This window comes from Dreissena polymorpha, chromosome 9 (assembly GCF_020536995.1).
Source record: "Dreissena polymorpha isolate Duluth1 chromosome 9, UMN_Dpol_1.0, whole genome shotgun sequence".
Classification (NCBI taxonomy): domain Eukaryota; kingdom Metazoa; phylum Mollusca; class Bivalvia; order Myida; family Dreissenidae; genus Dreissena; species Dreissena polymorpha.
Window position 1 is genome coordinate 5,253,722 of NC_068363.1, and position 60,948 is coordinate 5,314,669.

The 60,948-nt window shown below is 35.3% G+C and overlaps 4 protein-coding genes across 10 annotated transcripts in view; 2 read left to right on the plus strand and 2 right to left on the minus strand.

Annotated features, from left to right (window-relative positions):
• Positions 1-17,116, minus strand: part of LOC127845563 (uncharacterized) — a 29,707-nt gene extending 12,591 nt beyond the window's left edge. For 2 of the 3 annotated variants that reach the window (XM_052376582.1, XM_052376583.1), the window contains exon 1: positions 16,919-17,116. In XM_052376582.1, the coding sequence (XP_052232542.1) occupies positions 16,919-17,038 (120 nt within the window). In that variant the 5' untranslated portion in view covers positions 17,039-17,116. The other variant, XM_052376584.1, reaches the window with a different exon arrangement.
• LOC127845570 (uncharacterized) lies at positions 1,190-14,600 on the minus strand. Of its 5 annotated transcripts, none has more exons than XR_008033260.1 (4): positions 14,288-14,495; positions 5,026-5,174; positions 4,317-4,440; positions 1,190-1,548 (listed from the first exon to the last, which is right to left on the minus strand). XR_008033260.1 is itself a non-coding variant. In XM_052376592.1 (3 exons), exons 1-3 carry the CDS (start codon positions 14,545-14,547, stop codon positions 1,504-1,506), a joined length of 429 nt encoding a protein of 142 aa, XP_052232552.1. In that variant the 5' UTR covers positions 14,548-14,600; the 3' UTR covers positions 1,190-1,503. The 5 variants fall into 5 exon arrangements, 1 of the variants encoding a protein (XP_052232552.1); XR_008033263.1 differs by lacking the exon at positions 14,288-14,495 and adding an exon at positions 13,219-13,969; XR_008033261.1 differs by lacking the exon at positions 1,190-1,548 and adding an exon at positions 1,555-2,319 and having other exon boundaries at positions 2,610-4,440; positions 14,288-14,566.
• Positions 17,117-23,699: 6,583 nt separating the features above from the next.
• LOC127845566 (uncharacterized) lies at positions 23,700-42,074 on the plus strand. The gene is made up of 9 exons (XM_052376588.1): positions 23,700-23,946; positions 26,901-26,949; positions 28,370-28,423; positions 28,759-28,838; positions 29,088-29,264; positions 33,850-33,951; positions 35,808-35,883; positions 37,214-37,341; positions 39,399-42,074. The coding sequence occupies exons 1-9, from the start codon at positions 23,773-23,775 to the stop codon at positions 39,681-39,683; spliced, it is 1,125 nt and encodes a 374-aa protein (XP_052232548.1). The 5' UTR covers positions 23,700-23,772; the 3' UTR covers positions 39,684-42,074.
• A 1,084-nt stretch (positions 42,075-43,158) lies between these two features.
• LOC127845567 (26S proteasome non-ATPase regulatory subunit 7-like) lies at positions 43,159-60,169 on the plus strand. Its single transcript, XM_052376589.1, has 6 exons — positions 43,159-43,438; positions 49,093-49,185; positions 49,366-49,463; positions 51,195-51,275; positions 57,358-57,449; positions 59,412-60,169. Exons 1-6 carry the CDS (start codon positions 43,264-43,266, stop codon positions 59,860-59,862), a joined length of 990 nt encoding a protein of 329 aa, XP_052232549.1. The 5' UTR covers positions 43,159-43,263; the 3' UTR covers positions 59,863-60,169.
• The last annotated feature ends 779 nt before the right edge of the window (positions 60,170-60,948 follow it).

Here is a 60,948-nt window from a genome sequence, read left to right on the forward strand (position 1 = left end):
CCGGGTACGCTAAATATACTTAAACGTACCGTTGGTCTGTCTGTCAGTGCAGTCACTCACAAACTTATCAGTGCTCTATCTCAGAAACTCAATATAAGTATTCAACATGAAACTTTATGGGTGTATAAATATAGCTGAGGAGAGGTGCCATGTACAAGAACCATAACCCGTCGCTTTCTGAAATAAGAGTTACTGCGCTTTGTTGTTTTTCTATGATGTAACTAGGGCTATATCTCAGATACTATACAAGATTTTAACATGAAACTTCATGGGTGTATAATTATCAATGCACGAGAACCATAACCGTATACTTTCTTACATAACGGTTATTGCCCTTTCTTGTTATTGTTATTTTATGATGTAACTTTTCAGGGCTATATCTCATTTATAGAACCATGCATAAGAACCACAACCCTTCACTTTCTTAAATAAGAGTTGTTGACCTTTGTTGTTTTTGTATGATGTAACTTTTCAGGGCTTTATCTCAGAAACTATAAATACAAGATTTCAACATGAAATTTCATGGGTGTATAATTGTCAATGAGAATAAGTGCCATGCACAAGAAACATAACCCTAGTACATATGTACATGTCTGATGTTACTTTACAGGACTATATCACAGATACTATACACGATTTAAAGATGAAATTTAATGGACGTTAAGATATCAATGAGGAGAGGTGTCATGCACAAAATCTATAACCCTACACTTTCTTAAATAAGAGTTATTGCCAATTGTTTTTTTATGTTGTTACTATAAAATAAGTGAGATAAGGGTACAACCCTTCAAATAAACTTTTCTGTTAGTTCTGCACCCATCAATAATCAAAATTTATTTGGCGGGGATATCAATTTAACGAATTTGCTTATTATTAGTCTAAACGTTGAAATAGACTTAATATTTTAAGTAGCAATGAGAATATAAGACACAACAGACTCATCAGTCATCAGTATAATGTTAGCATATGTTTAGTCGGTTACTGAACTAGGGCAAATAAAGTTGAAGTTTATCAGGTGGTCTAAAAGTCCTCACCGCCTAGCAGATAAGTCTACAAAGTATTTTAAAGCCGGTTCATGAACATGAAATGATAAGTCATTTACGCCATCGGGATTATTTATTTTAAGTCAATTTGTTTTTGGAATCATAAGGCACTCATTGAAAAATACACCACTACATAAATAAATATCTAGGTTTATAAGTTTTATCGTGCTGTACTTGTTTAGGAGATGTGTAATACCAACTGGCTACTTCTGTTTTCAGAACTAAAAGGCACAGAAGGATTTTATTAATATTTTGTTGAGTTCTCAGATTAATCGAGCCCAAAGCACTTCCTGCTACACAAACATATTTTCGAGCAACAACACATATTGATAATATCCATTTTAATGCCGTGCGGGTCTTTACAGTGGAGTGATCGAGTCGCACAGATATGTTTGCCGCACTCCAGGAATCAGAAGTCTGCTTCTCACGACTAGTCTCGATAAACTGAATCATGGGCCTGTCACAACATTGTGGGATGCTTTTTAATGACCAAACATTTGGCAGTCTGGAAATAAAGTAAAAGTCATTCATACTTGTGTTAAAATAGTGACCTGAAAATCAATAGGGGTCATCTGCGGGTCACGATCAATGTACCTATGAAGTGTCATGATCCTAGGCAAAAGCATTCTTGAGTTATCATCTGAAAATCATTTTACTATTTCGGGTCACTGTGACCTTGACCTTTGACCTTGTGACCTTAAAATCAATAGGGGTCATCTGCAAGTCATGATCAATCTACCTATGAAGTTTCATGATCCTAGGTGTATGCGTTCTTGAGTTATCATCCGAAAACCATTTTACTATTTTGGATCACTGTGACCTTGACCTTTGACCTAGTGACCTCAAAATCAATAGGGGTCATCTGCGAGTCATGATCAATCTACCCATGAAGTTTCATGATCCTAGGCAAAAGCATTCTTGAGTTATCATCTGAAAATCATTTTACTATTTCGGGTCACTGTGACCTTGACCTTTGACCTTGTGACCTTAAAATCAATAGGGGTCATCTGCAAGTCATGATCAATCTACCTATGAAGTTTCATGATCCTAGGTGTATGCGTTCTTGAGTTATCATCCGAAAACCATTTTACTATTTTGGATCACTGTGACCTTGACCTTTGACCTAGTGACCTCAAAATCAATAGGGGTCATCTGCGAGTCATGATCAATCTACCCATGAAGTTTCATGATCCTAGGCGTATGCGTTCTTGAGTTATCATCCGGAAACCATTTTACTATTTCGGGTCACCGTGACCTGGACCTTTGACCTAGTGACCTCAAAATCAATAGGGGTCATCTGCGAGTCATGATCAATCTACCTACGAAGTTTCATGATCCTAGGCGTATGCGTTCTTGAGTTATCATCCGGAAACCATTTTACTATTTCGGGTCACCGTGACCTGGACCTTTGACCTAGTGACCTCAAAATCAATTAGGGTCATCTGCGGGTCACGATCAATGTACCTATGAAGTGTCATGATCCTAGGCAAAAGCATTCTTGAGTTATCATCTGAAAATCATTTTACTATTTCGGATCACTGTGACCTTGACCTTTGACCTTGTGACCTCAAAATCAATTAGGGTCATCTGCAAGTCATGATCAATCTACCCATGAAGTTTCATGATCCTAGGCGTATGCGTTCTTGAGTTATCATTCAAAAACCATTTTACTATTTCTGGTCGCTGTGACCTTCACCTTTGACCTAGTGACCTCAAAATCAATAAGGGTCATCTGCGAGTCATGATCAATCTACCTATGAAGTTTCATGATCCTAGGCCCAAGCGTTCTTGAGTTATCGTCTGACAACCACCTGGTGGACAGACCGACAGACCGACCGACATGAGCAAAGCAATATACCCCCTCTTCTTCGAAGGGGGGCATAAAAACAACAACAGTTGTTTGCAATAAGAAAAGCATATATATTCACTAGATTAAGTGTTCACAAAAAATACTATTTCTGAAAATAAAATTGCAAGAACGATAGTTTGACAGTGAAAAGTATTCATGTTTTATGCATCATAAATATACAATCACATTAAGACACTGAAAAACAACTTTTCATACAAAACAATATATTGGAGCAAAGAGAATGCTTTTTTTCATTATATGACACATTAATAAATTAAAATATGAGTAATCTTCTTGTTTAACCTTTTTTCAGGGTTATTTGACAAAAGACTCTATAACACAGTTTGATCCTCAGGTTATGATATTACATATGAAATATCATGTCCTTTATAAATTAAAAGAAAATGCAAGGCTCTAAAAACCAATGCACCAACAGAAAGGTACGATGATTATATTCTACATTCTCCCATTATTTTGTTGAATAAAAGTTAATGCAGATCTTTACTAAGCAAACAAGAGCTTTGTCACAGACGTGACAAATACCCCCACGGCCGAATTGACACAGACTATTTTGCATGCTGTCTTCAAAAAACAAGAGAATCAAATTTATGGCTATGTTTAAGAATGATAATGCCATTATCATTTATGGCCATTTTGACCTTTGAACTCTTGAATTCTTTAGCATGACATGCAGTCCAAATGTATGGCCATTTTTTTTTACTTTTGAACTCCAAGTGTGACCAAGACCTTGGAGTTATCAACATGGCCTTTTTTTACCTCTGAACTCAAAGTGTGACCTTGAACTTGGAGTTATCGACGTAATTCTTTCGCGCGACACACCGTCCAATGATGGTGAACAAATGTGCCAAATGATTTTAAAATCTCACTATGAATGACATAGTTATTGCCCAGACAAGCTCATTTATGGCCATTTTTAATCTTTGAACTCAAAGTGTGACCTTGACCTTCGAGATATTGAAGTAATTCTTTCGCGCGACACACCGCCCCATGATGGTGAACAAATTTGCTAAATGATTTTAAAATCTCACAATAAATGATAAAGTTATGGCCCGGACAAGCATTTGACCCTTGAACTCCAAGTGTGACCTTGATCTTGGGGATATCGACGTACTTTTTTCACGCAACACACCGTTCCATGATGGTGAACAAATGTACCAAGTTATTTTAAAATCTAACGATAAATGACATAGTTATGGTCCGGACAAACTTTCGGTTTAAAACACACTAAGTGACCCCGTGACCTAGTTTTTGACCCAGCATGACCCATATTCAAACTTGGCCTAAACATCATCAAGATACAACTTGTGACCAAGTTTGGTGAAGATCGGATGAAATTTCGAGACAGACCGACCGACAGTACGACAAAGTGACACCTATATAGAAATATAAAGCTTATTTATTACCATCAATGCAAACACTCCACAGCTGTTTCCGTGGCGCTGTTTGTTGCAAGGTGGCGCTTTTAACTCTGAACTGATTTTTTCCAAGCCATCTTTCACAATTTGCCCTCGTTGACACATGAACTGGCTGCAACAAATATTTTGTTGGTAAAAATCAACAAAAATCATGTGCCTATATACTTAAGCGGTACTTTATCTATACCAAATTGTTTTGGTAATCAGTTTTCAAACATATATATATGTGAATCTATTAACACATTATTTGAAACACATAAGTGTGAGAGATAGGACACAATAATAAATAAGAATGAACTAAGAAAGCAAGCTTAAATTTATATATATTTATATCATTTTTAAGTGTTGGTGCTCATTACAAGTTAATATTTAAGATAAAAATCCAAATATAGAAAACAAATAAGATTTACAAAGTTTTTTGAATATCTTGTTTGCTATATTGCCTGATGAATGATAACTGGAACTGGCCAAAAAAGCTCCCTAAATGTGACCTTTGATCTCTTGTTAACGCATGCTCTGCAGCTTCTCTACATGGAGAACATATGTGGTAAGCTATATTAAAAATGGCATATTCAATTATCGAATCACAGTTTGGATAAGCTCAGAGACACACATAAAATGCACATACACCAACTGCTACTGTGACTGCTATATCAAGCAGGTAAGACAAAAAATGAATTTCAGCTTTGAACCTTACCAGAACAAATCGAACAAGGCCTTGTTGTTACCACCCAATGAGTCGTAAATGGTTACAGTCCTGGACATAACACTTGCAACCAGCAAAACCCAGTGATTGTTGCCTTTACATTGTGGCAGCATAAGTAGATCATACATATTGAAGTCCACCTACAAAATGTGAAATTAAAATGTACCTTAAACAATGTATACATTACTAAACAGTGAGAACTTTGCTCAAATTACTTCAAAGAAGTATAGTGGCATGCTAGAATCAAGTACAGTTTAAGTTAACAATAAAACAAAAGATTGTCAGGCAATATGATACTCCTGGAACAACTTTGTAGAGGTCATCATTTACAAAGAACATGTAGAATTTATGAAGAACCACCACTTTTACATAAAAATTCATGTTATGTAAATCGAAGACTTTGGCATTCATATCTCACAGACATATCAAGTCATTACCACTGCCACCTTCATCAACATAATTATTGGACACATAGAGAACTACTATATCTCACTACATACAAAATGTGGTAGCCCTAGATCCGAGAGTTAAGGACAAGAATATTTTAAAAGTTTTCACAAAATAAGCAAGAAAGAAGTGTATATAATGTTCAATTTTGTGACCCGCGGGTCAGGGTCAAATTTGACCCAAAGGGCATAATTTGAACAAACTTGGTAGAGGACAATAAGATGTTACTGCAAACCAAATTTGGTAGCCATAGTCCGAATGGTTTTCAACTAGAAGATTTTTAAAATTTTCACAAAATAGGCGCTTTATAAGCGTTTATTCAATTTTGTGACCCCCCTCCCCCCGGGGCAGGGTCAAAGTTGACCCCAGAGGCATAATTTGAACAAACTTGGTAGAGGACTATAAGATGTCACTTCATACCAAATTTGGTAGCCCTAGGCCCAATGGTTATGGACAAGAATGATTTTTAAAGTTTACCCTAAATTAGCCATTTATAAGCATATGTTCAATTTTGTGACCCCCGGGGCAGTTTCAAATTTGACCCCAGGGGCATAGTTTGAACAAACTAAGAAGAGAATTAATACATGTCAATACATACCAAATTTGGTAGCACTATGCCATACAGTTATGGACAAGTAGATTTTTTAAGTTTTCACAAAATAGGCCTCATACAAGCATATGTTCAATTTTGTGACCCTCGGGGCAGGGTCAAACTTGACCCCAGGGACATTATTTGAGCAAGCTTGGTAGAGGACTATAAGATGTCACTATCTTCCAAATTTGGTAGCCCTAGGCCCAATGGTTATGGACAAAAAGAGTTGTAAAGTTTTCACAAAATAGACCCTATATTAGCATATGTTAAATTTTGTGACCCCCGGGGCAGTTTCAAATTTGAACCCAGGGGCATAATTTAAACAAATTTGGTAGAGGACTATTAGATGTCTCTACATACCAAATTTGATAGCCCTATGCCAAATGGTTATGGATGCGAAGATTTTGAAAGATTTCACAAAATAGGCCTTATATAAGCATATGTTCAATTTTGTAACCCCAGAGCAGGGTCAAATTTGACCCCAGGCGCATAATTTGAACAAATTTAAAAGAGGTTCACCCAAGGAACATTACTGAGAAATTTCATCAGAATTGGACCAGTAGTTTAGGAGAAGAAGATGTTTAAAGGAAAAGTTAATAAACTGACGGACGCACGCAGGCACGGACGGACGCACGCATGACGGACACAGGACCATGACATAAACTCCACTGGCCAATTCAGGAAGGGAGGGAGCACCCCTCCCTAACCCAACCATAAAGGCCCCTGGGCATCTGAAATATGATCACAAGCACTAATAATCATATAATAATGATAAAACCCGGTCACCACTGTCGATAAATTGGAAATTGTTATGATTGTGAGATATAATGTAAACATTTGCATACAGATCAATCTTTTTTCTTCAAGCCCAACACAAAATAACAATGCAAAATTAAAGTTTTAAAGGTTTTCAATGGGTACAAATAGGGTATTTATCTGAACATTGGAAACGTCGAAATACATGAAAATATCATCATACAACTTAAATGTATTTCATTGTTAAAATATGTTTTTCTTGATTTTTCTCCAAACTTTACAAAAAAATGGGTGATTTCAAAAATATTAAACTAGAAATGGCGCGTCAGAGGCCGACGTGTATCCCCACGCCGCATGTTTGACCCAGGGGTGCCCCAGGGTTGGTAATGGGGCTATGCATAGTTGAAATTGAACGCATTGAAGAGAAGTTCGGTATCAATTAGATGTGAATCGTTGTAGAAATGAAGAAATTATGGTAAAAGGCAATTTTGGGTGGGCGTGGCCTATGTGGGCGGGGCGCCCCAGGGTTGGTAATGGGGCCATGCATAGTTGAGATTAACCATAATGTCATAAGAGAGGTTCAGTATCAATTTGAAGTGAATCGGTGTAGAAATGAAGTAATTATAGTAAAAGGCAATTTTGGGTGGGCGTGGTCTATGTGGGCGTGGCCAATGTGGGCGGGGCACCCCAGGGTTGGTAATGGGGCCATGCATAGTTGAGATTATCCGTATTGCCATAAGAGAGGTTCAGTATCAATTTGAAGACATTCAGTGTAGTATGGTGCACTCAAAATGTGCAGCTCCATGAGATACACATGCATGCCAAATATCAAGTTGCTATCTTGAATATTGCAAAAGTTATGACCAAGGTTAAAGTTTTGGGACACACACACACACACACACACACACAATGACAGACAGGCCAAAAACAATATACCCCCTTTCTTTCGATCCGGGGGCATAAAAATGAGTAAAAATCTCTGACCCGGCCCCACCTCAACCCACATAACTTTTGACCTTGGGGTCAGATCAAAATTCCAAATAGTGCAGGGTCGCACAGATGCTCATAGCTACCATGTGTGTAAGTTTCAAGGTTCTAGTGCTTAAAGTGTAGGAGGAGAAAGTGGCCAGGACGGACGGACAACGGAGATAACCACAATATCCCCACTTTTTCTCCGAAAAGCGTGGGGATGATGAAGCCTAAATGAAAACTTTTCTCAAATTTTAGATGTTAAGTTATGGCAACAGTTTTGTTTGTATTGCATAGGGAAAGGGTTCAAGTTTTATAAATGAGTAGGGCCGCTCTGTCAGATGTGATCACTTTTTCACAAATAAAGATGTTAACCAAATGTTTTGAATTTTTTTTTATTAATGTTCATGTCTTTTGCACTTAATAAAAACCCATTAAAACATGTTATCAATATTTTGTGTGTTTTGTCAACATGCAGTATGTTCTTAAGAAAAATTTAAATACAAAAACAGAAGTGTTTTAAAAAAAAATATGGAAAAAATTGAAATTTTCATGTTTTTCAACACATATTTTTCAAAACTATACTCTTAAAAGTTTTTTTCCTGGCCTCAAAGCAGTGTATCTTAAAGTAAAAACTCAGATTTATCAAAATATAGGATGGCCTTCAAATATATGTGAAGTTTCTTTTTTATGATACATGTTTATATTTTTTTATAATATTTGACCTCGTTTTCTATAATATGTGTCTTGTTCTGATAAAACTGGGCTAAATTCATGTGCGTAAAGTGTCGTCCCAGATTAGCCTGTGCAGTCCGCACCGGCTTATCAGGGACGACACTTTCCGCTTAAACTTGATTTTCGGTAAGAAGGGACTTCCTTCAAACTAAAAATACTGTAAACGCGGAAAGTCTCGTCCCTGATTAGCCTGTGCAATCTGCACAGGCTAATCAGGGACTAGACTTTCCGCACATGAATTAAGCCCAGTTTTCTCATAACAACACACATATAATTCACTGTTCTATATTTAGACCTTGCTCTCTATATATTAAACATTATATTCTCTATATATTGGACCTTGTTCTTTATAAATTAGACCTTGTTCTTTTTAAACTTTATACATTAAACACGATGTCCTCTTACTTGACCTTCCTCTGTAATACAATATATCCTCTATATATTTAGGTAATGTGTCATTAAAAATGAATGAAATAATAATAAGTACTGTACCTTTGTTTATCGAAGGTTTTAACATGGTATTTAGTTTAGATGTGTAGGAATTGTACCACAAGGGTGACAGTCTGCGTGGTTTAATTATAAGTGTCTGAAAGACTTTGTCATCAATCATATTTGACATTTGACCATGTTCAACTTTTATTTTGGCTTTTTTTTCAGTTGCTTTTGAATGCTTTATTAAATCGAAATTTAATCATTAATTCTGCTATAATGTAAGTTTGTTTTCACTTTCTGGAGGTTTATAAGAAAAACATTTATTTTGTGTCCCAAGTGTACATTTACAACATTTGTTAACCAACTTCAGGCTAACATTGAAGATTATTGGAGAAACATTTTGATTAAAATTGACATTAATTTGAGAAGAGGAAATGCATTTTTGTAATAATGTTATGGTAAAGTCAAATATACTTCCCAAGTTCCCACACATTATCATTTATATGCTTATATTTTTCTTCTGAAGACAAAATATGGAGACATACCCATATAATAAGAGTAGTTCACCCCCAGAGTGAAGAAACCACCTTTTTCTGTTGGAGATTACACCCTTCTGTGTACTTCTTTCCAGAAAATTGGTGCCTTTGTTTATTTTTTAAAAGCTATCACCTGTTTATCAAACGTGATAAAAATTTCGTACACTTGGGACAATGCGATATTTGTCTTGCAAAAAAAGTTCACAAGGTTTTGGCATCAAATTTTCAGTACATCTAGTGATAAACATTAATGGTTTGAAGAAAATGATGTAAAACATTGAAAATTCTATCTTATGAAAAATTTAAAATAACTTTCTTGCAAAATGTACACTTGGGACACTTTTTGCCTATAAATATTGAAGCACTTTATGATGCCACCTCTTAATATACGTGAAGAGAGTTGAAAATTGTGGCACAAAATTGACAAAAACATCATTGCTTTGAACACTTGCTACAAGAGATATCAACCTAAGTTAGAAGCATTGTTTTATTTTTCTTAAAGCATATGCATTTTTATATTCATTTAATGATGGCAATACCTAATATTTCTGAAAGTTTTATTGAAGAATAGAATTGAAAATTGCCTTTTACATAAAATGTCACGCAAAACCAGTACACTTGGGGCAATTTTAAGGATATTTTTCAATATATTTTGTAAATGAAGCAAGTTATTGAGAAGAATTTTCACATTTAAGTTAATCACATGGAAACACTTCTGTAAGATAGAAAAAGAACTCAAACATGCTTAATGCAGGTTTTTTTCCCCTTCTTTGTGACCCGCCGATCATCGGCCCTTTCCCCTCTGATTTTTTGTTCCCCTCAGCTGGTAAATTTTCCCCTAGATTTCATTTTCCCCTCCAAAAAAAATTTTTTTTTTTTTTAACCTTTCAATATATAAGTTAATCTGATCCAGTGTAGAAAAAAGAAAAATATTGCATAATTAAATTTTCTGTTTCCTTGAATTTGTTTTAAAAACAGTAAAATATGCTTAATTGATTATTTAAGACTTTCCTTATTTTGCCCAAAATCCGGCGTTTCGTGTGATTTTTCCCCAAAAAATCTGGCGTTTCGCGCGATTTTTTTCCCCTAAAAAAAAGGCCAGGCCCTTTCCCCAAAATCAGATAAAAACCCCTGTAATGGTAAGAAAATAAATGCATGTTTTATTTAGGCTTCATTATTTTTTAAATCACCCATAGGATATGATGCGGCACTTGTCTTTAAGGAATATAAAAAAAATCAATCATTTTTACCCGGTTGCTATTCTGTGTGTTCTTTTAGCAAGCTTGATTAGGAATTTTTGAAAACGCGTCATGGAGATTTTCTTTCACCATAAAAAATAATAGTTCACGGATTCAAACCATAATTCTTGATTAATATGTTGCTACAGTGGATTCCTGTTCTTAGCATACCATGTCAGCAAAAATTATGCTAATAACAGGAATATGCTATTAACAGGAACACACATTTTAGCATAAATATAGCAACTGGGGGCATACAATAAGTCAAATCTGTTAATAATTGATCGTCAAAGTGAAATTTAAATTCAACATTGTATATGATTGATGTTTAAGATAACTATTTATCAAATGGAATTGTATTCTAAGGTATTTGCATTTGCATTTGAGCATATTTTTGCAGATTTAAAGCATATTTTCTTGGCATTCTGAGAATGTTCTATGCTATAAAGACTTTAAGTGAATTCTGAATATTGGGGTTAAAAATTATGCTATTAATAGAAGAAAAATACATTAAAATTTAAGAATTAATCTGTGCTTTGACATTCTATATCAGAGCTCCAGATAAAAATTTGGTCAAATTCTTATTTACTCCCTATTTCAAAAATTAATTCTTATTTTACCCCCTATTTATAAAATTAATTCTTAACACTATATTACCAAATAATTTTTATGCATTGTTTTTGACACACCAACAATCCAACATTTTGGTTTATAGTCTTGGCCTGGCTTTCTTTTCTGTTTCTTGCTTTCCCATAATCGGACAGCTTTTTCTGGCTCAAAAGACCCCACATCTATCTTGCTCATCTTGCTTTTTTTGCCTTCCACGCTTCGATACACCGCTTCGGTTGGCCATTTTGATTTTTTATTTAAAACAGTAACTGTCAACTCGGCTTAGGTCATAATGGCATTTTGGGCGCCGTTAAAGTCATATCAAAAATATATATTTAACATTTAATTTTAATGACATTTTGAATAGGTATATTGTTTATTACTTGTGAATAAAAATTACGATAAGTGTAATTAAAAAGGTACAATAAACAGTAATGACTCGCCTGTAATACCAGGAGAACAGAATCGAGACTGTTTGGCCTTTCGACCGTTCTTAAGTGTGGCCCTTCCTAACAGCAAAGAGACGTTGACTTAAAGCTGTAGTTTTAATTGAGCGCCTCGACGTGTCAGAACCGGGATGAAATGTTTACCATATATAATTTGCTACTGGAAGTTTTACGCACGTTCGAAAATGTCGAATTCGTGTTTTATTTTTTCAATGCGTAACTTTATGCAAAGATTTTAAATCTAAATCGTTATTTAAGAAATTTTATTCGTTTTTACGCCTTTACACATGTTATCTGGAGCACTGCTATATGCTAATTACAGAAATATGCTATTATCAGGTATGCTAATAAGTGGAATCCAGAAATTATCCTTCAGTCTGACAGAATTTCGTAGCCTGTCAGACCAAACATCTGACAGATTATTTTACATTTTGCGGTGTCTGACTTGGCTTCTTACTTTTGAGTCCATGATGCTAAATGTTTTAGATTCAACACTAGTTTCCTCAACCTCACGACACCAGAGCTCCTGTGATGCAAATATACTTAAGTGGTATAAAGAGATATTTTTTTCCCTGCAAATTGCGTTTAGTTCCTCACTTCTGGTTAAAAACAAACCTGTTACCCTCCGATTGACTGTAAATTTAAACAGCAAACTCCAATACATATTCCTGTTTGTATTCTTGTATGAAAATGTCCACAACATATGGGCGTAGTTACATGGGGACTGAATATTCAAAAACATGTAGGTTAAGAAGTACAGTAAATGACATGACAAAATGCTGTTAGGACATATCATCATCCTTAATTCTAAACCAGCTATACATGACATTATTCTTAAGAGGGGCATTTCAGAATAAAGATAAAAAGATACAAACGATTCGCCATGGAAAAATTATTTCCTGCAAATATTTTTTAGCGAAATTATTTCCGTCAAGACATGTTGTACAATAGCATGCCATGGTTAAAATGAGTGTGTAATACAACGCCTAATCTCTTTCTGCAAAGTTTGGGAAGTCTGCTTTAGGGACATTATAATGGAAGGACAGATGAAAGGTAACTCATTACAGTATAGTGCCACCAATGTAATTATTATGCATTTTTTTCGCAGTTCAGAGCTGAAAATAACATCCCAGAACTTAATTATGCACTGCCAAGTTATTCAATAAATAGTAAATTGTAACCATTTCAATATGAAAAATTAAACAACTTGTAATTCAGACACAACTCACATTTTACCTGTTGTTAGCTTTGAACAAGCTAATAGGCCTCGGTGAAAAATAATTTACATTGAAATTGAGAAAAGTCCTCGAGAACTCAGTGCCCCAGATAATTATTTGGGAAAATTGGGTTTTCAACCATTGATTTTAAAAAATAGGGTGATTCCATTCTTCATATAGAGTGAAATGAGTAATAAAAATGCATACCTTTAAATAATTGCTGATTTACTTCCGTTGACGCTGCACACTTGTATTGATTCAATAGAACTGTAAACTATCATCATACATTTTAATAAACTGATGTTTCGTAACATCTTTTATCCTTGAAACTGTCCATGATATAAACTTTAAAAAATGTCGAGAATTTCTAACCAATGACATGCCTTTTTATACTTTTGACAGATTTGTTAAGTCACAGACTTTCCATCATGTTTTTTGGATGTCAACTCAAATGCTGTATGCACAGTTTCTAACAAAATCGATAACACGAATGATTCGGCACTTATTGGCTCTTGCTTTCTTGATTCGAAAAAGTTTGCGATCGGCTGATATTTTGGCGCAACAATCTCGGACGTCTTTCGACCTCTCTTAGCTATTTTTATTTCGCATCGTAATAGAAACTGAAACTACAGACGCTTTACAAATACATGCACAATGAGCGACGAATTAGGTCAGATTGAAAACGCATAGCGTTTGAATAACTATGACCGTTTGCTAAGCTTGCTGAGTGTAAGCGTCACCGCGTTATGATAATAATTCCAAAGAGAAAATACCTAAAATGAGCATAGCATTTTTAATCGAAGTTTTGTATCGTTAATTTGACGAATTTGCGTAAAAGTCAAATTGGTTGCGTTTTCAATACTCATGATATTGTATTTCTTTGCATTTTTAAATATTTTAATAGGGTGAAAGACGCAGATACGCAGCTTATCTGGGGCACTGAGAACTGGTTAACAGACATGATATTTTGGATAATTTTAAAAGTTAGGACAGCAGATATACATATATGGGGAGAACGAGAAACGTAAACAATGTTAACCAGAAAGGCACAATCACAGGCAATCGGCACCTGTGTCGGAAGCAATAATTAAAAATCATTAAGAAAGAAAATCGATAGAAACAGAGAACCCACCCATTGACCAATTCTTATCAGTCATCGTCGTGATTTTCGCAAAAGTTTTAACAGCCGTTAGACATTTATGATCGATTTTCTCATTAAGCGAATGGCAACAATTTTTTGATCGACTAGTTTGCAGCCAAAATATAAAGCACTTACCGCGTGTCAATGTTAAACTTTAAACAGATCGTCACATAAACTTGCAGAAGATGTGAAAAAGGCACCATCACGGCGGCAGCCATTTTTTCCAAACAAACCAGTTTTGCACCAAATGGCAAATATAACAAGAGTTCTGATTGGCTAATGCCATAATCTAAAAATAAATGCTGGTCGAGCAGGATTTTTCTGCTCGAGCAGAAAAAATGCTGGTCGAGCAGTAAATTTGCTGGTCGAGCAGTATTTTGCTGGTCGAGCAGCATTTAAATGCTGCTCGAGCAGCATTTTTTTCTGCTCGAGCAGAAGTTAAAGTTTCGACCCCTTTGGTATCCCATAACAATCAGTGTGGACATCGGAACGTACCGAGCGAGGATCGGGTGTTTTACGGCCAGGTCTGGGTCTATTTTGGACCTAGACACACTTCGGGTGGTTGGCGTTTTCGCCTTTATTGGACTTCTCCTCTTTATGGCCGGCGTCGAGTTTAATCCGGGACCGTTTCAGGTGGTAACAATCTTTGTTTACATAAGAATTTTTAAATTATGATATCCCGCGTATTTAACTTTTTTGATATAAAGAAGTTCAAGTCTTTTCTTTTTAATAGTCAATGAAGTTGATGATAGAACGTTGATGATAGAACTGTCCACTGACAGAAAATGATGGCGCAGTGCTAAAACAAAATGTTACACAAGAAAATTGAAAAAATGGCCAAAAACTTTACTGATTTAAGTTAAATACGTGTACTCCTCATGATAATCAATATGTTTATGTGACGCAATCGGTAAGGCGTCAGACTTTGGATCCATTGCTCACTATTATATTGTCACTGCGTTGGTTCGAATCCCAGTAGGTCCGTGTTTAAGTAAATTCCATCAATGATCCATTTGATATGTGTTTATGATTGAAAACGTATAATGCATTTACATATTTCTTTAAAGAGCCCAATTGTGCTTTCAAGCTCTAAATGGAAAAACAAATCGTCCACGAATTTTTTCACGGTGAACTTGTCTGAACTACAACAGCAAGTTTGCGGAAGCTGATTTGATGTTAACTTAAGAAATAATATTTTGTTATTGGTTCTTGTACATGTGAGCGGAGTTTAAGCGCATTGCGAAGCTTAAAACATGGACACGTTCTACTATGAAAGAGAACGGCTAAATGGCATCGCTTGAATGTTTGTGCATAAACACATTCCAGTTGATCGAAAACAAATTCTTCAAATGTGGGATTCGACTGGAGACAGGAGAGTTGAATTGGCGTTCAATAAGATTGATATTTAAAAGTTGAAGAATAATAAAACATGTTCATGAAACATTATTCGCTAAAATGTTTGATAGATCTGTTTCTTCATATTATAAGGTATATCTATTTTATTTTAGTATTTCAATAATAAATATGTATAACACATTATATTATCCATATACATACTATGGCTTGTATGAGAGAGCTGCGTCTCATTTTTTTCTTTTTCTATCTGACTTCAAATGAAGTATATGACTATTTTTCTGTAGCTCTAGTTAAGTTTGTTACATCATAGTCACTTCAAACACCGTTTATGGTACCAGAATATAAAATTGACAATGAACTTGTAGCATATTATTTTGTTAACTTTATTGTTACCAAACAAAAATATGTAGCGTCAACAATTCCGATAATTTAGGTATAAAATTTAGTTTAAATGGCCTTTAAAACGCACCAGAGACGTTCTAGGTAAAAAAAAAATCAGGGGGGGGGCATGCCCACGGACCCCCTTATAAGAACCTAAGATACTGCCTCTGCTTAAATTTGGGTCTGGCAACGGCTCTGGTTGAATGCAGACTGTAGCATAAAAACTCTTGTTTCAATGTGCATAATTAATTGATAATTGTTCATTTGCTAATTTACGTCATTAGACGTTGTCAATCGAGGTTAACAATCGGGAAACGATTGTGCCTATGTGTATATGTGAAACATGTTAGTATGCTTTATATGAATTGTAATCGGACTGTGAACTACAGTCTGTAAGTTTTTGTTAAAATGACCTTATTGCAAAATAATGAAATAAAGCTGTTTTATTGCCACCTTTATAATTGTAATTGCACAATTAACGATTTAATATTGTTGTTGGTAAATATATGGGTCGCGTTCTGGGAAAACTGGGCATAATGCATGTGCGTAAAGTGTCGTCTCTGATTAGCCTGTGCAGTCCGCACAGGCTAATCAGACACGACACTCTCCGCTTTTATGACATATGTCGTTTAAATGAAGTCTCTGCTTAGCAAAAATCTAATTTAGACAGAAAGTGTCGTCCCTGATTAGCCTATGCGGATTGCACAGGCTAATCTGGGACGTCACTTAACGCACATGCATTATGCACAGTTTTCTCAGAACACGACTCATAGGGTAAAGTTTTCTTGCTACCGCATCCAAACACTGGATTGCTGACCACAGAGTTGCAATAAACATAAAAGTTGTCAATATCTGTATTTGTCAAGTGAAAGCCCATGTGATATCTGCGTAGGTGCAACGGCTGATCAATAAGCCCTTCTGGCTCATAACTGAGGACACTTGCTTGCTGTATTACAATGACTTTACATAAATATTATTGGCAGAACAATATGGTATGCGCTTATACTAAAACAGCTGGAATATATCAACCGGAAGTATTCTGTGGAGACGCCTCACTCGCAAGCATTGGAAGTCTCGTAGCGCCCTCAACGGCCGGAAGTGTCCGCAAGTCGATGACTTGCAGAAAGGGATAGTAATTTGAGCGCTCATTTCAGTTAAACATGTATTGTTATAAAACGGCTTATGTCATAATATGTGTGATCTCATATTTATAGAAACTTCGAAACTACTCTGTTTGAAATCAATGTAATATGGTGTAAGTTCTTTTTTTTAACGTATGCAATATTGATAAGTTATAGAAATAACGCGTGTGTGGTATGAATAAAATCAAATGTTTATGATGTAAAAACTGTTTGGTTTCCGCTTTGCCTCCACCGCCCACCACCTCTCCATATAACTGCTTCCCCTCCCCTCTTATGCGTTTCAGATCCACCAAAACCCTCCTACGCCTACCACATATCCATATTTCGCACCCTTCTCATCTCAGCCATCTTCCTCATCCTTGACTATCTCCACTACCCCTCCCATATACACCATTTCCCCTATTTTACTTAATGGCGTTTTTTGATTATTTTTCAAAAGCCAATTTATTAAAAGAATGATAACTTCACAACGTAAGTGATGACATTCATTTGTCTGTTGTGACCTTCTTTAAACATAAGGTAGCGAATAGTTATTTTCATGGTGTCGTAACATAATCAGCGTTAAAACCTGTTTGGTTACGAATGTCCCGTCCTTTTAATGGCCAATTGCTTGTGTTTAATTTCTAATCTCTGTGATAGAACAATGTTTTTTATAATACAAATACCCTGCTTAACCGTATATACTTTCACAAAGTATTTAACGATTCCGACATATTTGTCTACATACAAGGGGAATTGACCAACTTCGGCATATAGCGATAATGAGTGTTTGTTGACATCTTTACATTTAAAGGGGCCTTTTCACATTTTGGTAAATTGACAAAATTGAAAAAAAATGTTTCAGATTCGCAAAATGTTCGTTTTAAATATGATATTTGTGAGGAAACAGAAATACTGAACATTTACCATGCTCTAAGAAAGCCATTATATGCATCTTTTGATGATTTAAAAACCTGAAAATTATAAAGCGTTGCAACGCGAAACGATTGAATAACTTGAAGAGTTCTGTTATTGCCGTTATATTTTGTGGAACATCGAGGATTGCTTGCAGTTGTTCGTGCCCTGTTGAGGGTTTCTTTTTTTAATTTTATTCTTGATTTTTTTACTGCAGCTTTTATATCCAATGCTTACTTATATAAATATAAAGCATTTAATGACAAACTTCAAAACATGCCAAAATCTGTGAAAATGCCCCTTTTATATTCTTTAATAAAATTTACGTTGGACGCGCTCAATGTTTTCCGCTTTGATAAATCCCCAACCCTCACAGTTAATGTTAAGAATTGATTATACAGGAGCGTTAAATAAATTTAACATGACATTTTGAGGTACGTTCATGTCTTTTTCGAGGTGAACAAAGAATGCATCGCATTTAAAGCTTTGCAATACAGTGTTTTTGTTGCGGGCATAAATGATTCACCGCTTGACATGACAATTCCCAGGTACTTAACATTGTTTACAATTTCTAGTTCTTGGCCTATATATGTCCATTTCAATGCTTTACTGAATGTGCCTCCTTTTCGAAAAACATCGACCTTAATTTTTGCAATGTTAATCGTTTTCATTCTGTTTCATACTGGGGGGGGGTTGTATGTCTTTATTCTGTGTCATGGCTTTCAATTCAAAACATTTTAAATGTGCTCAACAGAAAACAAATTACCGGTATGAAAAGAAAAATATGTGTTTATGGATGCTGTTGTGTCTTTGTTATAGTACTAATGCCCGGATGAAATGGTAAAATTTCTCTCAATCGTCTTTGTTCAGACACTTATTATTAAAAAGCCAATTAATTTAAAACAATCAAACAACTTGCAACTGAACCAAAAGATGTATGATGGTGGAACAGAATGAATTGTAAATTTTGAAAGAACAGTTAAAGGAGATACACATTAAATGACAGATACAGGTATCCAAAACCGTACATAAGTAGCAAACAAAAACAGATGACTAGAAATCTGCCAGAAAAATTGGATGTCTGAAAACATGAAAGATACAGGCGATATAACCAGTTGTTCACCATTTTAATCATGCTACAAAGTTGGCGCATTCATTACCGGATAGGATAATAATGACGATCAGACTACATCTAAGTACAGGCGTATTTCCTTAGATGATCACAGAAACTCCGTTCTGTTTCCAGTTGCAATTTTGTGACAAAGTGGTTATCAAAGTTTAGGGTTTGAAGAAATTATTTTCTAAATATGTTACAAAATATGCCGAAGAATAAATAAAATAAGCAGCGATTGAAAAGTTTGATAAGCGAATGCTTGTTAAGTTCAGGATAAAAACCGTATTGTCCGTGAAGCGATGTACCAGAATGCATGCAGAAGATATTAATAAGCTCTGGAAATTTGCTGGAAAAAACATCGATTTGAATGAAGAAACACCATTCTATACGTGGCATTGTGTTGCAACAGACCTCATAGTCATTCGTCTCAGTCAATGGTAAGCCATAACCGGTACCCAAGACAAAAGATATAAGAATCACACGAAATGGGTTTAATATCATACATTGCTTCATATATGCCAATCCAAAAGTTAGGCCAAATTTAGTGATTATGAAAAAAGACGATATTATGACACTGAGTTAGGCATTCAACCAACAACATTAAGCACAATGATGATTTTCTCCAGGAAACTTCTATTAAAACGATGATAACAAAACACAGCATCTAAACTAAAATTAGTCTTGGAACGATGGAGCACTGATAAATATGCAGGAACACTTAAGGACATCACAATTTATTTTCTACTTAGTGAACGATGCTGTTTGTTTACAAGCCATGACGGACTGATTAATGAGGAAGTGCTTACGATTCTCCGGTTTGGTCTAACAGGAAGTAGATACAGGAATTATTTTGCACCGCATGCACATTACAGAACTGAAGCCTGACATCAAAACCATAATTATCAGATCACCAGATACAAATGCCTTAGTGCTTCTTATTACATATTGGACAAATATTGGGCTTTCAGTCCTTTTAACACCGGTACGGAAAACAAATGAAGACTCATTAAATTCAAAATATGTATTTTTAGGGTAACCCGCCATTTCACTGCTTAACTGGAATTGTGATACTGTATGCGCATTTGTGAGAAAGTGTGGAGGTATTCCAGGATAGGGTTTTGAGAAAAAAATATACGGACTTAATACGTACGTTTGCCAAGTTCGATGAAAGATATGAGTGCTGTGATGACTTGTTAGCAGATACAGATAAGTTTTTATGTTATATAATTCCATGAAATTCAAGTATTCGGGTGTAAATAAGCTCTGGTTTGAAAATAATAGTGGGATCAAAGCTAACACTCTTAACTCATGCAACACCATTGACTTGACTTTGCTACCTTTATATAAAGCAACACTTAACATGCACACCAGACTGCTGATTGCAAATCATATTTGGTCAAACGCCAATGATAGGTATCCCTGCATGTCTGATGTTCGAATTAATAGCTGGAAAATGGGTTAAAATAGAATCGACTTTGTGTGCACTAATGGAAACATGGTGAGGATGATAATTATGATACTATTGGAATTGACAATATGCTTGATAAAGTGTTTGATGAACAGTAATTAAACTCCTGTCTAGTAAATATAACAACCAAACAAGATGTGTTTGTGAAACACAATGTCCCCCTATATGACGTTTGACCTTGTAGGATGACCTTGACCATGACCCTTTACCACTCAAAATGTGCAGCTCCATGAGATACACATGCATTTCAAATATAAAATTGCTAGCTTCAATATTGCAGAAGTGACATTACATGAGCAATTTTGACCCATATATTTGACCTTGAAGGATGAACTTGACCTTGACCTTTCAACACTCAAAATGTGCAGCTCCATGAGATACACATGCATGCCAAATATCAAGTTGCTATCTTAAATATTGCAAAAGTATTCATAAAATTAGCGATTTGGGCCACATATATTTGACCTCTGACATTGAAGGATGACCTTGACGTTGACCTTTCACCACTCAAAATGTGCAGCTCCATGAGATACACATGCATGCTAAATATCAAGTTGCTTTCTTCAATATTGCAAAAGAACTCATAAAATTTGCGATTTTGGACACATATATTTGACATCTGACCTTGAAAGATGACCTTGACCTTGACCTTTCACCACTCAAAATGTGCAGCTCCATGAGATACACATGCATGCCAAATATCAATGTTAAAGTTGGCGCAAACCAACCAACCAACCAACAGACCAACCAACCAACAGACCAACAGACAGGGCAAAAACAATATGTCCCCCACTACTATAGTGGGGGACATAAAACAATATGTCCACCACTACTATAGTGGGGGACATAAAAATGTCAATCATGTGAAAGACTTTGATTTGAAACTTTATGAGAAAGTTCAAGAGAAAAAATTTCTTTATGTATGTTTGGTATGCAGAACAAGTAAGTTGTGCTCATTTATTTGTTTGCATTTAATCAATTCAAAATACTGAGAGGAAATAATAATAATTATTATTATTATTACTATTATTATTATTATCATTTAGAAGAACAACAATAATAATATAATATAATAATATTATAATCATATTTAATTATTATTATTATGCAGCTGATAAAATAAGCAGATACCAAATATCTGCCGAGTAACAATCGGTCTTCTATTTGCAAGATTTATGTAACCCGGTCGCCGTGGCCTAGTGGATAAGGCGTCCGCCTCGGGATCGGGAGGTCGAAGGTTCGAGCCCCATGGGGAGCGTGTGTCGAATGATGGATGTTTGTCATGGGACTTGATCCGATATGGCTGGTTCGTGAGCCACGAGCTAGTTAAAAATGAATAGTAACCGACTTCTATCCGCCTGGCGCCTGGCATAGTGATAGGAGTTGGAAGGTACATGGCATAAGGGTGTAACAAACAATGGTGATGTAAGAAAAAAAGACGACAATGAGATCTTGAAAAAGTGTAAAGAAAATAAGAAGATTCACCAATAAACTAGATGTACGCGACTTTAAGACGTGATGTAAATATTGACGGGTGAGATTTTGACTTGAAATCAAGTATTATATAGATACAAACACACATGATATGAAATGACAATGCGTGATAAGGACAAGAGCTTGACAAACATTACATCTCAAAGACGTAGTAGAAAACCATGATTATTAGACATAGTTTAAAATATATGAACGATTCATGTATGTAGCACATGCAACTGAGTGTAGTTTTTTTCTGTAACGAGTCACGACAGATATATTTTATTCGGAGGTGAGGTGTACAACGGACACTGATGGCTATATATTCTTCAAAATATACGTGTCATTCGTATGAGAATTACCAGGAGTCAGACTGGGTGATCTTATTGCAAGGATCTGATAACTTATTAAACAGAGGTCATAGTTAAAACTCCGTGTGATATGTTTTGCATATAAGACCCATGTGCTCTGACAGGCTTGGACGCATATGGGCTCACTCGACCTAATCTTCTGAGTAGATTTGGATCGAGTTACTTTAGACCCACTCATGGTTGACAAGGGCAAGATACAATTTGTCAAGGAGGTATATTTACATAACTTTTTATGGACATTTAACCTTAACCTTTACGTAAAGACCATTTCCGAAAAAAAATATATGCTTCCTCACGTTATTATTTTAAATAAGTAGTAAATAGTTAATACTTATACAATTTTGTAAAAGTTGTCAACAATAAAATGCTAAAATACCATTGCAAGAAACAGCCGGGGACTGATGGCATTGGTGGGGTTTCAAATAGAGTTTTTCTTAAGAGCTTATCCTTAAAGGTATATGCAACGCATTTAAAATGTTATCCCATATTTGGAATTTTGCTGTACATGGGGCTGCTTACTCGTAGTACATCATCGTGATTTTAATCGCCAGGTACCATCAATGTGGGTCAATTTAAGAAACAAAAGCTTTTATACATATACGGCGCATGCGGCTTTTCATACGGGGCATGCTCATGCTCGAATGACCGTGATACAAATATTAAAGATACACTGACATAAAAATCGGTAGGACCGGTTGAACCTATAAAATTTGAATTTCACTGTTTTTGGATTTTTCATGAAAACACAGTGTACTTCATTCTTTCTGTGCACGTATTATAAACGAAAAACGAAGAAAACATACTACTTTGTTATTAAGATATATTGTACTGTGTATATAAGGAATCAAAATATGTGCGCTTTTAAATAACAAAAATATAGGGGGGGGGGTCATAGCAAAAATACATTTCTTCAGAAGACACGGATGTTCCCACTTTCACTTTTTGTGAAGTCTCCTTTTATGTTGCATAAATGCCATTAAAAGCCAAATGCAAGAATTCGCATTTTAATCAGTATCAATAAAAGTTTAATCTCTCTAGACGGTAAACTTTTCGAGTAAGATTAAAAAATATAAGTGTTTGCGAAATGTTCGTCATACGCTGAACCGATGAATGCGTGTGCGCAAGTTCACATTCTGGTTTTATATTTATAAACTTTCATCACTGTTTACACAAATAATTGTCATGTAAATTGGCACTTAAAAATCAAACGGACAGTCGGAATTGTGGACGGACAGGCGAAGAAGCATGATTACTATTTCCCAGCCCCTACAATTTTGTGCATAGGTAAAGCTTTGTGAAATGTAACCTTCTACGAATCGAAACGGGAATTAGGAGGTTATGTGACGTCGCCAATTGATGGGTAAATACACAACCGGAACAAGAAAAGGCGGCTTGGCAATGTTATTTGAAATCTATCAATTATGGAAGTTTCGGCGATTAAAAACATTCTGAGCAAACTTAAGGCTGGCGAAATATTCGACGTTATCAAAAAGTGGAAGTGGCTTAACAAATCCGACAAAGATGAGATTGCTTTTCTTTGTAATTCAAAGAAAACAAAATTAGCGCTGATTGCAGACTTGGGAGAATTTTTTACGGTTTGTAATATTTAATTGTTTTTTCATGTGTATCCAAGACTTGAACATGGTGATTTTTTATTCATTTTACAGCCAGTTGAAGAAATATATATATAGTATAAATTCTAGTCTTAGCTCATCTCTTAATAAGCAGACAAATTTCAGAAAGTTAGATGCTTGTCAGAAAAGCGTTCCTGCGAAACACAACTTCTACAACTCATTGATGACCTGGCACGAAATATGTCATCTGGAAAGCAAACTTATCTTAATATTGCTTGATTTCAGTAAAGCGTTCGACAAAGTGAACCATCTTAAATTGCTTTTCAAATTACAGGAACATGGTGTGGATAAATATACTCTCTCATGGATCAAATCATTCCTTATAGGTCGTACTCAACGTGTTGCTCTAGATGGAGAATTATCATCCGAGGTACCAGTGATATCTGGGGTACCACAAGGGTCTGTGCTTGGTCCGTTACTTTTCTTCTTTATATAAATGACTTACCTAAATCTATTACTTCTCAAGTTCCCTTCTTTGCAGATGACACTGCCGTTTATCTAACAATCAACAATATGCATGACTGCCATACTCTACAAGAAAATCTAGATAAAGTAATGAAATGGGAACATCTTTGGGACATGGAGTTCAACCCAAGTAAATGCCAAGTTTTAAACATAACCAGAAATAAATCAAAATTCTCTTTTAATTACAGACTCCATGGACAAATACTAAAACTGTTGACAATGCAAAATACTTAGGTGTGGATATCTCAAAAGACCTTTCCTGGAACACCCATATAAAATTGGTTTTCTACGCAGGAACATACAGACAAGAAATTCCAACATTCGCCAGCTGGCATACATGTACAAGACAATAGTTAGACCACAGGTTGAATATGCTTCTTCCGTATGGAGTCCTCACACTTTAGAAAATATACAAAAAATTGAAAATGTACAGCGCCGAGCACTTCGCTGGGTCAAGCATAATTATTCTTCATATGACAGTGTCACCTCCATACAACAGGAACTTGGTTGGCAGACCCTACAAGACAGACGAAATGACACTATATTAATAATCTTTTTAAAAAGTATTCAAGGTTTAGTAGCCGTGCCGCTACCATCATATATCGAGCGACCCACCAGATGCACTCGTCACATGCACCCCCTCTCTTTCAGACAGATCCATACCACTGCAAATTATTATAAGTTTTCATTTTTCCCAAGTGCTATTGTGATGTGGAACAACCTCCCTACCAACACAGTATTACATCCTGATCTTGAAGGGTTTAAGGGGTCCCTGCTTTCCCCTTCTGCCCCTTGAACTCCGTGAGACATGTTTTTATCAGCTTTAACTTTAAATCACTTCACCATGCATGATTAATCGAACATACTTTTATCTTTCTCACTTATTCACTTTTAACACTTTTATCTTGCACTGACTGCGCACCTGTCAATAATACCCGCAAGGGGAGTTAGACAGTATAGATAGATAGGACTATCTTGTTGCAATAATCCAACTCCAAGCTACTTACATTCATGGTCATTGTCCACTCAGGTACTACTTACATGTACCCCGATTTCGTCAAAGTATACTTACAATACATGTACCGCGGGTATGGTTGATATACTTAAACGTACCCGGTCAATATAAGACTGTACCCTAATTGTTTTCCTGCCCGAAATCCGATGTTGTAAAACGCGCTATCGATTACCTTAAACGATATTGTTTATCTTAAACAAACTTCTCTTTAAAAAAACTGCATCGACATGCTTTTTAAGTATGAGTTTCGATAATATAGAGGACACTTAACAGAACATAAGACATAAATGTGAACATAAATAATAATAAAAAATAGCCGACAACAACCGATTTTAGCATTAAAATTACCGGGTAGGTTCTAGTATATTTACCATACCCAGGGAACATGTAAGTACATGTATACATAAGAGTACCCGGGGTACATTTAAGCTGTACCCGAGCCAACAATCGGACAATGACCAATCAAGCGCTACTTACCCTTTTGATTGCCGGGGGTTGCAACTGGTAAATGCTTTTTTATATAAACTCAGTGTACAGAATCCAGACAGCACTTTAATTGGTAATTTGAGCCATATAAAATGTTTCCGGTTATAAATAAACACATATCATCGGTTTTGCACCAGTACGCCCCAATGGTCAACAACTATAAAGGCAGAGCAAAGATCTTACTAAACCAGTTCCAATCAGTTTTCACAAAGGATGATGGCTCATAACAGACACCAAAACTCAGGCAATACAACAGAAAACATCCCTACACTTGTGATGGGTCAAGAAGGCGTACTCAAACTACAAAAGAACCTCAAGGTTAACAAAGCTGTATGCCCTGACAAAGTAGCCAACAAAGTTCCCAGGCCTGTGCTACAGAACTAGCCCCAGATATTGCCGCTATCTCAGCAATTAATCCACACTGAAGAACTGACAAAAGATTATAGATATACCAACATAGCACCAATTTACAAGAAGGGAGACCGTCACGCAGTGCTCAAGCTAGGCCTAAATGGAAGGGGACTCCGCCCTGGCCTTCTTAGCCCTGCCCTGCTATTCTTATGCCCTGCCTTGCCCTTCTGGGGTCAAAAATGACTTGTGATAATAAATTTATGAAACTCTTATAACATTGTAATTTATTTATTCCTCATATTAGACATTTTGTTTGCATGGTTTAATAATAATGGGAATAATATATTATAAAAATTGTTTATAAAATAAAAATTAATATGCAACAGGGAGCATTCCAGATACGACCACAGGCTAAAATGTGCCCTTTTGAAAAAAATCTGCCTGTTGAAAGTTCCCCTTTGACAAAATAGCCCCCCATGCCCTTTTCAAATCCTAGCTGCAGCACTGATATATATTTTATACTTTATAGTCATACATTATTTAATTGTGTCTAATAAACAACAAACTATAAGATAAGATAATTGTATGTATTTTGTAGAATAAGAATGGGCTTACTTTGGAAGCAGTTGGAGAATTGGAACTTCTGTGTGAGTATTAACCTGTAGAGTGCATTATAATCAAATTATTGAATATAACTGGGACAGATCTATGACCCCAGGTTAAAAAAAGGTACTAATCTATGATCCAAGGTGCTCCAAAAAGGGGAAGGGCTGAGAAAAGAGGCAAGCATGAGGTTCTGATGACATTTTCTTGCATAATTCAGGGAAATTCTTTGTCTTATATCATAGAATACCAAACTTAATGTCATAACCAGTACCAGATACTGCAATGGGATTTCATTAACAAAACACTTTAAAACATACAGAGTGCTGGTTCAGGGTTCGACATTAACTTTTTTTACAGCCAGACCTTCGGACCAGCTCCTCTTAAAATGTACTAGCCCGAATCTGATGTCTACTAGACCATAAATGACATAGAAAATAAACAGAATTGTGTCGTGTAATTGTTTAATCAGGTTTTATCAGAAAATAATTAGTGAGCACAAGAAAGTTATTTGATGCACAGAGTAAAAAATAATATAAAACTATTTAACAACATAAATTGTTTGTTGTAATTTCACTGTTTATCACCAGTTAAACAAATGATGTCTGTACAGCAGGTGACATTTATTAAACGTTATCAAATTCTAGCCTCCTTGACTGCTGTGCTCCATGCTACCACAGCTCCAAGACCCTTTTCCATCATAATCTGTGTCAGTTTTAATGTCGGATTCTTCTTTATTAACTTATTTGTCGGACGAAAATCCAATCTTGAACAAAGCCATTCTTAAAATTACATTCTCTCGTTTACAATTGACGATACCGATTTTCGATAGAAGTCGTAAAAACATGATGTAAAGTTCTACAACACTGCAGAAAATCATTAACTCTTTCAGTGCTGGAACCGAATTTTGAAGGTCTTTGCAATCAGTTTGGATCCAGATGAGACGCCACAGAACGTGGCGTCTCATCTGGATCCAAACTGTTTGCTATTCTGATAGTATTCTTTGAAAAAATTTGAAGAAAATGCTAATTTTAGATTTTCAGCAGACAACATTTTAGCAGACTACAGATTTCCCAGCATGCAAAGGGTTAATATTCATGACAACGTTACCAATGGAAACAAGCTATTTCTGCGGGAAGCACTCCTTCGCTTCTAAAAATAGCGATGAATCATGTGAATGCTCCGCGTTTATTTATATACGCTAGTTTTGTTCTGATGTAAATAATGGATACAATAGTTATTTTACACATTAAGAGAAAAAGGTTTTCGGTTAGTTATAGTTATATGAATCAGTATAGATTTTGTATGTTAGACCAGTCGGACAAGCTAGCCCACAGTTTTACTAGCCCGACCACCAATCTTACTAGACAATGTCTGTCGGACGTGCCTTAGTGTCGAACCCTGTGGTTGGAAACAATTAGCTTTGTTTTAAAATAAGTAAAAAACACTATTGTATCTTTCCAGGTCTTCATCTGCTTCCTAGCAAGAAAAGATGGAGTGCTTTCCACCTCTCAGAAGGTAAATGCTGGCTTCAAATGACGGACATCTGAAACCTTCATCATTTTATCCTGAATTGTTTAACTATCAAACAAAAATATATGACTGTACAGGAAATATCTGGCTCTCAAATGATGCGAAGGTTATGTTGCTTAGGCCAAAAGTATTATAATTTTCATTTTCATTTGAGATTTTAAGTGTTCTATAACCTGTCTGCAATTTTCGTTAAACTATTACCGGTAATCATATATGTAAATTCATGCATGTTATACAGATAACCCAACATTTGAAAATGTAATATCGTTTAGTTATGTAGGGAAGGTTAATGGTTATTTTCATTAAGCACTTTTTTTCAGAGTTTGGAAGTAGGCCAACAACTGTTCCTGAAAAGTTCAAGGTCAAGCTGTCTAAGCAGATAAGACTCTACTTCAGTAAGGTTTGTACACATGTGAACTGTCAGTGAACGAAAGACAATTTTAATTGTTTGGAAAATCATGCATTGTTCTGATTCATTTGTTCCTGTTTGAAAGATGCTTAGTATAGGGATAAAAGAAAGTTTGTATTTTGTCATTTTAAATTAAATACATAGTTTAAATTTGTAAATAAGTATATTAATTTTATTCAGTTTAAAAAATAGGTTCAAAATATCAGCCTATGTTTGATATTTGCATTGATTCTGTTTTAGAACTACAGTGTGTCTGTCCTGCTACATCAAGGCCTGCTATGGGGGAGGATGTATTTCCCGCCTAAGGCAGCCCGCAGTTTTGACACGCGACACAGTCTCTACTTTATCTACTATCCACACAGTCCTGTCATCATATTCTCTGGATTGAAACTGGCTCATTTATCCTTTATATCGCAGGTAAGAATACATAGGGACTGCTCTGCGTAGGTGCTTAATGCATGTGCATAAAGTGTTGTCCCAGATTAGACTGTGAAGTCCGCACAGGGACGACACTGCTTTTATGATATTTTTTGTTTCAACAAAGTCTCTTATTAGCAAAAATTAAGTGTAGTCGGAAAGTGTTGTCCCTGATTAGACTGTGCATTAAACCCCCTTTCACAGAGCACGGCCCATAGATAGTGTGCTAGTACTGTAACCTGTTTGAAGTGCATATTTAGGTCAAGATGGTTGTGTAAGTACAAGCTGACATTTTTAACCAGGTTTTCCAAAGGAAAAAACTGGTTATTAGATTGGCGATGTCGGCGGGCCGGCTGGCTGGCGAGCGGAACAAGCTTGTCCGGGCCATAACTTTGTCGATAATTGTCAGATTTTAAAATCATTTGGCACATTTGTTTACCATCATTAGACCGTGTGTTGCGCGAAAGAATTACATCGATATCTCCAAGGTCAAGGTCACAATTTGAGGTTGAAGGTCAAATGGTCATAAATGAGCTTGTCCGGGCCATAACTTTGTTGTCCAATGTCAGATTTTAAAGTCATTTGGCACATTTGTTCACCATCATTAGACGGTCTGCGCGCAAAAGAATTACGTCAATATCTCCAAGGTCAAGGTCACAATTTGAGTTTGAAGGTCAAAAATGGTCATAAATGAGCTAGTCGGGGCCATTACTTTGTGATTCATTGTGAGATTTGAAAATTATTTGGCACATTTGTTCACCATCATTAGACGGTGTGTCGCGCAAAAGAATCACGTCGATATCTCCAAGGTCAAGGTCACAATTTGAGTTTGAAGGTCAAAAATGGCCATAAATGAGCTTGTCTGGGCCATTACTATGTCATTCATTGTGACATTTTAAAATCATTTGGCACATTTGTTCACCATTATTGGACAGTGTGTTGCGCAAAAGAATTACGTCAATATCTCCAAGGTCAAGGTCGCCACAACTAAAAATAGTTGATTTTTAAACAACTATGTAACTATGAACAATCAGTAACAATGCACATTTTGATTTTGAGTTGTCTCTCTTTATAAGACTTTTTTTCTAATTGAAATCAAAGTAAATTTTACACAAGGGGGTTAACAATACACATTTTGAATTGTTTCCCTTTATCAGATTTTTTTCAACTGAAAACCTGGTTTTGTGACAATTTTGTTCCTTGTTCTTCTTGACACAGTGAATGATTCTGCTTCTCATTTCTCAGAACACTTAGTAAAGGTATGAAATGGAAAAGGTTGCATAATGTTGTCAAATACTTTAAAAGATCTTAACTGATTGGTGGAGCTTGCATTTTGAGGGTTGATTATGAAACAGTATTAACCATAATAACTGTAAGTTTTCGGACACTCTAAGTATTTGGAAAACCCCTTTTTATGCCCCCGGATCGAATGATCGGGGTTATATTGTTTTTGGCCTGTCTGTCTGTCATTCTGTGGAAAACTTTAACCTTGTATAAAGTTTTGCAATAACTTTTGCAATATTGAAGATAGCAACTTGATATTTGGCATGCATGTGTTTCTCATGGAGCTGCACATTTTGAGTGGTGAAAGGTCAAGGTCATCCTTCAAGGTCAAAGGTCAAATATATTGCTTCAAAGCGACGCAGTAGGGAGCATTGTGTTTCTGACAAACACAATCTCTTGTATAGCCTAAATAATTATTGTCCCCTACCGGTTTGACTGGAGAGGACTTATGGTTTGTGCCCTGTGCTTCTGTCTGGCACACTCTCTGGATCGTGTTATAACTTTAAAAGTTCTTCATATTTTTGTATGAAACTTGAAACATGGATAGATGGCAATATGGACATTATGCACGTCATTTCATTTTGTTACTACGTCAAAAATTCTGGTTGCTATGGCAAGAAATAGACTAGAAATATTGCTGAAAATGGTGAAAATGGCTAAAATGTTCTGGATCCTGCGATAACTTTAAAAGTTCTTTATATTTTTTCATAAAACTTTAAACGTGGATAGAAGGCAATATGGACATTATGTGCGTCATTTCATTTTGATCCTACGTCAAAACTTCTGGTTGCTATGGCAACCAAAAAAATAATATTCTGACAATTGTAGCCCGTACAGTATATTTCTTGGCAATAGTCTTGTTTTTTGTTACTTTATATTTTTGGACATACAGGTTCACGACCATAATTGATGACTCCAATTTTTCAGTATATTTAACAGCGCTAGTTGACTAGATTTCTGCCCTGTTTTCGCTGATCTGGGACCCTTCGATCATGGAGTTTTACAACCGGATTATGGTCATAAAACATGGCATAGAATGCCCTATGGAAAATGGACTGTTACAATTGCGTTATTGGGTAGATTACCATGTATACCGTAAATTTGCGGCCATAAGTCGACCTAAAAACGCTCCCAAAATTGACTTCAAAAGTCAACTCGACTTATGGATGAGGTACTAAATAAAAATAAAAATAAAAACATATTTCTGTGCCGTTTTTTTTTTAAGTAATAAATCTCCGAAGCGGAGGAATGATTACTATTTACGGTAAGGGCGACTCGTCTTTTACTTAAATGTCCGCTGATAACAAAATACTGCATGTTTACATTGGTTTTTAATTCATTAATCTTCGTAATAAGTCCAAATAAAAACATGTAAAAATAACTTCGAAAATATTAAACATTTGTGACGTACGGTAATGTGGCGAAATTTATACATAGCAATTTGTCTATTGATACATCGTCCGTTGTCTGCTAAGAACAATAGAAAATCGACTGCTGACACTTGTACCCATTTAAAGTTAATCCGTGTAAATACAAACTGTCAACAGATGCAGGTGTCTTTATGCCACCAATTATCGCTTCTCGGCCTTTTGACTAAGATCAAAGTGTAAAGTGTAGTGTTGGCATCCTTTTGATCATTTGTCTTTATTGCGTCACGCCTAAAATAGTTATCCGTTAATGATATGCAAAACGGTTCTGCTACAAACTACTTCGGACCAATCAAAAATAATTACTCTATCGTTGGATACGCCTTTAACCAATCGCTATTGTTCAACTTCACATGGTATATTTTTTGATTGGATGAAGGTGTGGTTTCGTTGATTTATTCACAACTGTCCCACAATTTATGCATAATCGTTTTCGTAAATAAATAGATCTTATCTGAGTGAAGATTTCATTCATTGTTTGATTATAATAATATTACGCACTCACCCTGGATTATTTAAAAGTGTAATTGGACATATTAAATACACAATTACTTTCAATTAGCTGCTTAGTATTATTAGATAAGACGTTTTTCCAGAATGCAGAAAATATTCCTCGGGTATCTCGTGATTTACGAATATGTATATAACAGTCGAATAGCGAGCGATGCGAGTGTTGGTAAATTCACGTGTTTCATGCATAATGGCGAAAGCGTTTTTGAGAGCAAGTTACAATTATTTTGACCATATAATGAATTTCTGCGTTCAAGATTTTAACGAATTTTCACATCAATAGCACTAACATTTGAATACAAAAATATCTGCTCATAATATAAACGCTGAAAGTTATTACGTTAAATGGGAAACTAATTTTAATTTGTGAAATATATATTAAGTTCGAAATAATCAATGATATGTTATTATGATTTTGAACAATAAAATATATTTTTCGTGATAATAAATAATTGAAACGTTGAATGTTTCGTTTTAAATATATTCTTATTATTAATATCCCAAAAAATGTCAACTGCCAGTGCAAAAGCCCTCAGAACCATGACTAAAACGTCACTAAACATGTCTGAGATATTGAGGAAATTTACCCCCGACTTATGGCAGAGTCAAGGCAGAAAACCAAGTTTTTCTAGCCACATTATACCCCTCGACTTATGGCCGAGGTAGACTTATGGCCGCGAATGTACGGTACCTGTAATAAACAATGGTTTCATCCAACAGCAAGTGAAATAATATCGTATTCAGGAAGCAGTATGGTTGTTTTTTATAACGTTTTATATACCATTTCAGGTAAAGATTGCAAATAAGTGAAGTTGTATTTTATTTAATGCAGCAAAAAGAAAGTACAACACAATAAAATTATTTATAATTGGTTTTATTTCATTATAATAATTGAAAAACAACCATAACTTATATGTCTCTTCATTTTCGGACACTCTTACTTTTTGAATATTTTTCGTATCTAATTTTCGGACAGGAAAAAAAATGAAGTGTCCGAAAACATAGAGTAATTACGGTAATCAAATAACGACCAGCAGATTAGAATAGAATACTAGTAGTTGAAGTTTGTATGAACTTGGCAAGAAATGAGAGAACATAATTTTCCGTTTACATACCTACTATTGTTTATCTCAGGAGAGTGGTTTGTCCTCCTGTCTGTGATTTTCTCCCTTTCCAGGCACAAAAAGCTTTGAAAATAATACTTCACTTTGCTATATTTATTTTGCATCAAATAAGTTTTGTTAAAGTCAAGTTTAAGTTTTGATGAAGGGGGGGTAGTAATGTTTCTCATCCCTGAATTCTTCCATAATCAATCCCTAATTTATGTAGAAAATGTATGTGAAGACTGTTTCCCCGTATTTCAGTGTCTGGCAGTGACCCTGGGCTACAAACAGATCACAGACATGAGTCTGAGTGGGCGATGTTTCCAGTCCCTGGGGGAACTAGCCATCAACAAATACATGCAGGTACACCATTTAGATGCGGATAAATAGAGATAGATAAAAAAGTTTGGCTGTACAATGTATTGTTATTCCATTTTATCACTTTCTTAGCTCAGAATTTTTCATAATACACTGCAACTCCAATATATCACGGTCCGTTATATCGCGTTGTCCAATATATCGCGAATCGGCTATGGCTCCCAAAAATCTGATGAGCATTATCCCCAAATAAAATGTTTTAATCTGAGAATTTAGTGAATTAAAATCCGTTTCAAGCTAGTATTTATCCCTTTTTTCACCAACTTTAATCCAACATTCATAATCCAGTTTTGACCAGATTGTTTGCTTACATTGTACATCACTTTAACACATGCGTACTGCGATAAACAATAGCCCCTCTTGTCAAACATCACAGGTCATTTCGGGTGTTACCATTCTGTATTGAATTTGCTTTGAACTGCCGAAACGCACCAGTGCACACATGAAGGTGTACACAAATATAACTGTAAATGTCACAAGTCAATACTGACCTATCTCAACAATCTGTGACCGTTAGATACAGTGTAAACTACTTGCTTTTAATTGAGAGGTAATGATCCCTCAGTTTGTCAAAATGCACTACTATTAAAACCCATGCTTTCCATGCTTTTCATGAGAATGAATGACGTCATTTTGTACATGGGTCTAATTTGTGAATGCTTTCTTGAACAATACAACTCGGCAATGTTCTTCGGATTACAAATTTATTTATATGCATTTGAAAATACTCACAAGGAATAATGTTTTGTGTTATACCAATGAATAACATATGGATATAACACATAATTGAATAAGGTAGGTAAATAGCGTGTTTTTAGATTGCATAACGATGCTGATGCATACATATACATGCATACATAACCTTACAATTTATATCGCGCCCCGGATATATCATGGTCGCGATCTTTGGACCCCTTCAACCGCGATATATTGAAGTTGCAGTGTATTAATTTATTTGATCCATAATTAAGGAAGAGCAGCGTTATAGATAATTTTTTACCCATAGGGGTAAATACCCCCACTTTTCAAAGCATGGGGGTAAATGGACAAAATTTGCCTTGCTTGAAGAGTAATTTGCTAAAAGTAAAACATGAATATAGCCGCGGTACAGACACACTACTTTAATCATGTTTAACACAATAAACCATTAACTATGTATTCCTTCAAAGAAGTAGGTTTCTTAAAGTGTTTTTTGTTTTTAACTGCCTTGGTATATAGCCTAGGCTTCCACCATTGTGAGCCACGGAAAACTTTTTTGCCAACTTTCAACAGTTGTTTTATTAGCGTTTTAGTATGTTTTTACTCGATACAACTTTACGCCGTATAAAAAGAATCAATTTTACTTTGGGAAGTTATTTGTTTTGGCTTCGAAGAAGCCATGCTGTCCACTTAATATAATTAATAAACACATAAACGCTTGACTGTCTGTTAAAAAAAATCAATACTAAATTTACCATGCGTCTTGATGAAACAGAGTATTCATACCGACTGGCTTACTATTTCTTCAATCCAGCGCACAAATTATCTCTAATTATTACAATAACCAGTCTCATATTTTGTTTACGCTATACGCAAAAATTTATATCATTTGCGTAAGTCTAGATTGGCTTGCTTAAATGTATGCATGGAAATGATAAATTGAGCGTATCTTGATATTGCTAATGCGTATATTACGCTGATACGCAGCCTATCTAGAACGCTGGAAGAGCAAGTGTTTAATCAGTTGTTATTGCAAACTTTTGAAATGAGCAAACAAATTTGATAATATTACACAATTAAAAACCAGTATAGGAATATTTTAATCAGTGAAATGATGGAAAGGTGTTTTTGTTTGTACACAGGGAGGGTATGCTCGGTATGTTAGTGTCTGTTTGCGTGACGGACCTCTAGATGGGCAAGTCTCAAGGAAGAGAAAAGGTTTGGTTAATGTTATATATGGAACTAGAAAAACAATTATTGTCTTGCACTGAGTGATTTTTTGCGAAGTTTTTTGTCTCAATTTTCTTGCTTAATTTAATAATAAAGTCATATTTAAGGTCAACTTTTCTATTTGGAGGTATACGTATTGCTATTTAAAGTTCTAAATCTGGACCCAACTTCTTTTTTATGCATTTTCGCCCATTGTTATTTTGAGGTGCTTTTCTTCAAACTTTTATGATTGTTTTCTAGCCTTGATTTCACATTTGGTCTGTTAATAATACTAGGCAGTTGTTGCATTAATCAGTTTGCGAAAAGAATAACATGTGTCTAAACATATGAGCTGGCTTTTAATTCCAACTGAACAATTTAACATAATCACAGGTATGTTGTCAAAAAAGTCTTATATTTATACCCCCACAAACGAAGTTTAGGGGGGTATATAGGAGTGAGCTTGTCGGTCAGTCCGTATTCTCTGTTTCAAGTAGTTTTCATCCGATCTTCACCAAACTTGGTCAGATGTTGTATCTAAATGATTTCTAGGTCAAGTTTGAATATGGGTCATTTCAGGTTAAAAACTAGGTCACAGGGTCACTAAGTGCGTTTTAAACATTGAGCATGTTGTCCACTCTCTAATTCAAGTAGTTTTCATCCGATCTTCACAAAACTTGGTCAAAAGTTGTATCTAGATGATGTCTATGCCAAGTTTGAACATTGGTCATGGCAGGTGAAAAACTAGGTCATGGGGTCACTAAGTGCGTTTTAAACATTGCGTATGGTGTCCGTTCTCTAATTCAAGTAGTTTACATCCGATTTTCACCACACTTGGTCAGAAGTTGTATCTAGATGATGTGTAGGTCATGTTCGAACATGGGCCACTCCGGGTCAAAAACTAGGTCACGGGGTCACTTAGTGCATTTTAAAAATTGAGCATGGTGTCCACTGTTTTTGTGAAGACAATATGCCAAATATTCTGTGTCAATGCGGCATGTGGGGGTATTCGTAATGTCTGTGACAAAGCTCTAGTTATTAATAGAAACAATAACAGCAGTATTTCAATATTATAATAAACACAGTGTAATTATGACATTTATACAGTGTAATCAAATAGTGACTTTTAGCCAAAACACGGTTAAACATCAGTCAGATCATTAAAACTTTTTTCTTCACAAAGATATAATTTCAATCTTAACAAGGTTCAACTCTATTCAATTTATTGAAGTTATTATAATGTGTCTACATGAACTTCTATGTAAAAACAAATTGCTGCTGAATGTTACTGTACTACACGTGTCAGGTTTAAATTACTAAATATTAACATTTCTAACAGCCCCTTCAGACCTTCAAGATGATCGGGTCACGGATCTGAATCAGGCTGAGAAACGCTTGCGACTTGCCACTCTTGACATCAACTTTGGGGAAAATATTCAGCCAACATTGGAAAAGGTCCAGTTTCGAGTAAGGACATGCACAATATTTAGCTATAACTTGGATTTGTTACACTTAGTCATTAAGTGTATTTTGTATAGAACCCAATAGCTTGAGCATATCAATTCTTTTATAATGTATAATCATTACAAGTAAAGGGGGTATATGGAATCTCCATAGACGTATATCCACATTAACTTGTCCAAAGGTGTCACAAAAGTTTTGACACTTTTTCAACTGAAACTTTCTATAACATCACGAGTTATAATATATACTAAAGAGAAAGTAACTTCTCTGAACCCACAAAGTCTACATGTGTTATGTGTTCACTGGTGTAATGTATCAACTTGCTACATATTATTACCTGCAGAATCTTTGGGTATTTTTGCTCACCATAGTGACAAGCTCTTGTTCAAATAATAGTAACCAATAAAACCTGTGTAAAACAATTTGTCAATAAAGCACACTCTTTTTTATGAATAAGTACTTACACATGTAAATACATGATGAAGATTTGGCATGGCCACTTGATTATTTGTTATAATAAAATTGTTCAGTGCTGTTTTTTTTCCAGATTATACAGGGAACAAAAATATTTCAGGACTGCACTAGTCAAGCAGGCGGAAAGCCTTATGATTTTCACTCATCCTGCAAACAAATGCACTCAAATATGTGTAAAAATAAAGATTGCAAGGGGCGGACATGAAAGATTCCTAAATCACTGCTGAAATGTTGTTTACTCTGATTATTCATGCCAGCTGATCACACATATGTCATTTTAATTTAATGAAAAAAAAATCCAGTTAATTAAATTGTTGGTTAAATTATGCCTGTGTAATATCCATTTTAAGCAGTCAAATAAGTTACTTTTTGATAAAAGAAATACTGTTGACAAATATTTTGCATGTTGTGTACTCTTTAAATCTTTTAACATGCTTGTTATAGGAACATGATTGAAAATAATCAAAACTTGCTTGATTATGAAGGCTAAATGATCTGTTTACATAGCAAGAATTGACTTTCATATTCCATGTGAAAGGTATATTTCACCAGAAAACCTATATTTTCTCTTGACACAGACTGGCATTACAACGGACATCTGCTGTATGAAATTACTATTTCAACTTCTTGTTCATTCTAGTTCTCTGTTCGACTTTTGGTTCACTCTAGAGGTCACATTTTTAACTAAATCTTGGAAATCAGCCAGAATGTTTATCTTGACAATATCTGGGCCAAGTTCCAATCTCTGTCATGTCCAAAAATAAGCACACAAGGTCTATTTAAAGAATCCTTTTTAGTTCTACAGGAGCCACATTAATGACTCAATCCTGAGGAAATTCTGTCAAATGTATATCTTGGCAATATCTGGGCCAGGTTCTCATCAAGGTCTTATATTTAAATAACTAGGTCACCAGGTCAAAATATTAAGAAAACTGTGTTATCCCCCATGAGGCCACATTTATGATTTAATCTTGATGATACTTGGTAAGAATATGTATCTTTACAATATCAAAGTTGATTTAAAAACTTGGTCTTATCCATCCAAAAACTAGGTCACCAGTTCTAATCTTTGTAAAACCTTGTTACCATTCTAGTGGTCACATCTGTGACTCTATGGTAATGAATCATGGTCCAAATGTTTTTCTTGAAAATATCTGTTGGTCACATGCATGCAAAACTAGGTTACTATGTCAATTCTGAGAGAAAACCCCTATGAACACTCGAGTGGCAACTTTTATGCCTAAATCTTCATGAAACTTGGTCAAAATGTATACATGTATATCAACAATATCAACGCCAAGGTAGTTTGTATTTGGAAGTATAAACTAGATCACTGTTACACAAGATCAAATCTTAGGAAACATTATTATAACTCTGGGGGCCACATTTATGTCATAAAAGTGATGAAACTTGTTCAAAACGTTTATCTTTACAAAATAAAGGCCATGTTTAAATATGGGTCTATTGGGGTAATAAACTAGGTCCCTACAAGGTCAAGTAATCAACAATTGATGCTCATTGAGCACAGGTTCATGGCAATCATGGTTCCCGTGTTTTATATATAAACTTACCAGTATGTATTTTAGGTTGAGCTGCCATACAGAAGTAAAACTGTGGCCACAGAACTTCAGCAAGATGGTGAACTGTTTTGCAGCCGGGTAAAGTTTGAAGGCACCAATGTTCTGGAAGGACTTCGTAAGTTAGGGGAACTCGGCTATGCCACCGTGCCACTGCCCAAGCATTTGACAATCATCCAGGACAGGGCCAGGAATAACTTCCTACTTGCCCGTCCCAGTGCACATACGGACGCTACTAGAATGAATGCATCCAAGCCAAACAAAGAAAATAAGTCTCGTACTAAAACAAACTAACATTAGAAAATAAATGAGGTTTGTTCTTTTTTATTTAATCTGTGATTGTAAAATATCCTTTATTCTTATTCATTTTAAAAGCTAACTAAATAAGCTTTGTTCTTTCTATGTTAACTGTGATTGTAAAATATCCTTTTCTCTTATTCATTTTAATTTGCTTTTGATTCTTAAAAAGACTTTTTTTATCATATCATTGTATATAACACTATGCCTAACATACTCATAGGTAGTTATTATATTTTAGAGTCAGTGAGTGCACACCAAAACATGTACATCATTATTTATAGAGAGTTATACATTTTCAATTTTATCTATTGGGCCTTTTTTCCACCCAGTTATAAGATGTAAAAAATTATTTCCAATGAATCATCATTCTGTCAAGTAACAATAATTTGAAGTTCTGATTTTTAGGAAAAAGCACAGGTGTTAATTTGTTTTATTGCAACACACGTAAACGACAAAGAGCTTTTTATTGACTGTTAATTATGTTTAATGCAAAAACTTATGATTCTTGCAGATCATTTTTGGTGCAATTTAAATTTAATACATATTTTACGATTCTGTGCTTATGTTAGGTAGTTGGTAAACCCCACAAAAAGTGTGCACTGGTATACTGGAAACATCTTGAAGGTTGATTGGTCTAACAGGTGGCACATGTGCTTTTTGTTTACTGCCTTTCTACATGAAACTTTGTAGAGATGTTTTTGATAATTTGTCAGACATAATATTCTTGGATGTTTTGATATTTTGTGCCCTTGCAATTGAGCTTATTTCTTATACTTAGCCGTCTTTGTACATGTATACTTTGTGTTGTTAACTAGTGTTTCAGTTTTCTCGTCATCATAATGAAACTTTCTATGTATGTTTATACTATGAAAAAGTGCAAGACAGTATTTTTATGAATGCCACAATATTTTTTGCAGAATCATTTGCCTATTAACTTTGGTAAATGTTATTGCATCAATGTCCAAAACACTTTTCTGTGTTTATCAAAATAAAACTGTATTGTAGTGTTGCTTAACCCTTTACCTCTTAGAAACATATTTTGCCACATTTGTAGTCCCCAAGAAAGTTTATTTAAATGGGAGACATTTCTTACTAGATTCAAGTTTTAAAAACTTCATATCCAACCCTTAGATACTGATAAGCAGCAAACTGCATAAAACCTGAACAGTCTGTCAGTTACTGGCAGGCTGTTCTGGTTTTATGCTGTTTGCACATAACCATTTTCACTTTGCTTCTGAGTGGGAAAGGGTTACCGGTAGATTATGTATCAATGCAAGAAGTAATTGTTGTGTATGGCACACTAATTGTTGCAGAGTTATATGCCCTTGAACTAAGGCAATTGATTCAATAAATCAATTTAAAGTGCATGTGATCAATTTGAAGTTGTGAAAAATAATATTTTTAGATTAATTTTAGTAATACTTTAAGTCTGCATCTGCTTAAAATATGCCATGCCATAGGTGATTGTATTTTTCAATTACTTTTTTCGCATTGTCTATTGGTAGTTGTATGATGCTAATTTTGCACTTTATATGTTATTGTAAGATAATAAGTGAATATCATGCTAGAAGTAAAAATTTTAACAAATCACTGAAAACATAACACAATGTGGTTTAAAATATTGTTGTTGCGATTGTTACTTATGGCATAACACGTCATTATAATTGTTATTACATGCACACTCGATCTATTGAAAAAATCCATGCATAACAAATAGTGAATACTGAGTATAACATAGAACTTTTTACCGTTAGTGTCATAACACTTCAAAGAAGCTTTATTTTTATGGGTTAATTTTTTAAGATTTGGTTTTTGAAATAGGTTATAATTTTAAAAAATCTGTTTTAAGTATGTGTTGTTGTATATTAAATTGAAATATTTCACACCATTTGTGATGATAGGGTTTTATAGAGGTAAATAATCTTATTGATTTACTTTGAATTAATAGCTGTGTATGGTCTGTAGGGGTTAAATTACTCCTTATTTGCATAAAAATCAACATTGTAATTTTCCAGACATTTCATACACCAATATAATGCTGAAATATTCTATTCAAATCTTTACTTGTTGATGAACGAAGTACGGTCATAAATATGTAGGCATAAATGTTTAATAGTAGTTGGTTCCTTTGAAAATGAAACACAGAATATCAAGCGGATTAACCAATCAAATGCAGTGTGTACATACATGCAAATCGTTTTTATGAATGGTTGGAATTTTTATCTGCAATATGTTAGTGTATCAATGAAATCATAATTTTAATTAAATAATTATGTGTTTTAACAGTGAACGTTTGTATTTGGTTTGTGATGTTTTGTCAAGATTTATGCATATTATTGTTTAGCCTTTCTTGTTGTTGCTTAATAAAGTACTTCAAAAGAGCAACATGATTTGTTTATGTGTTTGCAATCGCTTGCCAATAGCTTGCCAACACTTAACTGATACTTCTGAAACATATTTGTATATAATACATGCATGAATTCTTTCCTATATTCATACATGATTTTGTTTGCACACATGTTTCACAAATGTAAGGACACAAGAAATGTAATTTAATTACTTGATACTATATTCTCTAATTTACTTGATCGAGATACAGAATGAATTGTATTTATTAATGGTGTGTGAAATTTTCATGCATAAAGGTTAGTCAGTGTCCGGTTTATGACTTGTGGTAATTTGTACTTTGCTTAGGTCAAAACATGATAGATCTTCATAATCAATTCATAAATCATGACATTCGATTTGTGTGAAGAAATTAACTTATCATTGTTCAAAACTTACCTCTTATACTATTCATTCCTTATATTCTGCATTGTCTCTGTCTTCATTTGAACGTTAAAGAACGACTCTGCACAAACAGTATTTAGAATATCTTACATAAACAATTTCAATATAATACAAATGTTGAGGAATTAGTTAAAGTAAATACTGGTCGTTACTAGGCAAATATATACTTGCTTGTACGTCAATGAGTGTCCTTAATAAATGTATAAGTAGTTTACAAAACGATACATAAACATATGTAGGTGTGAGGTGATTCATTTGGACTTGAAACTAAATTCATGAAGTATAACAACCAGATACTTTTCTGGATCTTTGTCAAAATAAAATCATATGCGTTTTTACAAATGTCGATACAAATAAATACTTAAATACATTTATTTTGACAATTTAAAAATGTCTATTCCTTTTTAACCTACATAAAAGATAGTCTGGTGGGGTCGAGATTTGGTAATGTCCATTAATTTATTGTGAATTCTCCTGATTTTCCCAAATGTCTTTTTCTTAAAATGCCTGTTTCTAATAAAGAGATTTTTTTAACTCAGAATTTTAGTATTGTTTATAAGTGTTTTAAAATAAAGAAGTTAGCACATGTAATCATAGCTTAATATTAGCTTACGCCCTGTCGGTTGCACTAATTCAACGCCCATGGATGAGATGAACGGTGTTTAGAAACTTTGCAAGTTTTACAACACAAACATCTACGGACCCGGCGGAAGTTACTGACGCCATTCGGATAAAAATTGAAAAGTCATCGTGCCGGTAGAATAAACAATAATAGCAAGAAACAATGCCTCCAACAGACCCGTCAAAAATATCTAAAGTTGTTGTTCACCCACTGGTATTGCTTAGTGTCGTTGATCATTTTAATCGTATGGGAAAAGTTGGCAACGTAAAAAGAACTGTCGGTGTTTTGTTGGGTGCGAATCGTCAAGGGGTTTTAGATGTGTCCAACAGTTACGCAGGTAACTGTGTTTTACTTTTACATGTCTTACTAAAAGAATGTTTGCCACCTTCATTGAGTATTCAACTCTCAGCGGTCTTATCCTTTTTCCTATGGTTTACTAGCTGCTCAGTTTCCTCTGTCGGGCTTTGGATCTGTCTACTGCTCACAGTTAATAACTCAATTGGTCATACTCATAGTAGGCCCAGGTACTACTCAAAATTACACTGCGTACTTTTTTGTATACTTCAATTTGCCCTGGGTGGAAAATACCGGAATAGATTGTAGTATACATAAGAGTTCCTTGTGTGTTTTAAATAGTACCGAAGCCATTAATTACCATTCAAGCATTAATAACCAAAGGACCACTGCACTCAAAGCTCTGAAAGGTGTGAGAATTTATTGTATGTTACATTGGATTCAGGGTGGATCTAAAAGAGAAGATCTATAAGTTGTAATTGATTTTATTTCTACTACAAATTTGTATTGAATCTATACAGAAAACAGCAAATGGCATTAATGATAACAGTGTTTTTTTTTTATGAAATATTCGGCGTTATTCGGCGCTAATCCCCCATCTCTAGAGTATATATTTTTCCCCCAAATATTAGAAAAATTCCCCTCTCGGAAGTGTTATTCAATTTTAATCAATACCTCATTTAAATACGTCTTTCGTTAGGAATTTATTTACTATAATTTTCCTGAACTGCCGCATCCGCGTGTTTACTTTCTTTCAGCCTTTACTCCTTTACCGCAAACAGTATGTAGTCTACTATTACGACTTTCGCTTTACTACATCTACCGTCAACCGTACCTATTCCACCATGTCGCACAACAGCAAAAGCTACAAAAATTCTATTTTAACTTTAATGGTAGTTGAAACACAGAATTCTTTTTATATCATGCATTTTAGATGTCCTCAATAATGGTTTAATCACAACTAGGGACAGAATGAGGACGATTTTGGTAGAAATATATTGCCTGAACAAACTTCAACATTGAATAGGCATACAAACTTGATCGGTGTACAATGTATTATATGCTATAGTATTATCAAAGGCCAATTGTTGCAAGAGCATTTACACACAATAGCATACAAGATTGCTACGTTACAATGTGTATATTGGATAAAAAAATGTTGTTTTGCCGTATATATTTTGGAATAATTTTTTTCTCTCTATGTATGGTGAATTATAGTGTTAAAACTTGATTTTGTACTGTTACTTGCTAAGCATTTAAGTTTCCCCTTTTTCCCCTTTTACGCGCAAATTTTTCCCCCTCGGGAGACCCGACCCCCTTCCCCCAAAACTGAAAAAAACACTGGATAAGTTAATGTGTATTTTTTTTAAGTGGTTTATTGCACAAAAATAATTTTTCCATATTTGAATCAATAATTTGTAGTAGAAATATTAATTACATAGGAATAACTTGAGAAGAATTGTGAATATTTAAAAATTGTTAAAATACTACTATTATGCTCTTGAGTAATATGTGACACTTATGCAATCGTAACCTCTCAGTACATTCTTCCTATCACAGGTATGTTGCATACAGAAATTGGCTTGGATTCCCAATAACGCGATATAATGTATGATATATCTCCAGGATCCCATGTAAAATAATTAACGCCGAAATTGCTTGCTGATCCAGTATACTATATTTTAATTTGCGGGCCATTTTAACTCAGTAGGCTCTCCGGTGCTAAGCAGTTTGACAACGCCGAACAAACTCCAATTGCAGTAAAGACCCTGGTTTAGAACATTTTAACCACCAGTTTAAAATGGTTGACACTGCGTTCTTAAGTAAAATCCTTTCAGGTCTAGACGAATTTCTAATTTGTAACTTTATTTCCTCATCTTATAGGATGAGGGTTCCCAGCCAACCTGGAAATCAGTCAGGGAAAGTCAGGGACTTTGGCAAAAGTTCCTGAAATCAGGGAAAAATCAGGGAATTTTGTTTGGTCAGACTTTCCCGACTTGTGTCGAAAAGTCCATTTTATTGAAACAGCAAATCAATTCCTCTGCATGGCTATGGTGGCTTTGTAGTATACATGTAGCTTAGTTATGTCTGCAACTGCTATTTATTGAGGGTGTCTAAAACAAGAAATAGGTTGAAATTATAATCCTGGAATTTTTATTTTTCATCAGGGAAAAATCGGAATAATCAGGAAATTTTGTTCATACAAAAGCTGGGAACCATGAGGATGGAGCCATGTTTGAAAAAAGTTGTGGTGATTAGAGGGCCGTATAATGTCTCCGTATACACAACACATCAGTACTTCAAATCTCTATCAACAAACGCCTGATTTAAAATGAAAATAAACTCTCTATGAATTGTTTATACTTTTTTCTTCTTATATGGAAAAAGTTATAATTGGCGATAGGGAAAACAACACTTTGGGGATCATGTCCATTTGCGTTGGGAACGGTTCCGTTTTATGGCCTTTTTTAAATAACAGGAAATGTGCCCCTTTTTATGCTTGTTTCCTGTTATTATGCACTCATCATCAGGGCAACAGATAAGATTTTAGGTCAATTAGTTTTCACTGCAAGCTTTTTGTAACAATTAATTTTTTCCCTCAAAACTATTTGTCAATTAGTTTTTTTATAATTTGATCAAAACATACATATATTAGCTCGACTATTATATATAAAATATATATAGTGGAGCTATCCTACTCACATCGGCGTGAGCGTTATCGTCTGCGTGCAAATGTTAAAGTTTTCGTACTACCCCAAATAATTTCTTTCTCCCTTGACATAGTGCTTTCATATTTTGCATACTTGTTTACCAACATGACCCCAACCTATAAGCAAGAGCAGACAACTCTATCAAGCATTTTGTCATAATAATGGCCCCTTTTCCACTTAGAATATGCAGCAAATGTTAAAGTTTTCGTACTACCCCATTTACTTTCAGTGTCCCTTGACATATTGCTTTTATATTTTGCATACTTGTTTACCAACATCACCCCAACCTATAAACAAGAGCAGACAACTCTATCAAGCATTTTGGCATAATTATTGCCCCTTTTATACTTAGAATATGCATATTATTGACAAATCTATGTTAAAGTTTGCGTACTACCCCAAATATTTCCTATATCCTTTGACATACATGTATTGCTTTTATATGTTGCATACTTGTTTAGCAACATGACCCAAACCTATAAACAAGAGCAGACCACTGTATCAAGCATTTTGACATAATTATGGCCCCTTTTACACTTTGATAATTGAACATTTTGCTTAAATTGCCATAACTTTTTTAATTATGATCACATTTTATTATTACTTTGACAAAGCAACACGTACCTGAATGGATTCCACCCAAACAATACCCCACGCTCCTACCAGAATCCCTTTCCCCCCCCCCCTAACTTCACCCCCCCAAACAATTTTTTTTTTAAACATAATCTAATTAATTACACACACCCACACCCACATTATACCCCCTCTCACCCCCACCCTACCCCCCACACCCCCTCCAAATTTTTTTTTTTTAAACATCTAATAAATTACCCCACCTCACACACCCCCTACCCCCCATCCCCCTTCTCATTTTTTTTTAAACATCATCTAATAAATTACCACCCCCCACATTCAGCGTTTTTTTCCCCAAAGGGGAAAGGTACCTGTACCCCTACAATTGGGAATTTTTCGAGTCGTGAAATCTTCAAATTGGGGAAAAAACGAGTCGCGAAATCAATGAATTGGGAAAAATTCGAGTCGCAAAATTGATGAATTGGGAACCTTTAAAATGCATGTAATCTATCATTAGGGGCTATATTCTGCATCACAAAGCATTTTAAACTCTAGGTTTTGACAGAAAAACTACAGTACGGTTATGATATTTTGACTATCGTATCATGTCATGTGAAAATTGTGTTATTGCCACTTCAGTTAGAATGTGCCCGTCAATTGGAAAAAAATATCTTCCTTTGATAGGCATTAGCACTGAGGTTGCATAAAAAATAATATTAATAATTTTGTTTTAGCCCTTAAAAGTCTTAAAAGCCCTGCAATGTTTCATGTGAGTTAAATTAAAAACTTAAAAACTAAACAAAAACAACAACAATGGATCTTGTACTGGTTTGACATCTTTTAACAATAGACAGTGAGAATAGTCACACGTAACCAAAATGAGTTTTTAGAGTGGAATGCTTTAACAATAATTTTCAAAGGTAAGTCTTTTGTTTTGATTTTTTTTCAAATCATCAAATAAGATATTAAGATCATCTGCCATTAAATGCTTATGTATATGTTGTAAATAACTATAGGATTTTACACCCATGTCTCATTATTTTTAATTTTATGTTAAACTTTTATTTGTTTATATCCGTATCCGAATAGTTACTGTCCGGATTTGACACTTAAAAAACTATACATAGAAGTAATATGCGCATTTAACTCAATACGGTTACGTTTTTTTTTAATGCCAACGAAAAATTAGTGTTGAGAAAGTTTATTGATGTAAGGAAGACTGGTCTTAGCGATGGAATTCTTTCACGGGAAATATCGATCACTCCTCGCGGTTATGTAATCCATTCACATTTTACACAGCGGTTAGAGTTGCGCCCCATTTGAAAAGTTTTGTTTACTTTCTACGCAACAATGTCCGGAGAAAATAAATGACCGAAAATGAAAGGCTCGACAATATCAAAAGATATTTCCAGCGAAAATAAAAGGCACTGGCTATTGGGAACGGCACCTAAAATCGTTCGGAACGGTAGATATCGAGATTGGGAAAGGTCCGGTGATAAAATTGGGAAGCCTCCGGTAGGCTTTGGGAAAGGTACCGTTACCCGGTACCAGTTAAAGAAGGAAAAAAAACGCTGACATTATACCCCCCTACCCCCCCCCCCCCCCCCCTCCAAAAATTTTTTTTTTTTTTTTTTTTAATTGTTGAAAGATCGTCTAATAAATTATTGAATATGAACAATTTCCCCGTGATGGCTTACGTTATACTGTCAAGCACTCAAATAGTCGAGCGCGCTGTCCTCTTACAGCTCTTGTTTCTGGATCAGATTAGCACGTCATTTTTGGATATTGATAATTCTCAGCATTCTTATTGCAATTAAGTCATTATAAATTCACAGTGACAATGGTTGTTTGTAAATATTGGTACTAATTGTATATTGACAAATGGATGATGATGAGTCACTTTGTTTCAACTAGTTTCAACACTCCTGCCTTTCAGTCTCAGATCAAACTCACATTGTGAAATCCTCTCCATCAATGACAAGCCAGTGGAGATCACAATGTTTTTAGTTTTGAGACACAGAATTGCAGCGGTGTTTTAAGCCGAATATTTCAGAATCTGTCACCACCTGCGCTATTAAATATGATAGTATACTCTTCACAATGTCTTTTCCCGACGGTTTGGGTCTTTAACAGAGAACCTTTTCCCGAATTTATTTCGGCTGAAGTAACTTTTTATATTGAAGCCGGCCTATAGGAACTTACTGAAAATATTACGGCCGCACTAAAGGTTACAATACACTAATTATAATTAAAAGCGGTACGGCAGAAAACGGAATTTCAATTCGTTTTCTGTCAAATACAAATCGTAAAAACGATAACACGAACCTTATCTGTTGCCCTGCATCATGTTTTCGTTGATCACAGACTGTGAAATCATTTGAATAAGTTGACAAAATGTTTATTCTTGCTTCAGTTCCATTCGATGAAGATGCACATGACAAATCTGTCTGGTTTCTGGACCATGACTATTTGGAGCACATGTATGGCATGTTCAAAAAAGTCAATGGTAAGAAGTAGTTGTGAGTTTTTTTAGCCATTAATAAAAAATATAAGATTTTTTCATTAAATTAATATCAATATTTATATGACATTGTCTAAATAGTAAGTTTGCAAATTTAATATGATTAATGGAATTATAATACAAACAGTTTGATTGAATATCTTATTATAAATGTGTATCTTAAAGCGCGTGAGAAGATTGTTGGCTGGTATCACACTGGACCTAAACTCTGCCAGAATGATGTGACAGTCAATGAGCTGATGCGACGATACTGCCCTAACTCTGTAAGTTATTGGATGACTATGCGAGAGAGACTTATTTCTTGGCTTGGTGAAAAAACTATCCTTTCATTTTGGGGACTTGTACTTTGACAAAACAGACGGGATAAAGGTTTAGAGATTTTCCAAAATTCTATTGAGAAATGAGCCTATAATACACATGTATTAGAATGTTGTTAAAAAGAAAGAAGTAAAAATGGCTTGCAATATCTGTTCTTCTGCATGTTACTTACTTTTACATACAACATACTTTAAGAACTTAAGAGGCATATCAATAGAAATGTGTACAATAATTATACCCCCACAAACAAAGTTTAGGGGGTATATAGGAGTAAGCTTGTCTGTTGGTCGGTCGGTCTGTCTTTAGGTCCGTATTAAGTGACCGCTCTCTCATTCAAGTAGTTTTCATCTGTTCTTCACCAAACTTGGTCAGATGTTGTATCTAGATGATGTTGTCTAGGTCAGGTTTGATTATTGGTCATGCCAGGTCAAAAACTAGGCCACAGGGTCACTTAGTGCGTTTTAAACATTGAGCATGGTGTCTGCTCTCTCATTCAAGAAGTTTTCATCTCAGCTTCACCAAACTTGGTCAGAAGTTGTATCTAGATGATTTTTGTGCCAAGTTTGAACATGGGCCATGCCAGATCAAAAACTAGGTCACGGGGTCACTTAGTACGTTTTACACATTCAGCATGGTGTCCGCTCTCTTATTCAAGTAGTTTTTATCCGATCTTCACCACACTTGGTCAGAAGATGTATCTAGATGATGTGTAGTTCAAGTTCGAACATGGGCCATGCCGGATCAAAAACTAGGTCACGGGGTCACTAAGTGCGTTTTAAACATTGAGCATGGTGTCGGCTTTTTTTTTTAAGACAACATGCAAAATATTCTGTGTCAATGCGGCATGTGGGGGTATTCTTCACGTCCGTGAGAAAGCTCTAGTTGTAATACAGAATTGTGTACATCTGAATTAATAATTCGTGCAAACGAATTTCATATTTAAGATTTTCAACTGCCTGAAATGATGTTCCATATTTTTATGCCCCCGGTAGGGTGGCATATAGCAGTTGAACTGGAGCTGCACATTTTGAGTGGTAAAAGGTCAAAGTCATCCTTCCAGGTCAAATATATCATTATGGCTTTAAAGCGGCACAGTAGGGGGCATTGTGTTTCTGACAAACACATCTCTATTTATTAGATCTTTTTACAAAGTTTATTTTTACTTTAACTACAAAATGTACTAGTATATTTGTGTGGATTGGCTCCTCATTTTCCTTGTACATCTATTATTAATTTAAAAAATATGAAATACTAACCATAATATGATAGCCATTTTAAATTGATAAGTTAACATTGTATTCCAGTAATTTAAATACTGTTTTTCGTTTCATGACAAAAATAAGTTAGTTTATTGTTTTAACAGTTATGTGCCATTCAGCTATGTAGTTCAACCTGTGTACCCCTGTGTATGTGCAGGTGCTGGTAGTGATTGATATAGTTAAACCTGTGTACCCCTGTGTATGTGCAGGTGCTGGTAGTGATTGATATAGTTAAACCTGTGTACCCCTGTGTATGTGCAGGTACTGGTAGTGATTGATATAGTTCAACCTGTGTACCCCTGTGTATGTGCAGGTGCTGGTAGTGATTGATATAGTTAAACCTGTGTACCACTGTGTATGTGCAGGTACTGGTAGTGATTGATATAGTTCAACCTGTGTACCCCTGTGTATGTGCAGGTACTGGTAGTGATTGATGCCAAGCCCAAGGACCTCGGTCTGCCCACTGAGGCCTACATCATGGTGGAGGAGGTGCATGATGTAAGTAGCTGCTCAATGCCAAACAGGTTACTGGTAAGGTGTCACAAGGTCCACACTTCTGGAAACCCCCTGTCATTCGGACATGTCAAACGTTTTTCCGTCAGGACCAGCACTTTCCAGTTACTTATCAGAACACATACCGGTACTAAAAGTTTTCGTGATAAATTTAAAGAAACTCTGAACTTTGACGAAAGCCCAAAGAACACCAATTAGTCAGATGGGAAAGTTGTTTGTTAAAAGTCATCTAGAGTTGAAAACTGTTATATAGGTATTAATTGTTATGTTGTTAAAAAAAATCAGTTTTAAAGTAATCAAGTTTCTGACAGACACTTTAGGTTTTGGACCTTATGTCTGGCAGATTTTTAACCAGGTTTTCCGAAGGAAAAAACTGGTTATTAGATTGGCGAATGCGGGCAGGCTGGCGGGCTGGCTGGCGGGCGGGCGGAACAAGCTTGTCCGGGCCATAACTATGTCGTTCATTGTCAGATTTTAAAATCATTTGGCACATTTGTTCACCATCATTGGACGGTGTGTCGCGCGAAATAATTACGTCGATATCTCCAAGGTCAAGGTCACACTTTGAGTTCAAAGGTAAAAAATGGCCATAAATGAGCTTGTCCTGGCCATAACTATGTTATTCATTGTCAGATTTTAAAATCATTTGGCACATTTGTTCACTATCATGGGACGGTGTGTCGCACGAAAGAATCACGTCAATATCTCCAATGTCAAGGTCGCCACGACTAAAAATATATTTTTTTTAAAAACAACCTTACAAAGGGGGTTAATTTTTTTCGTCATTTCAAAAGTTCAGTTTGAGTTTTCTCCCTTTATCAGATTTTTTGTCACAATGAAAACCTGGTTTTGTGACAATTTTGTCCCTTGTATATACTTTCCAGACAAACTTGAAAGTATGTAATGAATATTTATCATTCTAGTTGTCTTTGTTTCCTACAACGCACTGACACTGGAGTGGTCATATAAAATAGCTATTATTTGTAAATTGTTGTGGCCTACTTGGTCAGGTTCTTTCTATTAACTGATTTAATTATTTTTCTTCATCAGAGTGTTGTTTGAAATTTTGCTCTAACTTAGAACAAAGTATGATTCAAACAAGAATCCATAAACATTTATTTCAAATACATTTTGTAGAAAAAAGTTACTTTTTATGAATGTATTATAAACTGAATAGATTAATAAATCCATGACGGTAAAAAATATGATTACTGTGTTCACAAAATCTTAAAAAGTATGTCAGTAATTGTGACTGACTAACTGAAAATATTTTTTAGTCTCAATCAGTTTCTGTCAGTTCGACTAAACTATAACAGAAAAACACAGCAAAAGAGAGTACCTGTTAGATGTTTTATTGTTATGTTTGAATATATATATTAATGTTGCCTTCTTATTATACGATTAAAATTATTATTGCATTAAAAAAATATTACTTCATAACCTACACGTTCAACAACTTAGGGAAAGATCTAGGATCCCAAAAGGTGTAGGGTAACTTTTTTTTTACTTTAATTACGGACATTTCATAAGTTTTTTGCTGTCTCTTTCTGGAAGTATTGCAGCTTATTTTTGTTTCCCTTTTCAAAATTTACTTTTTAAACAATACAAATTTGAAAACAAATTCACCTGTAATCACCAGAATTCAGTCACTGAATGTCTTTGAAGTGGAGGCATCTTGCGGAAACGTATTGTGACATTCCTGGTATATGATCGGTTAAAGAAAAACTAAATTTAAATGCAGGTATTATGTCTCAAACTTAAACGGTCCATTCAACATCTGTCTACTAACCGATCAAAGAAAATCTGAAAAAAACTCTTTTTGTTCAGCTGAGTTATAGAGAATACTAGGTTAGCGTTGAATACAGAGAAGTTTATGTTGCGAGGCTTAGAACGCCGGGAGCGTGAGCCTTGGCGAGCGCTTTCGGTGTTCGAGCCGAGCAACATAAACTTCTCTGTATTCAACGCTAATCCTAGAATTCTATTTATCCCATTTGATTTTTTTCAACGTGACATTTAACATAAATAGATCTAATAACCTTAACAATAATTTTAATTCAGTCTTAAAAGCACTTAAAATCGAATCGAATGTAACCATGCGTAGTGATATAAATATACGCAAAATAGTCTTTAAAAAATTCATACACAAACTGTAAAACAAGTAAAAATATCACCATATGCCTCCATTTAATTTTACGCAGTATGCCAATTGTAACACATTACGACCCGGAAAACGAAGATTTTACTATACTATAATTCATTTTATTTTCAAAAGAAAATGATCAAAATCCAATATTGCGGCGATTGCTCCTAACAAAATGATGTCGATGTCAACATACATTGAAGACCTTGACAATTTCAACGAGTAAACAGACAATTGCAGCGACTGACACTTTATTTGACTAAATATACAGGGCAAAATGTTTTCTGACTTCGGACAACGAATTTAAGGACGCACAGAACGTGTTTTTATATAATGTTATGGGTATGCCATGTGTGATCCGATGCATCAATGGCGCCCATGTTAAAATCATTTCCCCGAGAACAGGGCACGACAAAAGTACAAACAAAAACCAAAACACGTTCGAACTAGTATCTTACCTTTAATTATCCTTTAGAATCCATCTAATAATCCATTTAACTCAATAATTGACAATTTTGCATCTAGGGTCTTTAATAATTATTTTAGCATAGTTAAATGAAGACCCTTATGCTCTCCTATCACTATATTCAAATGAGTTTACGAACTAAATAAACTTTCTTCTTCGTCACACGCTACTTCATGTACTCTATGTAAATTATTGCTGTTAAAATGAACTGGAGCAGTTTATTAAATAATAGCCGTTGGTAAACTCGGTTGCATTTGCAGATTTCTGCATACAAACATAATTATGTTTAAACTTGCACAATGTTTTATTTGTCTATGATAAATGCCCTTATTGTACAAGAAAATAATTTAATATATAAATACACAAAGAATGGAAAACATTCCATTACACAACAGATACATGAGTGGATAATACCCATGTACAAAATGGGACGTTCCGAATGCCAGTGTGGTGCTATTTTTACCATCTTATACTTTACACAGCTAGAGCTCTAAGCCTAACGTGAATTAAATCGGAAAGCAAATATTGCAGTTCATGAATTGTGCGATATTTGTATGGCTTGTTGTTCATTTTTAAATGTCAAAAGTATATGCATGGATTATAAACAATGCACATTAAACTCTACACGAAATAAGGAAAATGTGATGAATTCAAATATGTCAATATACAGTACATGTGAAATAAGTCGCGTTTATAATAAATCGTCAAATTTTTTTAGGGGAAAATGACGCAATGAGTATGTCATTTTATGACGCCATCAATCAGCTGATTCATTATAGGGATGGCGAAAAATTATGTCATATGACTTAAAGGTTGAAGGTCTCATAATTTTTAAGCTAAAGTTTTCTCGACTTTATTTCTTATGAAAAATCAATCAGTGGTAAAGTAAAAAGTAGTCTGTGCACGTGACAGGTATATCCCACAAGGTTGAATACAGGCTAGTATATTCCATAATGTGTTATGCAGTCAATGTCGCGTTGAAAATGGGATAAAAGATTATTTGTTGTTTATTATGCCCCCGGTAGGGTGGCATATAGCAGTTGAACTGTCCATCAGTATGTCAGTCTGTCCGTCCGTAAAACTTTAATGGTCATAACTTTTTCAATATTGAAGATAGCAACTTGATATTTGGCATGCACGTTTCTCATGGAGCTGCACATTTTGAGTGGTAAAAGGTCAAGGTCATCCTTCAAGGTCAAATGCCTAATATATGGCGTCTGTCCGAAAACTTTAACATTGGCCATAACTTTTTCAATATTGAAGATAGCAACTTGATATTTGGCATGCATGTGTATCTCATGGAGCTGCACATTTTGAGTGGTGAAGGTTGAAGGTCAAGGTCATCCTTCAAGGTCAAATGTCAAATATAAGGCGTCTGTCCGTCCTTCCGAAAACTTTAACATTGGTCATAACTTTTTCAATATTGAAGATAGAAACTTGATATTTGGCATGCATTTGTATCTCATGGAGCTGCACATTTTGAGTGGTGAAAGGTGAATGTCAAGGTCATCCATCAAAGTCATATGTCAATATATGACGTCTGTCCGTCCGTCCAAAAACTTTAACATTGGTCATAACTTTTTCAATATTGAAGATAGCAACTTGATATTTGGCATGCATGTGTATCTCATGTAGCTGCACATTTTGAAAGGTCAAGGTCATCCTTCAAGGTCAAAGGTCAAATATATGGCATCCGTCTGTCCGTCCGAAAACTAGCATTCGCCATAACTTTTTTATGCCCTCAAAGGGTGGCATATAGTTTTTGAACTGTCCGTCAGTCGGTCCGTCTCTCTGTTCGTAAGGCAGTCTGAAAACTTTAACATTGCCCATAACTTTTGCAATATTGAAGATTTGATATTTGGCATGCATGTGTATCTCATGGAGCTGCACATTTTGAGTGGTGAAAGGTCAAGGTCATCCTTCAAGGTCAAAGGTCAAATATGCAAAATTGAAAATAGCAACTCAATATTTTGCATTCATGCATATCTCATGGAGCTGCACATTTTGAGTGGTGAAGGGTCAAGGTCATCCTTCAAGGTCAAGGTCAAAGGTCAAATTTTGCAAAATTGAAGATAGCAACTCGATATGTGGCATGCATGCGTACATGTATCTGGTGGAGCTGCACATTTTATGTGGTGAAATGTCAAAGTCAAGGTCGTCCTTCAAGGTCAAAGGTCAAAATTGTTCAATATTGAAGATAGCAACTTGATATTTGGCATACATGTGTATCTCTTGGACCTGCACATTTTGAGTGGTGAAAGGTCAAGGTCATCCTTCAAGGTCAAGGTCAAATATTGCAATATTGAAGATAGCATCTCGATATTTGCCATGCATGCGTATATCATTGAGCTGCACATTTTCAGTGCTGAAAGGTCAAGGTCATCCTTCAAGGACAAGGTCAAATTTTGCAATATTGAAGATAGCAACTCGATATTTGGCACGCATGTGTATTTAATGGAGCTGCACATTTTGAGTGGTTAAAGGTCAAGGTCAGCCTTCAGGGTCAAAGGTCAAATATATGGCTTCAAAGCGGCGCAGTAGGGGGCATTGTGTTTCATGAACACAGCTCTTGTTTTTACTATAAATATTTTATTTAAATGTGATCCAAAGCGTTATTTTCATTATTTATGCTCCCAAATCTGGTATGGTTATTTGACTGTATTTGAAATGACAGAAATAGTTTAAATTTACATCAACTGAAAACAATTTTTCTACAAATTAAATTTTGTGATCTGACTTTTTTGGTGGTCAGTCAGACTGTCTTCTTAAAACACTTGTTGGTCCTGTGCAAAATTTGCTTGTCAGGACCGGCACACTGAACTCTGTGATTATTTATTCTTTGAACAAAAGCTGACAGTCAATACCTCCATAGTTAATTTGCATGTAAATTATCACACTCAGTGTATTTTCCCTTTCTAGCAAGCAAGTATTAATGTTTTTGTAAAATGCAATACTAAAAAGATAAGTTTTTAGGTAAAAACATTATATTTATTATATTTAAATGGTTTCATATTAACGGGAATAATATATTCTAACAATAATTATTAATAACATATAAATAAACATGCAACAGGGAGCATTCCAGAAAAGCCTGCGTGCTCAAAAGTGCCCTTTTGACAAAAAAGCCCCCCTGCCCTTTTTAAATCCTAGCTGGAGCACTGCATATATAACAAGTTGTGTCTTACATACTGGAAATATGTTCACCCTTACCTACTCAGAAGCCATGTGAAACTGCTATATGCAATGTAAGTTACTCACAGTCTGTTCAGGATTTGTGCTGTTTGCTGCTCATCAGTATCTTAGGATTGGAAATGAAGCCTTAAACATTTGAATTTAGTAAGAAAGGCCTTAATTAATATGATTGTCTAAAGAACCACAAAGATCTCAAAAGTGTGTATCTTGATTGGTTAAAGGTTCAATGTCTCATGTTATTATCCCATGTACATACTCTCTGCCTGCAGGATGGTACCCCAACCACCAAGACGTTTGACCATGTGCCCAGTGAGATAGGGGCCGAGGAGGCAGAGGAGGTGGGCGTGGAGCATCTGCTCAGGTAGAATCACAGCAAATACACATGAGCCTCGCTTTATCACAATGGGACGAAATGCATGTGGGTAAAGTGTTGTCCAAGATTAGACTGTGCAGTCCAAACAGGCTAATCAGGGACGACAATTTCAGCCTTGACTGGATTTTCCTTAAGAAAAGTCTTCCTTTAAACAAAAAAATTCATGAAAGCAGAAAATGTTGTCTGTTTATGCATATGAATTAAACCTTGTTTTCACAGAGCGAGGCTCCAATGCAATATCTTCAGGTTGTAATGCACTCGTATGGGGAGATTTTTAATTGCCCATTGTCATGTGTTGTGTAGCTAAATAGAGTCCTGATCATGACAGCTATTTTTTATGCCCCCCTTCGAAGAAGAGGGGGTATATTGCTTTTCTCATGTCGGTCTGTCGGTCGGTCTGTCCGTCCACCAGGTGGTTGTCAGACGATAACTCAAGAACGCTTAGGCCTAGGATCATGAAACTTCATAGGTACATTGATCATGACTCACAGATGACCCCTATTGATTTTGAGGTCACTAGGTCAAAGGCCAAGGTCACTGTGACCCGAAATAGTAAAATGGTTTCCGGATGATAATTCAAGAACGCTTATGCCTAGGATCATGAAACTTCATAGGTAGATTGATTATGACTAGCAGATGACCCCTATTGATTTTCAGGTCACTAGGTCAAAGGTCAAGGTCACGGTGACCCGAAATAGTAAAATGGTTTCCGGATGATAATTCAAGAACCCTTATGCCTAGGATCATGAAACTTGATAGGTAAATTGATCATGACTAGCAGATGACCCCTATTGATTTTCAGGTCACTAGGTCAAAGGTCAAGGTCACGGTGACCCGAAATAGTAAAATGGTTTCCGGATGATAACTCAAGAACGCTTATGCCAAGGATCATTAAACTTGATAGGTACATTGATCATGACTGGCAGAAGACCCCTATTGATTTTCAGGTCACTAGGTCAAAGGTCAAGGTCACAGTGACCCGAAATAGTAAAATGGTTTTCTTATGATAACTCAGGAAAGCTTATGGATAGGATCATGAAACTTCATAGGTACATTGATCATGACTCGCAGATGACCCCTATTGATTTTCAGGTCACTAGGTCAAAGGTCAAGGTCACAGTGACAAAAAAAATATTTACAAAATGGCTGTCACTACAACTTAGAGCCCATATGGGGGGCATGCATGTTTTACAAACAGCCCTTGTTTCTTTTTGTGACTTGTCATTCACCTATCAATCATCGTTCAGCAATCTAGACCTCTGGCAATGGCAATGTCTGCTTAGGTTTTCTAGTATTGTATACTGTATATATCCTACTTCTGCTCTAAACCTTCATCACATGTATACATTAATCATGTTAGATTATTTTGTTATTACCAATGATCAATAGCTTTGAAGCACTTTCCTAAAAGTCATTACTCACTCACTTTGAACACATCGATACAAATGTAATTGTCAAAGACACCAAGAAACCCATGTTTTCCTGTATAATGGGTTTATAGGTGAGAAAACCAAAACAAGGAACAAAATGGTCACAAAACCACGTTTTCAATTTGAAAAAAAGTCTGATAAAGAGAGACAACTCAAAATGAACTGATTGTTCATAGTTACCCCCTTGTTTCAAAATAAATTTATTTTTAGTCGTGGTGACCTTGACCTTGAAGATATCTACGTAATTCTTTCGCGACACACTGTCTAATTATGGTGAACAAATGTGCCCAATGATTTTAAAATCTCACAATGAACGACAAAGTTATGGCCCGGACAAGCATGTTCCGCCAGCCCACCAGCCGGCCTTTCCGCCCGCCGACATCCGCCAATCTAATAACCAGTTTTTTCCTTCGGAAAACCTGGTTAAGAAAAGCATCATCCTGGTCCTAAAACCCCAATTCAATCCCCAATGTTCATATATATTAGTTTGACAATGACCTGTTTCCATATTCCTGTGCAGGGATATCAAGGACACTACAGTAGGCTCCCTCTCCCAGCGAATCACCAGTCAACTGATGGGGCTGAAGGGGCTGCATGCCCAGGCCGAGGACATCAACAGCTACCTGCAGAAAGTGGTCTCTGGACAGTTACCCATCAACCACCAGATTGTCTACCAGTTGCAAGACGTCTTTAATCTACTTCCAGACGTGAACTTGTTGGAATTTGTCAAAGCCATGTATGTGAAAACGAACGATCAAATGCTGGTGGTGTATCTGGCATCGCTGATTCGGTCAGTGATTGCACTTCACAATCTCATTAGTAATAAGATTCAGAATCGAGATGTGGAGAAAAATGAAGGAAAGGACCCTAGTAAAGAAAAAGACAAGAAAGAGAAAGAAAAGGAGAAAAAAGATGGCAAAGATTCAGGGAAAGAAAAGGCAAAGGAAAAGACTGACACAAAGAAGAAATAGTGCTCTGGTACTTAAGTTACATTCTCATGGATGTGTTGCTATTTACACGTGGTTCATATTGTTGGCAATCTTCTGATCGTATCAATGAAAGAAAAATATATTTTATATGATACTGCTTTGACAGTATGGTCTGTTAAAGAGCTCTGGCATGGAATTAATTTATGAATAATTTCTTTTTATAACAGTGATATTTAAGAACATAAAAAATAGACTTTGCAACTTACTTTTTCAATACATTAATTATGCATTTCTTAGTGCTTAGTACAATGTATTATATATTGCATAAAAGTTAAATGTTCTTTTGTAATTACTTTTGTTGAGTTTCTTTTAAGACCATATCTTGGCCTAAACATGGGCTCTTAAATCAAAGTGCTTCCACCTGCAACTTTAAAACTTCATATGTAGATGCACCTTGAGGAGTTCTACATGCCACAACCATTTTTCAGTCACTTGGTCAAATGTCGAGGTCACTGTGACCTCTAAAAAAAAAAATTCTGACAAGCTTTCATTTATTAGCTCGGCTGTTTTCGGGGAAAAAACGAGGTATTGTCATAGCCAGCTTGTCATGTCGTGTCCCAAACCTTAATATTTTGTTAACCTTTTGAACATTGGCTCTAAAATCAAAGTGCTTCCACCTACAACTTCGAAACTTCATATGTATTAATGAGTTCTACACGCCTCACCCATTTTTGGGTCACTAGGTCAAAGGTCAAGGTCACTGTTACCTCTCATATAAAACTTTAACATAAACCTTAACATTGGCTTTGATTTCAAGATGCTTCCACCTACAACTTTGAAACTTCATATGTGGATGCACCTTGATGAGTTCTACACACAACACCAATTTTTTGGTCACTAGGTCAAAGGTCAAGGTCACTGTGACCTCTAATATAAAACTTTAACATAGGCTTTAAAATCAAAGTGCTTCCACCTACAATTTTGAAACTTAATATGTAGATGCACCTTGATGAGTTCTACATGCCACACCCATTTTTGGGTCACTAGGTCAAAGGTCAAGGTCACTGTAACCTCTAATATAAAACTTTAACATAAACCTTAACATTTGCTCTGAAATCAAAGTGCTTC

Bases quoted from the DNA above. Each gene is read 5' to 3' on its own strand.
- LOC127845567 (XM_052376589.1), top strand. From the start codon at position 43,264: ATGCCTCCAACAGACCCGTCAAAAATATCTAAAGTTGTTGTTCACCCA. The intron at 51,276-57,357 runs GTAAGTAGCTGC...CTCTGCCTGCAG, and splicing joins TGGTGGAGGAGGTGCATGAT to GATGGTACCCCAACCACCAA. The intron at 57,450-59,411 runs GTAGAATCACAG...ATTCCTGTGCAG, and splicing joins GGCGTGGAGCATCTGCTCAG to GGATATCAAGGACACTACAG.
- LOC127845566 (XM_052376588.1), top strand. From the start codon at position 23,773: ATGGAAGTTTCGGCGATTAAAAACATTCTGAGCAAACTTAAGGCTGGC. The intron at 28,424-28,758 runs GTAAATGCTGGC...ACTTTTTTTCAG, and splicing joins TGCTTTCCACCTCTCAGAAG to AGTTTGGAAGTAGGCCAACA. The intron at 37,342-39,398 runs GTAAGGACATGC...TATGTATTTTAG, and splicing joins TGGAAAAGGTCCAGTTTCGA to GTTGAGCTGCCATACAGAAG.
- LOC127845570 (XM_052376592.1), bottom strand. From the start codon at position 14,547: ATGCTGCTCGACCAGCAAAATACTGCTCGACCAGCAAATTTACTGCTC. The intron at 4,441-14,287 runs GTAAGTGCTTTA...TATTTGTTGCAG, and splicing joins AAGTTTAACATTGACACGCG to CCAGTTCATGTGTCAACGAG. The intron at 1,549-4,316 runs GTAATAAATAAG...CTTTATTTCCAG, and splicing joins GTGGAGTGTTTGCATTGATG to ACTGCCAAATGTTTGGTCAT.